Raw genomic sequence first — 72,089 nt, forward strand, 5'->3', positions numbered from 1 at the left:
TGGGAGGAGGCATGGGTGAAATAGGTGACAGGAATTAAGGGTGCACCTGTTGTGCCGAGCCCTGGGTGTTGTACAGAATTGTTGGATCACTGGATTGTACACCTGAAATTAATAGAACTCTGTATATTAGCTAACAGGAATTAATGTAAAAACTTCAAAAAAACCACTCATCAGCTCCAAATAGAATACGGTCAGTCTTCACAGGCGTGGATAACACACGTGGCTGGGTCTTCACTATCGGGTAGTTTTACTCTCGTCTCATCTACCGTGATTCACTTAACACACTTACCTTGATTTAGCCATGATGTAGGCTTACCCATAGCTCGTTCTTGTTCGTTGCTGCATAGTATTCCATTGCAAGGCTACAGCACCTTCTTATCCACTCACCTCTGAGCAGGTGTTTGGGTTGTTTCCAGCGTTGAACTGTTACAAATAAAACTGCTCAGCATATTCATGGGCAAGCGTTTGAAAGGACACATACTTTTTTCTCTTGGGTGTATACCTGGGAGTGGACTGGCTGGCTCATATGGTAAACGTATGATGTTTGACTTTGAAAGAAACTGCCAAACTGCTTTCCAATGTAGTTGTTCCCATTTACATTCCCACCAGCAGGGTATGAGAGTTCCAGTTCCTCAGCACTTGACATTGTCGGTATTTTTTTAATTTTCACCAGTGTAACAGGCATCTTATCATGGTTTGATGTATATTTCCCTAATGGCTAATACTATTTAATATATATATATATTTGTGTATATATATTTTTATATTTTATTATTTATATTAATGTTATCTGGTAATAGTAATGTATTATATACATTGTTTCACTTTTGGCAAATATTTTCTCTTAGTTCATGGCTTGTCTTTTCATTTTCACTGGTGTCTTTGGAAGAGCAAAAGATTTCCGTTTTTATGAGGTCCAGTTTGTCTATCTGTTTTCTTTCAACGGATCATGCTTTTAGTGTCCCATCTAAGATGTGGGCTGCAAAATTAAAAATATTTTCCTTATGTTTTGTTCTAAAAGTTTTATAGCTTTAGATTTTATATGATGTAATCCTCTATTTCCTCTTTAAATTCTTATAGCAATATTTTGTGGCTGCTGGTGTACAGGTAGGTCTTGCTCCCTTGGTCAGGTGCATTCCTAAATATTTCATACTTGGATACTATTTTAAATGTCATCACTTCTTTAATTCCAGTTTCTGGTCACTCATATGAAATGCAATTTATCTTCATGTATTGATCTTAGATCCTGCAACCTTGCAGTTTCTCGATCTAGTAGCATTTTTTTTGTAGATTCCATTGGATTTTCTATATAGATTATCAGGTTGTCCAAGAATAAATGCTGGTGTTGTAACTTCTTTCTTTCCAACCTGGCTGCGTTTTACCTCTTTTTTCTACTTGATTGCACCGGCTACAAGCCCAAATACGTATAGTGGATACGTGATGAGAGTAGATATCCCTGGCTCTTCCTCCTCCTCGAGACCTTTTATCTGATGGAGGAAGTTCCTACTGCCACACTGCTGAGGTCTGTTCATTTTATTTTATTTTATTTTAATTTAGTTAATTAACCCATAGTGTATTATTAGTTTTCGAGGTAGAGGTCAGGGATTCATCTGTCTCATACAACACCCAGGGCTTTTTACACCACATGCCCTCCTTCCCGTCCATCACCCAATTACCCCATTCTCCCACCCCACTCCACTCCTACAACCCTCAGATTGTTTCCTATGATTAAACAATCATAGGATTAAACAATTATAGTTTGTCTTGAGGTTCATTTTAAATGTGGAGTAAGTTGTGTGTTTTTAATGCCTTTCCCCCATCCACTTAGACGTTCAGATGAGTCTCCTTTTTTCCCCTGTTAATACAGTGAATTGATCATGATTGCCTTCCTAATGTAAAACCAAAATTGTACTATTGAGACAAACTTCACTAGCTCATGACATCTCATTTTTGTTTTTTAATTTAATTGGCTACAATGTGGTTTCAAAGTTTTGTGTCATGTGCATAAGGGATATTGGCTTTCTTTTCTTGGAATGTCTTTGTCTGGATTTGACGTATGTATAAAGTAGCCTCATCGAATGAATGGGGACGTGTTCCCCCTCCTCAGTTTTCTAGAAGAGTTTGTGTTGAATGAGAATTGTCTCCTCCTTGAATGTTTGGCAGGACTTACCAGGGCTGTAACCTGGGGCTGGAGTTTTCTGTGTGGGGAGGATATAGACTACAGATTCCATTTCTATAATAGATACAGGACTCTTCAGGTTATCTATTTATTCTTGAGAGCTTTTTGGAGAATTGGCCCTTGTTACCTAAATTACTGAAATTATCGACATACCCTTTTTATTATCTGTCGCACCTGGAGTGCTATTACCTCTCTCATTTGTGATACGGATAATTTGGCTTTCTCTCTCTCCCTTACCTTCTTTTACGCCTCCCTCTACTCCCTTCATCCCTCTTTCCCTCCTTCTCTCTCTCTCTCTCTCTGAGTCTGCCTAGAGGTTAATCAATTATATTGATATGAAAAGGGTTGCTGGGATTGCCCACCAGACCCCTGAAACCAGGGTTTTTTTTCCTGCACTCTGCCTATTTTTTCAGTGTCCATACTTTAGAACAAGTAAGATGAGGTGTAGGGCTATATCTCACTCAGTCCGGAGTTGAGGCTTTTGTGAACAAATGGATGGATGAAAAAATGTCTTGCCAGGGTAGATGCAAGAGCACAGATCCGAAGTCTAGACTTGTCTATGGGGCAACTAATGAAGTTAGGGGTGATTGATACATGACTGTCAGTCAATCGGGGGTGCCTGATTCTGAGCTGGATTTCCACTGACATGACCTGACAAGACAGTCATGGTATAGAGAGAGGCAGTGTGAACCTGTGTATGCTTTTGGAGCCCGTCAGAAATCTCTGTGGCCAATCAGCCTCAAGCGGAGGCAAATGTAATCTGTGAGCACTTTGCATCTCAGGGCCTAGACTAGATTTTGGCACTTAGCAGAAGTCCAGGAATATAAATATCGCTCGCGGCAAGTTGATACCACCCTACACCCCAGTCCCCTGGCTTCATATCAGCAGTGTCCCTTAGGACAGGCAATGTAACTGCCGAGCACAAAGGCAGGTCTGCTCATTTTGTTGGTGTCTTCAGCTCTCTGGCCTAGCTCTTAGGAGGTAAAGAACATGACAACAGGGAGGAAACCACGTTTTGGGTGGCTGACAGCAAGAGGGCGTTTCGTACAAGGCCTCCCAGCCTCAGCTTGGGGAGATCTATTCTCAGGACCTTTGACTTTTTTTCCCCATAGTTCATTACTTTCTAATCAGTTACAGCCCTTATCAAGAAGAACGCCTCTGAGACTCCCAGAGTAGAACAAATCCATAAATCAAACACAATGAAATTTTGTTATTGTATTTTCTTTGTTGTTTTTTTTTTCCTTATATCTACACATCTCCACTGGCTCAGAAAGGAGATGAGATATACAGTGTCCAGGCTAGCACGAAACACTTGTCTGGAGACATTTTTAACTGGATACTATTACAGAGAAGCATTGGGACCAGAGAACTATGTCCCACATAATGCAATCTTCCATCTTACTTATCTTTGAGTGCAAACTCTCCTGGATACTTATCAGCCAGGCCTTGGGCCACAGCAAAAAGATAGGTGTGAGAGGCCAGTTGCATAAAATAGATATAAAACCTATGAACACAGGATTTCTTTTTTTTTTTTAAGATTTTATTTATTTATTTGACACAAAAATCACAAGTAGGCAGAGAGTCGGGCAGAGAGAGAAAGAAGGAAGCAGGCTCCCTGCTGAGCAGAGAGCCCGATGTGGGGCTCCATCCCAGGACCTCAAGACCAAGACCTGAGCTGAAGGCAGAGGCTTTAACCCACTGAGCCACCCAGGTGCCCCGGAACATAGGATTTCTGAATCTGATTCATATAGCCCATCTTCCCTCATTAACATCCCTGTTTCTAGATAAAACCTATTGGCCTACAAAAACAAACAAAGTGTTTGTAAGCAAATTAATTTTATAAACACAAGCCCCAGGAGAATGATTAAACTACTTAGGAGACAACTCTTCAAGCTTTGCAGAAATACCTTCTTCTCCCCCTTTTTTTTTTAGTCATGCTTGTCACAAATGTGTTATGTATTCATGAAGCAGGTCCCCTAAGGATTTTTGTTAGACAATGTTTTGTTGGCCCAGTTTTAATTCCTCTATGCATTTGGAAGAAACAAAATTACACTTATTTGGAAACGGTCTATAATCCATAATCCCAGAATAATTATTTTATTGAGTTGGTTTTGACATTATAGCCTCAACTCTTTATTGAGAGATGCTGTAAGAAATAACCTTATTACTTACTGCCAGGATTCGGTTCCAAGCATCACCCACTGATCTCTCATCATCATAGAGATGATAAATTTATTTTAGAATTAATTGATGGCAAAGACTTGGTTCCCTTTCCGGGATCCGTATCAAACTTCCTTACGGACAAGGAAACATGTATAAACAGGTTGTTTTCCTTTTTGCTCTGTTCACAGGTAATTTGAGAGCCAATTTCACCACGAAACCATCCATCTAAACAAGCCCTGCAGGTGACTCATGCGCATGCTCAAATTTGAGAAAGCACTGTTCTGGATTATTTCCAATTTATGGCTTTTACTGGGGTATTTCCTCTACTCTTCTTGGGGAAAATCATTTGGCAATTCCAATCTGAGGGGCCCAGGCCATTGTTTCCTGATTCTACCTGCTTGTTCAGGTCTCCCTACCATTTATATGTTGAAGCCTTAACTCCTCCCCCATCCTGAGGCTCTCTTTGCAGATGGGACCCCTTAGGAAGTAATTAAGGTTACAAGAGGTCATGAGGGTGGGACACTGATCCTATGGGATTAGAGTTATTGTCACTGGAAGAAGGGAACACAGATAACACGTTCTCCCTCCCTCTCCTTCCCTCCCGCCATCCCTCTTCCTGCCTGTGTCCCTTTCTCTTTGCACCTGGGAGTGCACAGGGAGATGGTGGTCATCTACAAGCTAACAGAAAAAACCTTTGGCTGTAGCTCACCTACTTGGCACCTTGCTCTTTGCTCTATCAGCTTCCAGAACTGTGAGAAATACGTTTCTGTTGCTTACAACGTTCAGTCGGTGGGGGGTGGGGGGAGGTGGGGGGGTTGTTTGTTTTTGTTTTTTTGTTTTGTTTTTTTTTTGTCATGGCAGCCAGAGTTGACAAATACACTACAGTCCTTCAATTCCATTCCATGCTGCCCAGCAACAAGTTAAGGGTTAGAATGTGCAGATTTTATTTTTAGTTCAATTGTTATCTTACTGTTTAACCTTAAATCCATTTTTCCACCTCATTCACCACAGTGATTTGCAAGATATCGGAATTAGACAGTAATGTTAACGCGCCTTATTTCTTTCAAGTATACAGATTCCTCAGGGTTGGAGGAGAGCTTAATGGTCATCCAGTAAAAACGTTCTATTTTATAAATGAGAAAAATTCAAGTCCAAAGAGCTAATTGGTTTTAGGATCAAGATGAAAGCCAGTGTCCCCGGATCCTCAATCCTGCTGATTGTTTCCTGATGCCAACATATGGCACCAGCTCCAAGTTCCTGATTGCCTGTGAGCCAGCTGGTTAGAATACTGCTCTATTGATGCCCGTTTGGTTGCTCATTGTCAGTTGTCTTCCGTGGAAAGCTAGCCACAATGAGATTACGCTCAGATTCATATTTTTAAGACACAGGAAGCCAGATAGACCTAAGTTCAAATTTGGCACTGCCCCATAAGAACAGTGTGACCAGGTGCCCAACTTTTAATGAAATTCAGTTTCTTCTCTGGAATAGAGAGGAAAAAGGCCTTTGTCATGAGCCCCTTGTGGGAATTTAGCAGATCGTTCCTATGGAACACCCACCATAGTGTTGGGAGTGTTCAATAGGTGTTGGTTCTCCAGACTATGTATATTCCTTTCCCATTCAATCAACTCTTCACAAAGGGTCAACTTTTACTTGAGTTCCCAGCTGGTTCCCTTCTTTGCCATCAATGTGGTTTTGAAGGGCACTACCCGACAGGTCCCAGAAGAAGTAAACGTAAGGCAGAGAATCCAAGATGGAACCCCCAATGTCTGCCTCAGTAGGGGACAGACAGTTGCAGGGAGTAGAAAGGGGGGAATTGAAAGGCAGAATGGGAACCGCATTTGGGCAAGATGAGCTGATAGCCTATCTCAAGGTCAGGCAAGATGAGCTGATAGCCTATCTCAAGGTCAGGCAAGATGAGCTGATAGCCTATCTCAAGGACAGGAGCAGACACAGAAAAACCCCCCTAACAGGACAATGAATTTCTCGAAAGTGATGGGCTCGGGATATGCTTTATGAGGGAGAGGAGAGGAAGGGTTATTTGATAAGCTAACTTCATGGTGCCTTAGATCTTTGATGAGGAGGTCTTCAGAAAAGCATGTGACTCACACATACAGCAAGACAGAAGCTTGAAGGAAAGCATAAGAGTCCCTGCTGCGTTTTTCTGATTTTACAAAAATTCAAGTCATGTGCAAAAGTTAAGATTCTCAATTTGGTCTGAAGCAAATAAACCTGTTATCTTGAGGTGAGTCACAATTTCCCAGGAAAGGATGGCAGTTCCTAATTTTTTGTTTTTGTTTTTGTTTTCATTTGCTAGAATGATATTTGAATTTTTTCACTTAAATTGTAATCACAATATTAGATGCATATGTAAAAAAATCAAATAGTTCAAAAGTTATTTTTTAAAGTTTTATTTATTTATTTTTTTTATTTGTCAGAGAGTGAGGGGGAGAGAGAGAGCACAAGCAGTGGGGAGAGGTAGGCAGAGGGAGAAGAAGTCCCAGGACCCTGGGATCATGAGCCGAGCCAAAAGCAGACACTTAACACACTGAGCCACCCAGACGTCCCTCAACAGTTATGTTTTAAAAGATTTTATTTATTTATTTGAGAGCAAGAGAGAAAGCACAAGCAGGGGGAGGAGCAGAGAGAGAAGCAGGCTTCCCACTGAGCAGGGAGCTGATGCCCTAGGACTCCAGGATCATGATCTGAGCCAAAGACAGAAACTTAACCTGACAGAGCCACCCAGGCGCCCAAAACAGTTCAAAAGTCCTTGGACAAAAAGGAAACAGGCTTCTCCTCTGAGCCCCATCCTTAACCACAGAAGCTAGAACTTTCGACTCATCTTGGCTTTGTCTCCCTTCCAAATAACGTGCATATAGCATGTTTCCTAATTTATCGATGGTGAAGCAGACACACGGACCTGGTAATAGAAACGAAGAACCTGTCAGTCACTTACTCTGCTCCCCTCCTCCCTCCAGCCTCACTGTACTTACTCCAACAGGAACCTCTTCGGTCCTGATGTTTGCCATTTATGGTTGGGATTTTTTCCCTCACAGGTAGGCTGACAGTTGTAAGTACTATATTTGAATTTCTAATTCCTCTTGCGTAAACATTAGCAGATGCCTGACTGCAAGCCATCCAAGTGGACTGGCAGCTTTTTAACTCCTTCCTCTTCTTCCTCCCTCCCTGCACCCGTTCTCAGACCTCTGCCAGCTTCACATCACCTTTCTGGGATCAAGAAGAAGAACACAACCGTGATGTTCCATAACCCAAATGAAGACTTGCTTCCTTTTTCTACAGATTAATTCTAGAACTTGAAACAATTCACCCTAATGTAACTACATAAAATCGTTAGTCATACTGTGGGCGAGGATTACATTTCCTTCTTGGGAATGATGCCCACTCCAGAGAAAAGGTTTCGAACGTGTGGATGAAGTAGAATTTCTCTCTCCTTTTTCTGAATAGTCTGTTAATGACTCAGAAACATTCCCGTTTTATTTGGCTTTATTTTTGGATCCTGAGTTTCTTTCCCCCATTGGGACTCCTCCCTTCCCCCCATCCCTCTCTCCCTTCCTACCTTCCTCCCTCCTTCCTTCTTGTCTGTTGATAAAACAATACCGGGTCTCACCCATGTCCTCAGAATTATCCAGTCTGTCAAGGAGCCCACCTATTACGGCACCCAGTTTCATTTCCTGGAGCCTCCCAAACTCCCCTTTCAACCTCCATCCTGTTGCCTCTGGCTTCCATCCTAGAATGGCCCTCGTTTCCATTCCACAAGAACAAACGCGGGGGAAGGGTTCATGGCACATTCATTCTGAAGACAAAGAAATGTTCAGTTAAGTCCTGTGCATGTGCTCTCCTCTCCCTGAAAGCCTCTGTTCCTCCAGACCTCCGGTCTGCGGTCTGTCCTGACCTCCTCTGAGAAGACCGGCTTCTCCACCACTGCATGCCTCCCTTCACATATTCTGGGCTAAAGTTCTTCCCGTCTTATTCAGCAGTACACCTCTCTCTGGGGTCCGTCTTCTTTCAGTGTCTTGAGATCTCTCAACCACTAATGACAGTGGCCCACTGCCATGCCCTTTCCCTTTGGATGCACACATACTTTCTCTTCCGCGGGGATTCCTCTGGGGTCTCACGGGCAAGTTGGCGATGGTCAGTTTGTCAGGGAGAAGGGAGACACCAGTGACAGGTGTTGAGTGGAAGTGAATGAGCCTAGCAGGTGAGAAGCTGGTAGAGTCTTGCTTGCTTCATTTATTCCAGAATTTTCTTGCTGCTTCTGTCTTGTCCCCACTCCCCCCGACCCCCGGCCACTTTTCTAGCCACTTGGTCATGGGGAAGATGGAACATTTCTTTGTGCTCAGCAGAAGTTGGGGAATCCTTCTTCTATGCATGGTATTGTTTTGTTATGACGTCAAAGTTAACAGTCTACTGACGATGGGAAGCTGGCGATTGATAAAACTCATGCCTGCCTCATGAAAGTACTTAAACATTGGTATTAATTTAAAGTCACTCAGAGACTCTTGAAAAATCACTCAGAGACCCTTGAAAAAGTGAGTGACTTTTGTGCTTTGCATGGCAATGAATAGATCATGGGTTTATAGACTGTTGCTCAACAACAAATGTAAATGCATATGAATATTTTTCTTTTGTAGGAGGGGGAAGAGACAGGTGGGCATCTTGGCCAGGAATGCTTCCCTGTGCAGAATCCTAGGAAGCAAATGGAAGATTCCCCTGTGGTGTAGACACCAAGAGAGCCATGAAGAAGATGGATATGGTGAGAAATACAGGCATCTTGGGTGGTGGTTTGTATGGCTCCCTCACATGGGCATTTAAATAAAATAGAAGGCATCAATGCAGAACAGTAAGTTCCAAGGTCCTGGGGTCACCGACTGGGTTTTCTTCTTTTGTACCTTACTATGTCACCGTGCCTAGTATTCCACGTTGACTATATAAGGAAGGAGCATCTTTTAGTGAACAGAATTCAGGCGGTAGACATTAGGCCTTTCTTAGCTGCCTCCATCCTGGGCAACTTACATGAATTCCCTGTGCCTCAGGTGCCTCCTTTGAGATGTTGACAAGTGGGGGCAAATGACTGCCATTAAAAATGGCAACTAACCCTTGGTAAGTGGTTTATTAGAGTGGGGGGGGGGATAAAAGTAAAAAAGGGAAAAAAGTATGGTCTATTTCCAAAAGAGGAAAAAACACTCAGAAAAACATTCCACAAAAAGTCATTTTTTATATTTTTTCTAGTGACCTTCTTGTCACCTCTGGCCTCCCCTTCCCCACTGGGTTCAGCGAAACCTAGGGCAGTGTTGGCTTTAGGCATTGGGTCTGAGCTTGCTTTCTAGAAGCTTCTTCTGGAGGCAGTAGCTAGTGTGGGAAGGTCTGTGTTTAGTTGGACATTCGGGACAACGGGGTCACATCCGTGTGACCTCCAGCATCTCCTGGTCGACGTGGTTAGGGGCAGCATGGGGTAAGGGTGGCATATGAGAGACAAAACTTAAGGAGGCGGCGTAAGCTTCCAGGCCCTACTCCAGACCCATGTTCCATCACTGGGGGGCCCAGATCCCACCTTGTCGGAACAGACAGGGCTTTGCTCTAGTCCTTTGTTATTCGCTTCTCATGGAAGGAACTTTGCGCAAAAAGGAACTTTGCCCATAACATTTATGGAGGCTTCTCAATGTCTTCAGCTCTTTCAGGGATTGAAAAACAAAGTCTAGGTTCACCACTGATGAACTCCATGATGACTTTGGGCAAGTAACCTCATTCTTCTGTGTCTCAGCTGCCTCCTCTGTAAAATGGGGCCAAGAGTGGCGGGATTTCCCTGAGTTAACGTGCGTGATGTGCTTAGGATAGAGCCCGGCCCTCACAAACCCTTAGAACCCCCTTTACAACAATCCAGCCTCCTGTTCTAGAGCTAGGTCTTTAATCCCAAGGTGACAATTACTGGGTGACTTCCTCTAAAGTCCCAGAAGACTACCCTTCAGAGGAGGGATGGCACGGACGTTCTCGCCCAGTCACAATATGACAGGTGATATCCAGAGCTTTTCCTGTGCCGACTTCTTCCTCCTCACAAGGCGTCAGTCTGGGTTTTCCGATGAGCAGCTCAGATTTTGAGCTTTCAGATTTTGTCAGATTTTGAGCTGCTCATTTCCAGCCTCAGCTTCTAGGACCAGAGGCCCAGTGGGCAAGGAACCAGCCCAAGTCATGAGTGCCTCCCCACGCATTGGGTCTTGCTGGCCAGACCAATTTCTTGGGTCACGCTTTGGGAAAGAGATCACTGAAAGAGACTGGAGAGCAGGAGGCTGGTCGGAGGGATGTGAACAAGTGTCTCTCCCAGCATCGCTATTCACTCTAATCCCCCGTGCCAGACCCCTCCCGTCCAGGATGGATGGCCTCTGTCCTACGGGCTCTAGGCAAGCTCTCAGTGAGAACTGGACATTTTGTGTGCACAACTGTGTGTGTGTATGTGAGAGAGAGAGAGAGAAAAGGGAGGGAGAGGTGAGTCATTAAAAAGTGGTTCAGCTAAATAAAGGATCTCATTATGTGAACTATTTTTATTCCTCAAATGTCTGCCTTCCTCTCCCCCCTCGAGGTTCCTACTGAAATCTGACAATCAGGGTTGAACTTCACTGTCAGCTTCCATTAGGCAAATCAAGCAGGAAAAAAGGGAGTGTGTGTCTGGCCTTGGCAGGGAGCTGAGTCAGCAGTGATAATCTGTTGGAGCTCGTGGGGGCCGGCTACCAAAGGCTTTAATTAGTCAGCCGAGGTGTTGTCTCCGCCCCTGCCCCCACCTCCTGTCCCTTCTCCCGCCATCCTCTGCGAGGAGTCTCTTCCCCTGCCTTCTCTGCCTCTAATTCCTGGGAACACGGTGTCAACAGCACATACCCAGGGTGGGGACCCCCAGCACACGCTGCCCCTGTCAAGGGCATTTCTTCCCTGTGGAACTGATGGACTGATGTTCCTGCACCGGCTCTCTCCCTCCCTCCTTCTCTGGGCTCACCCGCTGTGAGCAAGACTGGACCCCTCCGGAAAACGAGGCGGTGTGGGGCCTTTCCCAGAGGACGCCTCCCCCTCCTCCCCAATCTGGGCTCCCTCTCGCCTTCTTCACGAGGCACAGAGCCACTCTTTTCAAACCCACATCACCCCGTCAGTAATGCATGACGGCTTGGTTGCAGGGAGGACTCTGGAGACGAGGTCTCTTGATCTTAAAGGAGATGTTGGTTGTCAAGAGGACAGAGGAACACAAGGCAGGTGGCTGTGGTCTAGAAACATTAATTGGGGCAAATGGACCACAGCCAGCCAAAGTACAAGATGGAAAATAATGTGTGTAATAAAAGGTTAAGAGCTCTGGGAGCTCCAGGAGTTCGGAGGGGGATGACCCATTTCTAGAAAAGAATGCTTCCGGGAGTGTCCTTGGAGCTGGGTTTTAAAGGTTGAATAAGATATAATCAAGTGGAGAGGGGAACTGGGGTCTCCCATGGGTGGGATCCCTCGGACATCATCTTAGAAGACTCCCCCCTTCCCCTCTCTCCTGGGGAGGGGGGGTGGTCACTGAAGTCCTCCAGCTACAGCTTCTCAGAGGAAGTCAGCTTGGTGTCACAGCTGACCTGCCCCTCCCCCTCCCCATCCTGGCTCATGCTGGGTCACAGGAGGACTGCCCCTCCGTGGGGGCTGAGTGGAGGTCACCTCCGCCTGCCCTTAGCAGCTCTTGCACACCGACTAGCCACACTGGGGTGGAGGATGGCCCTCTCTGTGGCTCTGTGACAAGTGTCCCAGTCATCGGCCCCCCAAGGTTCTGTTCACTCAGTGTCTCTTCAAAGGCAGGGGTCCCTGCCTTCCAGGTCCGTCTCATCAGTCCCAAACCACACATCCCCCTCCCTGCTGGGTGAAGTCGCGAGCGGGTGCACACAGGTGGGGACGTGCGTTACCTCGAGGCCCCTTGGCTCTCCCTGATCTTGCCTTCCTGCCAGGCTGCTGCTTATTCTCTGCGGGGCTCAGTTGCTTTCCTCCAAGCCATGGGGAGTGCCAGCCGCGCCCTGCAGGGCTTCTGCTCTGGAGCATTAAATGAGATAGATGGGATGAAGAATGCAGAAGGCACAGCGCTAACAGCTGTGAGGCATTGGTGCTGCAGACCTGGTGCTCTCCGGGGTGAACGGCTGTTCCAGACAATATTACTTCAGGGATCCAGGACCGTGGCTCTGAAAGGCCTTTGACCCGGAATTCACAGTGTCGCTAGCCATGCAGAGGAAAGAGCGTGGTCTCGGACAGAATCCCGACCACACTGCTAGCGTCCATGTTCCCATCTATAAACTAGGAACAAGTATGATCGCTTACAGTGTGCTTTTGAGGGGCTGTGTGAACTTGCCCGGCACAGAGCCATGGGGAACCCCCCAGCTTTATTGGAGAATGGACTCCGTTCTCAGCAGCCCGATGGAGAAGGCGAGGGAGAGACTGGAACCCCAAATCCAGCCCTGCCTGTGTTCGCCCGAATAAGCACTGAATTTAAGACACCATGAACCAAACCTGGAGAGGCAGGAGTCTGAACCTCAACATGTGCGGTCATGCCCCCTCTTGAAACCGGAGCTGGATCCCTATTGCCCAGGCAGTAAAATCTCAATTCTGGAAATCGCACGGGACCTTTCAGCTTCCGGTCACCCATCCATTCAGTTAACCTGCAAATGTTTACTAAGTGCCTCTTAAGGGCTAGAATCCTAAACTCCTTTTTGGACACATGTCCCACCGTTGCCAACCATGGGCTCCTGCCCTGCCCAAACACCATGACTTTCTGCTTTTGTGTCTCCGCCTTTAGCTGCATTCTCCGGCCCATTCTTCTCTGCACCTTCTCAGACTGCTCCATCCAAGATGCTCTCTGCATGTTGGCTCTGCTGACAAGTCCTCCCCAGGACCCTCACACATGTGTCAAGTTATCTCGTGGCACTCTACCCCGAATCCTGGCATGGTCCTTGTCACCACAGAAGACACCTAAGTTTTGCATCTACAACCTCCACTAAACTGGGATTTGCTTACCCCTTAAAAAGGGCGAGTCTTTTTCCTTCTTTTGATCTGCCCCAGCCTGGGGCCCCAAACAGGTGCTCACGGAGCCCTTGATAAATGAACAAACATTTAGAAAAGACGAGTATCAAAAAAAGAAAGAAAGAAAGAAAAAGAGAAAGGAAGAAAGGAGTATGAACTCTTTCTGTCTTCCCGTGAAAGTACACATACCTAAGGTGGGGGAAAAAAAACCTTAAAAGAGGGAACTCAAATGTACAGATTGTACTCCAAGTTAGTTTTATGAAATAAACTTTAAGTCTGGAAAAGCTGCACATGTTCTCAACAAGTTACAAAGACAGCACAGAGGGTTCCCGCGTACTTCATACCCAATCCATCCCCCCCCACCCCACTCCACGCCCCGTGAATTAACACCTGTGAATGAACTGCTACATTGTGATTACCTAAATTCCCTGCTGTATTCAGATGTCCTTACTTTTTATCTCATGCCCCTCCTCCCTTTCATTGTTTCAGGATCCCATTGTGAGAACCAGCCTTGATCCTCCTAATGGATCATTCGGCATCTTGAAGTCATGAGTCAAAACTGATCATGTCCCTACCGTCTGGGGTGTTTCAGACCCCAGAAATCACATTTCAGCCCTTCCCAAGGCAAACCCCAACATCTGTATTTTGCTTCCTGCCGGACAGAGGATTCCCACTGCTAACAACTTCCCACCACTGCAGAATAAAGGTTCTTTTTTTTTTTTTAAGATTTATTTATTGGACAGACACAGATCACAAGTAGGCAGAGAGGCAGACAGAGAGAGAGGAGGAAGCAGGCTCCCAGCTGAGCAGAGAACCCGATGCGGGGCTCGATCCCAGCACCCCAGGATCATGACCTGAGCTGAAGGCAGAGGCTTTAACCCACTGAGCCACCCAGGCGCCCCCAGAATAAAGGTTCTTATCTGTGATCTCCTCTCCCTCCTTCCGCTCCCCCACTGACCCCTGCGTGATGTGGTGCGCCCACCCCTCCCCCTCGGGACTCATAAGTGATCAGCTCTTCTCCCAAGGCAGTTGTCTGCATGTCTGTCATCTTACCATACTTGATTAGAACAAATCCCAGGTACATTTCAAAATAATTGGTGTGACAAGCCAGTGCTCAGGTGACAGGCAGTGACGACGTGCCTCTCTACTGCTCTTGGCTTACTAATTAAATTCACAGAATGGCATGCACGGCCTTGAAAGGATCGTAGGCTTCTGACACGCTTACACTTGGCTGCAGAGCCTCCTCCTGAACGCCCCCCCTAAGTTGTTATGGGACCTGAGGGAGAAATCCCAGCACTCCTGCACAGCTTGGGGTCTCCCCGTCTGGACAGTGCTCCCCAGTTAACCAGCACTTACGGTGTGCCTACCGTCAGGGCAGGACTCGGGGGCCCCAAGGGTAACTGGCTAACTTATTAGGTTAAGGCTCCTTTCCAGGGAGCTGGAAAGAGTTCCTAAAGGCACTGGGGATGGGTGTGACCTATATTCTGGGCAGCACCTGGGCCCCCACGGAATCGCTCTGCTCTTTCCAATGTACTTGAGTCAGCCCCTTTTCTCTTCATCCTCTTCGTCAGGGTTTCCCCCACGTTTGTAGGGTATGTGGAGGTTTTCTCCTGCCCCATTCTATATTCCATCCTGGGATCTCCTGAATTCCTACACTACTCTTTCTATTTGCATACATTAAGTTTCGCGCTTGATGTTGTCAGATTCTGTGGGTTTTAACAAACGTCTAGTGAGTGTCACGTATCCACCATTAAGGTATCACACAGATTATTTTCACCCCCTAAAAATCCCACATGCCTCATCTGTTCAGCTGCCCTTCCTTCCCCGAATCCCCTAGCAGCCCCGGATCTGTCTGCAATCTCCATAGCTTTGTCTTTTCTGGAACATCATAGAGATGAAGTCACTCATATGTAGCCTTTTCAGATGGCTTCCTTGACCTAGCGATGTGCCTCTGAGATGCCTTCATGTCTTTTATGCCTCGCTAGCCTGTTCCTGTAGACTGCTGAATACGGTTTTTGTAGAGATACACCACGGTTTGCTTACGCATGTGGAGGAACATCGTGCTTGCTTCCAGTTTTTACCGATCCCAAATAGCACTGCCATGAACATTTTCATGCAGGTGTTTGCGGGCACATAAGTTTCCAAATGACTTGTATATCGAATTTAATTTTAACCAATAATCATGTCGTGGCTAGTTGGGTATCAGCATTTAAACACTTCTCTGGAAACTGCTTGAAGGGCCTCTGACACTGGGTTGAGGGAAGAGAATCCCAAATCACCTTTCCACCGCATTTTGCCCAAGAATAAAATACTAGGTCTAGCGGTTGTCCCAGGAAGGAGAACTAAGTCACGTGCGGTATGTGGGCGACCTCGGTCTTGAATGCTCAGGTGAATACCGCGGTTTAATTCAAGGATCACCTGGTTGTTTTGGAAGCAGCTGCTCAGTGAGCAGATTCAAGGGGAGGTGAAGTCTAGTAATCGATTCTTAAAGCCGTTGTTTACATACACAACCTCGTTTTGGAATTGGCAGCCAACATTGTTCCTATAGGAGTAATTCGGCTCTTCGCTTCCTGTCTAATCTCCTCGGCCACTGGGCTTACCCATGTCTTGTGAATATGGTCCTCTCTTTCTGCTACTCATCAACCTGCTTTGTTTTGTCCCCTTCCCTTACTAATCCAAATCTGACTGAATCCTCTGGGGTTCGGCCCCATCCCACTTTCTTTCAGTAAATCATCTCAGACGGTTTTATTTCTCGATGTCTCTATATCTACCACGAAGGTTAGCCCTTGTGTTGAATAATAAATGGAAGAATCAAACGTCTTCAAAATCCACTATATCCTTGATATTTTTGCTTGGCTTGAGCTGTTGTAGAACGTCTTTGAAATTGGCCTGTGCTCACTTTTACTCTTTGCTTCTGTTATCTTGCTTTTGAATCTTCTTGTGCAACGAAACAATATGATGTCTGTCGGTAGGGATATCTTCTTCTCCAGGATCTTTAAGGATACCTCAGCAGGCATGGGGGATTTATGATAATGACTCGCAGTGACTGAGGGCTTACAAAGCATTGGCACTGTTCTTGGTGCTTTACATCCAGGCCAACACATCTTCATATCCTATATATCCTTAGCATCTAATTGGTACTACTTGACAGGTTAGGAGCCTAAGGCAGAGAAAGTTACGTAGTTTGTCCCAGATTGCTCGCCATTTAAGCGGAATAACAAGAATGGGAGCTCAAGCAGCTGGACACAGAGCAGTCACTGGCTCCCATCCCATCCCGAGTTGCACAAACCCAAAAGGCCTCCAGTCTCTCTAGGAAACACGTACTTAAAGACTTGGTGCTTTTTAAATTTATAACTCTTCATGGAATGAGTCGTGTGCAAATCCCATCATGTTGACTTGTGCCCCTTAACTCAAGACAAGCCACGGGCTGGGAGAAAATACTTGCAAAACATACATCTGCTCAAAGCCCGGTACCTGAAATATACAAAGAGTGCTGAAGATTCCACAATAAAGAAACAGATCAATTAAAAGGCCAGGGGTTGGGTGGCTCAGTGGGTTAAGTCTCTGCCTTCAGCTCAGGTCATGATCTCAGGGTCTTGAGATTAAGTCCCACATCTGGCTCTCTGTTTAGAAGCGAACCTGCTTCCCTCTCTCTCTCTGCCGGCCTCTTTGCCTACTTGTGATCTCTGTCTGTCAAATAAATAAATAAAATCTTTTTAAAAATAAATAAATAAAAGATAGGCCAAAGACAGTAACAGATATGCATCTGGCAAATAAACGGCCCCACATCATATGCCATTGGGAAGATACAAATTGAAACAATAAGGTGAAAGCCCTAGATATCTATTAGAGTAGCCAAAATCCACAACAACACAACACCACATGCTGGTGAGGATGGAGAACAGCAGGAACTCTCCTTCAATGCCAGTGGGGATATAACAGGGGACACCCACTTTGGAAGGCAGTCTGGCAGTTTCTTAAAGGGGAAACTTACTCTTAACCCAGGATCTAACTATCGCACTCTCTGCCATTTACCCAAAGGAGCCGAAAACCGTCCACGAGAAAACCTGAACACAGATGTTTATAACAGCTTTACCCGTAATCGTCAAAGTTGGAAGCAACTAAGTTGTCCTTCAGCAGATGATGGGTAAATCAACTGCGGTCCATCCAGACAATGAGATATTATCCCGCACTAACAAGAAATGAGCTACCGACTGAGCCGTGGAAAGTCATGGAGGAAACTTAAATGCATATAACTCAGGGGAAAAAGCCAGTTTGTAAAGACCACAGATTTTCCAGATCCATAACACGATCTGGAAAAGGCAAAACCACAAGATACAGTACAATGACCAGTGGATGCTGGGGCAGGGTCAGTGGTGGGACGGGAGGAAGGAACAAATAGGCAGAGAACAGAGGATTTTTAGGGTAGTAAAATTATTCTGGATGGTATTATAATGGCCAACACATGTCATTTGTTCTTTTTTAAAAAGATTTTATTTATTTATGTATTTATTTATTTGAGAGAGAGAGGGAGAAAGAGTAGGAGAGAGAGGGAGAGGGACTATGAAGCAGACTGCAAGCTGAGTGCAGACTCCGACACAGGGCTCCACCGCCTGACCTCGAGATCACGACCCGAGCCGAAACCGAGAGTTGGTTGCTCAACTGACTGAGCCATCCAGCCACCACCTAGGTGCCATTTATTCGTCAAAACCCATAGACTGTGCAGCACCAGGACTGAACCTGAAAGTAGACCTGTGGACTTCGGGTGACTGTGATGTTTCCATGTAGGTTCTCCAGTTGCAACAGACACAACACTCCGAAACTGGGCATTGACAAATGGCGGACACTGTGCATGGGTGGGGGCAAGGGGTAAATGGGAAGTCTCCCCACCTTCCTCCTCATGTTGCTGTAAACCCAAAACAGCACTAGAAAAAAAAAATTAGCCTTTTAAAAATAACCAGTCTATCCATCGTATTTCAAAACCACCCCCGCAATATGCCCTACGCTGGATCTTAGAGATATGTTTGACTCATCTCACAGGGAGGTGGGTGTCCCACTTCACCTTGTCCCTGGAAGGATTTTTTCTGCTGCTTTTTGGTAATTCTCAAGCTTTTTGTAGGACTTTCTCCAAGAATATTCCACGTATAGAGCCCTGGAGTGGGTGGACACATAAGCATTTATTTGTCGACTCAAACATGCCCGATTTATTTAAGTTGTATGGACTGTCTTGTGGCCTCTGGGAATGTGGGTAATTTTCAGAGGCAATGTTTAATCCAAATCAGGCTGAAAAATGTATCTTTAAGTAACAACTTACAGATGGACTAACCAAGGAAGGCTGCACTGAAGGAGATGTCGTACATCTATTATTCTAAGTATCCTTTGTCCTGACACCATTTTCCCTAAAGCCTTTGAAATGTTAAATTTCTGTCAGACAAGCACACATGAATTCCAGCAACTGGCTTGATGGATTTTTTCAGTTTTTCCATGAATCATATCACAAGCCAGGAATACCCTGGAAGGAGAAGCCACCAGAGTGGTGAGCCTGCTAAGACAGAGAGCACAAAGCTCAAAATCTGGGGGTGTAGTGCAGTTTGGCTTGATGTGGGATGGCAAAGTTTGAGGGGGTGGGAGGGTCCATTAGGAGTGTATTTATAGGAAGTTGGGTGGGGTTAGCACAATCTTCCACTCAGAAGTGCCTACCTATGGTATAAAAACATCTTTGGGGGCCTCTGTAGGAAGCAACCAACAATAGTCGGTGGTTGTAGCAGAAGCATCGTCCAGTTGTGGGCCGTGGGAATGCAGGACCAACAAGGTTGCTAGGGATCCTGCCGACATTCAGAGGAGAACCCCTATCCAGCAGGCAAAAAGGAAAAACCAGGAACCATGGCCAAAGACATCATGGTGGGTTTAGGTAAAGAGGCCATCATCTTGCTTATCCTTGTCCAGGACCAATGCCAGGTTAGGAACCAGAAATTAAACCATGGGTCTAATCCCAGAAACCAGCCAAGGAGAGAGAGTTTGCCAGTGTCTCCATTCATTGTTCCATCCCTGAGCCAGCAAGTAGAAAGGAAGGGCAGGACCTCAGCATTTAGAGGAATGGCCAGAACTGGCTAAAGTAAGCCATTGCTTAAAAAATACATACATATCTACATGCATTTAAAAATAAATTTTGGGTGCCTGGGTGGTTCAGTATGTTAAGCCTCTGCCTTCGGCTCAGGTCATGATATCAGGGTTCTGGGACTCAGCAGGGAGCCTGTTTCCCCTCTTTGTCTCTGTCTGCCTCTCTGCCGACTTGTGACCGCTCTCTCTGTCAAATAAATAAATAAAATCTTTTAAAAAATAAAATAAGGAAGTTTTAAAATAAATAAATAAAAATAGAGTAAGTCACTACTTTGGTATCAGGTAGATTGCATCTCATGTTTTTGTGGAAAGCAAAGTATGTTACAAAGAACTCTTGGAAAATCATGTGTCTGTAGTCGGCATCACAAGATTCAAACTGAGAACTGTTAATCCCAGCAAATCAGAGGCTTCTTTGTAAGATATTAATTACTGGGGTTTACCAAGCCCTGTGGAGGAGAAAGACTTTGAGGCTGTTTCCCTAATCCCAAGAGTTTGGCAAATAAGGTGGCCCTCTCCTGGCCTCTAGTGCTAACTAGACAATAAGAGCCACAACTGACCCCCATCCCTGCACCCTCAACTTCACCATACATAGTGGGACATTTTCCGAAGTGGTAGTAACACAGCATGCTCTCACCAGCAGGCAACAAAAATTCTAGTCATCTCCCCAATGTGCAGCATGTGTAGCATTGCCAGTTTTCCCCTGAACTCTAACCGTACTACTTTCATGTGTTGTTGGTAATGGTATCTTAGAATTCTAATATACCATCACCCAGTAATGTTAAGCAACTTTTCATTTGCTTACTGACCATTTGGGCATCCTCTTTTATGAAGTACTGTATCACAGATTTTGCAATAGCAGGGCTCCTGACTGTCTCAGTCAGTAGAGCATGCAACTCTTGATCTTGGGGTCATAAGTTCTAGCCCCACATTAGGCATAAAGATTACATTAAAAAATTAACATTAAAAAAAGTTTTGTGAGATTAAGAGTCATTTATGGTTTGTCTCCCTCCCAGTTTATAAAAAAAAAAAAAATTGGAAGGGTAGGCGAACCATAAGAGACTATGGACTCTGAAAAACAACCTGAGGGTTTTGAAGGGTCAGGGGTGGGAGGTTGGGGGAACAGGTGGTGGGTAATAGGGAGGGCACGTATTGCATGGAGCACTGGGTGTGGTGCAAAAACAATGAATACTGTTATGCTGAAAATAAAAAAAAAAATTGACAATTATAGAAAAGAACATACAGGACATACAAGGCATGATCAGTAAGCTAACATGCTTGGAATTAGATTAAAGTCACTAATAAAGTCATTTTCAGACAAGCAAATATTGACAACATTTGTACCCAGGAAAAGTTCACTAAAGAGAATTCTAGAAAGATCCCTATGGCAGATATTAAATGATCCATATAGAAGCACAGTTATGTAGCAAATTGTTTAAGAAAAAACACACTGCAAAGAATATGGTATGTCAGAAAACTGAATGTTTTATAGATCTCTTATAATATGTAGACACTTCAAAAACCAAGTCTTGTAGAAACAGAATAGAATGGTGGTTACCAGAGATTAGGGCGACTGTGGACATGCCATTAAAGGGAACAAAATTGCACCTGGATGAAGAAGAAGTTCTGGAGATCGAGTGCACAGCATAGTGATAATAGTCAACAATACCATACGACATAACTCAACATTGCTAAGAAGACACGAGATCCCAAGTGTTCTCACCACCAAAAAAGAAGTGATAATTACATGATGTGTTAGAGGTGCTGGCTGAAGCCACGACGGTAATCATGTTGCAACATGCAAACATATCAAGTCAATACTTCATATTCCTTTTTTAAAAATATTTTATTTATTTGACATAGAGAAATCACAACTAGGCAGAGAGGCAGGCAGAGAGAGAGAGGAGGAAGCAGGCTCCCCATGGAGCAGAGAGCCCGTTGCGGGGCTCAATCCCAGGACTCTGGGATCATAACCTGAGCTGAAGGCAGAGGCTTTAACCCACTGAGCCACCCAGGTGCCCCAATACTTCATATTACCCACCACCTGGTTCCCCAACCTCCCACCCCGCCCCCCACCCCTTCAAAACCCTCAGGTTGTTTTTCAGAGTCCGTAGTCTCTCATGGTTCATCTCCCCTTCCAATTTCCCTCAACTCCCTTCTCTCCATCTCCCCATGTCCTCTGTGTTATTTGTTATGCTCCACAAATAAGTGAAACCATATGATACTTGACTCTCTCTGCTTGACTTATTTCGCTCAGTATAATCTCTTCCAGTCCCGTCCATGTTGCTACAAAAGTTGGGTATTCATCCTTTCTGATGGAAGCATAATACTCCATCGTGTATATGAACTACATCTTCCTTATCCATTCATCCGTTGAAGGGCATCTTGGTTCTTTCCACAGTTTGACGACCATGGCCATTGCTGCTATAAACATTGGGGTACAGATGGCTCTTCTTTTCACTACATCTGTATCTTTGGGGTAAATACCCAGCAGTGCAATTGCAGGGTCATAGGGAAGCTCTATTTTTAATTTCTTGAGGACTCTCCACACTGTTGTCCAAAGTGGCTGCACCAACTTGCATTCCCACCAACAGTGTAAGAGGGTTCCCCTTTCTCCACACCCTCTCCAACACACGTTGTTTCCTGTCTTGCTAATTTTGGCCATTCTAACTGGTGTAAGGTGATATCTCATTGTGGTTTTAATTTGAATCTCCCTGATGGCTAGTGATGATGAGCATTTTTTCATGTGTCTGGTAGCCATTTGTATGTCTTCATTGGAGAAGTGTCTGTTCATATCTTCTGCCCATTTTTTTATATGATTATCTCTTTTGTGTGTGTTGAGTTTGAGGAGTTCTTTATAGATCCTGGATATCAACCTTTTGTCTGTACTGTCATTTGCAAATATCTTCTCCCATTCCGTGGGTTGCCTTTTTGTTTTGTTGACTGTTTCCTTTGCTGTGCAGAAGCTTTTGATCTTGATGAAGTCCCAAAAGTTCATTTTTGCTTTTGTTTCCTTTGCCTTTGGAGACGTATCTTGAAAGAAGTTGCTGTGGCTGATATCAAAGAGGTTACTGCCTATGTTCTCTTCTAGGATTCTGATGCATTCCGGTCTCACGTTGAGGTCTTTTATCCATTTCGAGTTTATCTTTGTGTACGGTGTAAGAGAATGGTCGAGTTTCATTCTTCTACATATGGCTGTCCAGTTTTCCCAGCACCATTTATTGAAGAGACTGTCTTTTTTCCATTGTATATTTTTTCCTTTTTTGTCAAAGATTATTTGACCATAGAGTTGAGGGTCCATATATAGGCTCTCTACTCTGTTCCACTGGTCTATGTGTCTGTTTTTATGCCAGTACCATGCTGTCTTGGTGATCACAGCTTTGTAGCAATGCTTGAAATCAGGTAACGTGATGCCGCCAGTTTTGTTTTTGTTTTTCAACATTTCCTTAGCAATTCGGGGTCCCTTCTGATTCCATACAAATTTTAGGATTATTTGCTCCAGCTCTTTGAAAAATACCGGTGGAATTTTGATCGGAATGGCATTAAAAGTATAGATTGCTCTAGGCAGTATAGACATTTTAACAATGTTTATTCTTCTGATCCATGAGCATGGAATGGTCTTCCATCTTTTTGTGTCTTCTTCAATTTCTTTCATGAGTGTTCTGTAGTTCCTTGAGTACAGGTCCTTTACCTCTTTGGTTAGGTTTATTCCCAGGTATCTTATGGTTCTTGGTGCTATAGTAAATGGAATCGATTCTCTAATTTCCCTTTCTGTATTTTCATTGTTCGTGTATAAGAAAGCCACTGATTTCTGTACATTGACTTTGTATCCTGCCACGTTACTGAATTGCTGTATGAGTTCTAGTAGTTTGGGGGTGGAGTCTTTGGGGTTTTCCATATAAAGAATCATGTCATCTGCAAAGAGAGAGAGTTTGACTTATTCATTGCCAATTTGGATACCTTTTATTTCTCTTTGTTGTCTGATTGCTGTTGCTAGGACTTCTAGTACTATGTTGAACAAGAGTGGTGAGAGTGGGCATCCTTGTCGTGTTCCTGATCTCAACGGGAACACTGCAAGCTTTTTCCCATTGAGGATGATATTTGCTGTGGGTCTTTCATAGATAGATTTTATGAAGTTCAGGAATGTTCCCTCTATCCCTATACTTTGAAGCGTTTTCATCAGGAACGGATGCTGGATTTGTCAAATGCTTTTTCTGCATCAATTGAGAGGACCATGTGGTTCTTCTCTCTTCTCTTATTGATTTGTTCTATCACATTGATTGATTTGCGAATGTTGCACCATCCTTGTAACCCAGGATGAATCCAACTGGTAATGGTGGATAATCTTTTTAATGAGCTGCTGGATCCTGTTTGCTAGGATCTTGTTGAGAATCTTAGCATCCATTTTCATCAGTGATATCGGTCTGAAATTCTCCTTTTTGGTAGGGTCTTTGCCTGGTTTGGGGATCAGGGTAATGCTGGCTTCATAAAAAGAGTCTGGAAGTTTTCCTTCTGCTTCAATTTTTTGAAACAGCTTCAAGAGAATTGGTGTTATTTCTTCTTTGAAAGTTTGGTAGAATTCCCCAGGGAATCCGTCAGGTCCTGGGCTCTTATTTTTTGGGAGGTTTTTGATCACTGCTTCAATCTTGTTATTAGATATCGGTCTATTCAGGTTGTCAATTTCTTCCTGGTTCATATAATTGTCAATGTTATTTCTCTCTACACCTATGTTGTATTTTTTTGTATATGCTGCTTTCCAATCTATGAATCCCTACCTCTGCTGTGTCTAATCTACTATTAAACCATTAATTTCTAATTTTAGCCATTACTATTACTTTTTGTTCTAGAATTTCTATTTTGTTATTTTTATACACTCTAATTCTCTATTGAATTTTCCCACCTTATCTGTTTTCTTAAACGTATTAATCATAGTTAACGTACTCTCCTTAATATGTATTTCACCTGTAGGTCTCTTTCTTTCTTCTGTTTTACTTTTTCTTTTGGCTTTTGGGCACTTGCTCCTGTCTCCTGGCATGCATGGTAATTTTGTATTGAGTGACAAGCATTTTGCATGAAATGTTGTAGGGTAATGGGTAATTTTATATTCTTCCAGAGAGGACTTAAAAGTTTTTTGGCTCTCGGGTATAATCTTCATCTAATCAGGGTCTGAGATGATTCAGGACTAGATTTAAGGTTCCATATGGGCTTGCCTATTTTTGTCCATACTGACTCCTGGAGCATAGCCTTTTATGGGTCTCAATTAAACTCACCCGTGAGTGCTTAGGCAACTTCTTGGCTCTCTCTGAAGTTCAATTTTGTTTTCCTAGCTCCACAAGACACTAAAAGCTCTGATTATAGATCCCCCCCCCATAAGTTTCCATTTCTGCTTTGCTTATCAGCTTTTTGTCCAGCTCAGTTCTGGGTTCAGCAAATACCATGAGGTAAAAAGTGGCACAGAATGTCTCTGTAGGTGCTTTTCTCCAGGATCTTGACTTCTCAAATCCTGGAAGCCTTCGAAACCCTGAACTCCCATTTCTTTCCCATCCTCATGATAGTGCTGAAAGCTCTAGTCTGACATTTTCTGATGGCCATCTGGACTCCAGGCTGGGACTTGGCAAATTCCCTAAGGAAGAGAACACACTGTTCACGTGGCTTCTCAAGACTTCGTTGCCTTGGTTGTGCACGGATGCCATCAAGAAGATTGTTTAAATGTGTTTGCTTCGATTTCATCAAGAATTCATAGTTGCTTTCAGTGAGAGGATAGTTCTAAGAGAAGATGCTCAGTATTTCTAGAAGCAGAAGCCCTCAATAATTTCTTTTAAGCATCAAAAGTGCTTAGTTGGAGTGAGGGTTAGAATTAATGTGAGGGTGTATAGTAGCTTAAGTGATGAGCAGTGGTATACTGGAAAAGGTTTAACAGGAGGCTCTCTTTTGTGGTGTTTTCCCATTTCAATGATATAAATACTCTACTATGGCCAATTTTAAGCTACCAGTGTGACGTCCCCTTACATGGAGTTGGAAAAGATGCACGCAATGCCTGCTGGTAGTCGGTGAAAGCTGACTCTAGCATACCACTGCCAATAGAGCATTCTTCTTCAATGATACCAGCAGACCATTGGTGGCAAATCAACTACATTAGGCCTCCTCCACACCTGAAGGGTCAGGAGTTCATCCTTTTAAGTCTATGCATTTAGACCAGCAAAGAGTTGGTTTGTTTGTCTTCCCCCACAGAGCTTACAAATGCCTGATCCATAGGTATAGAGTCTCATACAACATAGCATTCAGCCAGGGGCCCACTCAATAGTGCAGATTTGAGCATGGGCCCATTGTCTACTGTGGTCAATGCAATACTAGGCCATCCAGAAAGAAATGGCCTCAAAGTAGCTTAATAGCCTTTTAAATGCACAGCCGAACTACCATCTTGAAGGCAGTACTTTAAAAGCATAGAATGGCATCCTTCAAAATATACATATGTGCATTAAATCAGAGACCTTCACTCATACTGTGCTCCCTAGAAGAAGACTATATGGTGCTAGGAACGGTGGGGTGGGGCAGGCTTGCTCGTAATCATCATCACAACCAACGAGCCCCTGGGAGACCTTGTATTTTCTGTTCCTGAAATTCTGGGTTCTGTAGGATGGTCCCCAAAGAGTAATACTTACTAGAGGACACAGCGAGGGTTCACCAAACTATAATCCCTAAGTGTTGTCGAGGTGCTTTGGAATTCTTGTGTCTCGGCATCAGCAGATAAAAAGCGGAGTTAACAACCTGGCAGAAGGTGAGAAAAGGAGTCACTAACTTGGCACCAAAAATGTCATTGCCTTCAGCTTCACATTGGGGAGCAATAGGGCACGGGGTGTGGCAAGTAGGGAAGGAGAGATAGGTCCATTCTCAGGGAGAAGAAGATATTCAGCCTCAGCTGATGGCTGTGTTTGTCTCGATATTCAGAAACCTCTCAGGTTTTTCAAAAAATCCATAAATCTGTAGGTTGATGGTGTATCTCCTAGCTTTCAGAGTTTGGCTACTGAATTGGGTCTGGGGTCTACATTGCATGGCTGATGGGTTATTTAAATTCTCTGTCCTAGAGGAAACACATTTTATGCATGGCCTCCCTGGGAGGCAGCATCTGAGGTGGAACCCCACATGTAACAATTTTATGAGTGAGTGCCCTTACAAAGGTGGGAGAGAAGCAGCACTGGGCAGAGGGAGACACTAAACTTCTATGTAGTCTTGGCAGAAACCTCAGCCAACCCTCTGGGGATTTCTCAAGATGGACTGACCCTTGAGAGTTTTCCTCCAAGTTGGGGTGAGAAGACCCAGCTTTCATGCCACCACGTTCATCTGTCACTGGATGCAGCCTGTTCCAAGAAGGGACGGGGGCTCACTGTCCACTTCTAAGGGAATCCCCAATGATAGCTGATTACAGCTGACTATCAACTGGCAGTGTTCCCAGCTGTGAGGGCAAGAAGTCCTTTATTCCTAGATCACAGCATCCACTACAGATCCTGAGCTCAGAGGAGACCTGAGACAGAGGAGGATCCCCTTTCTGGATTCAAGAGGACAGTGTTGCATTTAGTTAGAAACACTGTTTCCTTAGGAAGGGTTCAGAGTGATGTCTGTGGGATCCCTGATGATCCTTATAATCTTGGCGAAATGGAATGTCAATCCTTTCCCAAGAGTGGAGACCGGGATCCAAATTTGACATGACCACTCTGGGAACTATAAGCAGGGGTTCATCTAATCGCAGAATCCCGATGACCCCCTAAACCAACCCACTCATTGTACAGATGAGGGCACCTGGGCTCAAAGAAGTTGAATGGGTTGCCTAGTATCACATGTGGCTAATCCCTGTAGGCTGAGAATCAAAATCCCCCATTCACCCCACGGCTCTCTAGCTCTCTGGAGCACCAGGTCACCTCTGTACTGTCCCATCCACCATTTTAACCTTGCAATCCAGAAGCCTAGACTTTAATACAAATTGCAACTGACTTACACAGAAACTAGTGAGTCATACCTCATACATCCCCTAATAAGTGTGAACCAATTAAAGTATTATGTTGAAATAATTTATGGGCTGTGTCAAGGCAAAAATGAGAAATTCGATTTGCATAGAGCACCATTGATTAGCACGCCATATCATCGCTCTGAACGCCATTCAGGAGGGCATCCAAGGAACTCCGAGATGAGAGAGAGAGACAAGCACAGCACACAGAACGTCTCTATTTGTGAGCCAAGTAAACCCTATCGCCACCCCCAGCTGCCTCTGTCACCCCTCCCCGTTCCCCCAGCACTAGAGCACTGACAGGTCTAAAGATGAGGAAGAAAAATGTCTCCGGCAGGCTGTTATTTTGCTGCCTGAATTGTGTCAGGGAAGTGTAAATATAATCACATTTTATCCGCCAATCTGAAATGGATTTCAGAGGAAGGGATCACAATGTTAGGAGAAATCTTTTTCGTTGGAGCATGCTTTGATTGAAAATAACTCCCTTGTTACCATCCGTAATGTGTTCAAGGGAGAAAAAAGCAGTGCAGTTCATGACAGAATTACTAGGCAATTCAATCAAAGCCCTGCGCCTTGCTTTTCAGGTTATAAGGGAGACAGGTAGGTAAGTCCAAGATTTGCCTCAAGAGCACGGGGATTGTTCTGGAGATCTTCGTCAAAACATCTGCGTTTCCTGCAGTGATACTAGAGGTCACTAGAGATGCTGGCGTCTCCCGATGTGGCCATTCGATCTCTTGGCTTGGCCAGTCCTGTGCCCATTCAGGAGAGCCTTTGAATTCCAGAGCAGAGTGGACAGGGCTGTCTTGTTCCCCGAGACCTTAACACACTGCGTTTATAACCCAACCATGAATCACTCTGCTCTGATTTTTTAATTAAATGAATATATAGGCACGCTTGCCAATTAGACCTCGTTTTTGTTTAAAAGATTTAATTTATCTGAGAGAGTTTGGGGAGGGGAGAGGCAGAGGGATAGGGAGAGAGAATCTCAAGCAGATCCTGTGCTGAGCGTGGAGTCCAACATGGGGCTCGATCCCAGGACCCGGAGATCACAATGACTTGAGTTGCAACCAAGAGTCAACACTCAACCAAGTGGGCCACCCAGATGCCCCCCCCCCCCCCGCAATTAGACCTTTTCAACCTTGGATGGTCAGGATGGATTGAAATGATTTGATCCCCAAACAGAGGCAGCTGTAAAGCCTTTGTGTGTGTGTGTGTGCGCGCGCGCGCACGCGTGGGCACGTGTCTGTATATGTATGCATATACTTAACTTTCAAAATATTTAAAATCAGCCCTAAGCATGCCAACAGGCTTTCATTCCTTCTTTGTTGCTATGGCTCTTAGAGCATATCAACGGACCCCCAGAGAATAAGCCCTCCTTTAAGGATGATCAAATGCATGAAGGACCATTCAGACCGTCCTCGCGGCAGCCGGCTCCCGGAGATCAAGCAGTCTGTTCCAAACCGCTCCCTGTTGTCATAGCCCATGTAATGTTGCTTGAATTAGGAGCAGGGAAAAGCAGCAAAGATCACCTTAGGTGTCTGCCAATAATGTGACTTGACATTTTAAGCTGGTCTCCTATTACTTTTGCTCTTTTCACAGAGAAACACCCACATGACACCTTCTCAAAATTGTCAAGGCACCACTGTAGCCCTAATCCTCCCCACTCAGGCATTAGAGGAGAAGGAAACCCAGAAGGATTCACTCGGTGGTTGCATTCTTGGATAAAATTACTGATCTAATTTTAGAACTAGGACAGGCTTTGAGGCTTGCCCTTCATTCGAGGTCTAATGCATGAAAGACCTCGTGTTGGGGAATTTTCCAGGCTTGCTTGGAAGGGGGCATTTAACCCAATTTGATCTCCAGTCAATGCATCAGGAGCCGATTCTCTGCCGCCAGGAGAAGCATGCTGCCCGCCCTGCGGTTTCTCCACACTTTGAGAAAGATTCTTTCTGATGTCAGTGGGAGCTCTATTTCCAAAAAAGAAGCCACGGCGCAAGAACCCGCACCTAGAAATGGAGAGCCAGCGTCTCTGTTTCAGAAAATCTCTTTCTAAGTTCGCCAGCCAGTAACACCCACCGTGCCCGGGGTGGTGCCCATCGTGTTGCTGGCACAGTGCTGGGTGTGTGTGTGTGGGGGGTGTTGGTGGTGCGGCGACATTCTCTTCTCATGCGAGAATCAAGATGGGGATATTCAGCCTCTATATTTTAAGGCAAAACCTCTTTCAGCAGTAAACAATGAGCAAAGCACTGTTTCCTAAAAGCACACAGTCATTGTCCCCAGTCGGAGAGAATGGGCTGAAATTTCAAACATCTTCCCTTCCACCCTGAGCCACACCCTCAGCCAACACAACCCCTCTCTCCCCACTCTAAACAAGGCCCCTGAGAGAACTTCAGGTGACCATTGGTTAACCTTGCCAGTGTTATTGTAAGTAAAATCCCCAGTAATTCCAGGTTTCCTTCTGTTGCGGCAAGTTGTATCCATCAGGTTTTGCTACCTAAAACAAAACAAAACCTAAAAAAAACAACAAAAAGAAAACTGCTTCGTGTGTAGCTCACATGGGCTGGCAATTTGGAGCGCAGGGGACGGGCACTTCCTCTGTGGTTGCGGGTTGGGCTCACCACGGGTTCAGTGAGCTGGCGATTGGCTAGGGGGTCAGAGGCACTGGGCCACGCCTCCTTCTCAGCAGGCAGGTTAACCCTGGCTGATGTTCACGGGGGTGGCTGAAGGTTCCCAAAAACAGCAGCAGAGGAGCTTGCAAGTCTCCTGAGGCTCCGATGGGAAAGTCAGCGGTGTCATTTCCGCCCTGCGCAAGCGAGCCCAAAGGCCAGCCTGGATCTAACGGATGGAGCAGTGGACTGTGCTCCTTGATGGAGAAGCTGTAACCAAAGCGTGGCCGGCTTTGCAATCTGCCACCTGGGGGCTCGCTGGGGTTAAGATTTTAAGACCTTTAAGACCTGGAACCGAGAGGGGTCCATGAGTAGGAACCACCTTGAACCTGAGCTTTCATTTCTGGTGCTCACCTCGACTGGCCGAGAAAAAGGATGGGACAAGAGGATGATGCTGAATGAAAGCAAGTGGCCAGTTTTAAAGTATGTGTCTCTGTTCTGGGGACATGAACGCAGGTGTCAAGGATCAGGATCGTCTCGCTTCCACAAGCTGAGAGAGCTACAGGTCCCGACGGGGTCCTCCTTCTGTCCCCCCAACTCTGCATCTCGCTTTTCCTCCATTCTTTATGCCAGACTTCCTCATCTTTTGGAGAATTTGTGTGCCTCGGCCCTCCCAAGTTTTTGGCTCTCAGCAAGGGTAACATCCCGGTGATACATGGGTTTGGCTGGCTGTGCCACCTTTCAGAGCTACATGCACGATTCTCCTCTTAAATCTGAGCTCTCCTATAAAATACCAGCCTTTATTGTCTGTGAAATAAAAGTCCAGGATTACTTTTGATAGCATAAATCACCTGCAAAAGATGGAAATTAGCTTTGGATGGAAAATGAACTGCACCTTAAAAAAAGGGGGGAATGAGTCTTCCTTGGTAGTTCCTCAAATTGAACTCTGTGGTCAGATTGACCATTTGCCTCTGACTGAGATTAAGCTGAAGGCTTGGAACCTTCCAAACTGCTTCCTTGTTCAGTCTGAATTACCTCCTCCCCTTATGTTCTCCTGATACCAGATCCCAACCGAAAGCCTTGTGATGCACCCCCATTGGGTATATTTGCCCGTGGTTCCAAGGTGAGAGCCTGGATCAGGGTGTCCCCAAAGATCCCAGCCATCGTCCCTGGCTGTGTTTGGAGAACTTTCTGAAGTAGAAACTTCTGCTGAGGCTGGAGGAAGCCCCAGAGGGACGTCCCATGACTGCCCTCATTCTGATGCAGTGAGGACAGCAGGAAGGAGATGGACTGAGCCCACAAAGCCAACCACAAGACCCACAGGGGTTCCTTCAGTTAAACTTAACCCACTCCCTCCACTGCCCCATACATGTGCACCACGCTTCCTCTACTTTTATTACAGAAAGAAAGACTGACAGGAAGAAGAAGGGCAAACAGGTAAGATGGACTGAGCCATGATCGATGGACTCCTCATGGCTCCCCTTGGAAGGGGATGACGATCCTCCCAGTGATCGAACAGGCTCAGAGTGGGCTAAGGGACACGATGCCCCCTCAGTCAGCCTGACTCCACCGTCCAGTCATTACCCCATTAGGACTCCTTGCCAGTTTGCAAAAATGAAGATTTTTTTTTTCTAATGAGAGGAAATTAGAACTGGAGAAATGGTTGGTGCTGTCTAGTTCATTCCCCTTGGTTTTAAAGATTAAAATATGATCATGATTAGTAAATGGGCATATTCGTTTCCTATTGCTGCTGTAAAAAAAAATCAAAACCATAAAAACTTAGTGGCTGAAAACAGGGCAAAATCGTTATCTTGCAGTTCTAGAGGCCATTAGGTCCAAAATAGGGGAAAATCAGGATGCCTGCTTGGATGTGTTCATTTCTGGAGGTTTTGGGGCTGGAGTCCATCTCCTTGCCTTGGCCAGCTTCCACATTCTGTGGCTGGTGGCCTCCCTTTCAAAGCTAGCAACGGCTGGTTCAATCAGCCTCAGGGAACATCCTTCTGACACCGGTCTTCCGCCTCCTTCTTTCCCGTTAAAAAACTTGTATTTTTAACCATTGGACCCACCCGATTTTTAACTCTGGGCCCACTCAGCTAACCCAGGATGATCTCCTTATCTCGAGGTCAACTGATTAGAAATCTTAACTCGATGTGTAGCCTTAATTCCCTCCTTGCCACGGGATTTAACATGCTTACAGGATCGGAATGTGATTAGAATGTGGGCCTCCTGCAGGGGCCGTCGAGCAGGGCACCATGCTGGCCTAGAGGATAGCTAAGCCTATGCTCTTCACCCACTTCCAGTATTTCTCTATAAAGGAAAAGCAAGATAATTTCTAAATATCTGGGGGTGCCTGGGGGGTTCAGTCAGTTGAGGGTCTGCCTTCGGCTCAGGTCATGATCCCGGCGTCCCAGGACTGAGCCCCAAGGCGAGCTCCCTTCTCAGTGGAGAGTCTGCTTCTCCTTCTGCCCCTTCCCCTGCTTGTGCTCTCTCTCACTCTCTCTCTCTGTCTCAAATAAATATATATTTAATGGCAATCTCCTTCTTCCTGAGGCCAAAGTGTCCTTGCATCTGAATTTCCAAAGGTCTGCGCCTCCGAAATCACTAATTCGCTCTAAATGTTAATGTAGCTAAAGGGAAGTTTGCAGCGCACACTGGGAAAGTTACAGAATCATGCAAGATGAAGCAGGGTATTAGGCGGGGTGATCCATAGATGTACAGAGGAAGGAAAAGAGGAAGGACTGACAGATGGAAGAAAGGAAGGAGGGAAAGAAGGAAGGGAGGAAATTCATGGGGTCTCCACACGGTGAGACAAGACATGTATTGAACAAGTGTCTGACTGAGTTCCTTTTTGACGAATACCATGGATCAGAGCCTAGGTTCTGGGGCTAAAACCCTAAATGAGGTGATGAGAGTTCTTGCCCATGACGAGTAGTGGAAGAGCCAGGCAATCAAAAAGTGAATACAAAAACAAAAAATGTTAAATTAAATTGTAGAAAAAAAGAAATGAATACTGTCGTACGGTGACAAATGCCATACACCTACTAAAGAAGGCAGTGGCGCGGTCAGTGATGGAAGGCACGCGGCATTGCATTATTGCCCCCGTGACTCTGAACACAAATGCCCCTTTCCCCAAGGCCCAGTGTGCTACACAGGGGCATGTGCAGTGAGCACTGCTGTGCAATTCTAGCAATGCCATTTTCTAGTGTTATACGCTCTTTATATGTGAAAATACTATATATACTATGTCTGCCCGCTCCCCCATTTCACACATGCTATGATGGCCTCAAATGCAGGACACCTTCCTTGAATGTGCTGCCATCTCCAGTGAGCTCCTGGAAGCCCACTTCTCTGGTATTGTCATTGAACCTGAAGACACTCTTAGGTGTAGGGACAGAGGTATGCAAATAAATTGGCTCAAGATTTTATTTCACCCTCTACTCACCCATCTTTTTTTTTAACTTACTGGAGAGAGAGAGAGAGAGAGAGCACACACAAGTGGGAGGGGCAAAGGGAGAATCTCAAGCAGATTCTGTGTTGAGCACGGAGCCCCATGCGGGCTCAATCTCTTGACCCTGAGACCATGATCTGAGCTGAAAGCAAGAGTCAGATGCTTAACTGACTATACCATCCAGGTGCCCCAACTACTCACCCACCCTGTTTGTTATCTCTGGACTTCCCAAGTCAGTTTAAATGCTCAGAGGAGCCAATCTGAGACTTCAACAGCGTCAGGAAGACCACTCAAGGGACAGAAGGTCAGTCTTTACAAAAGAGGGCAGAGACTGTTCAAGGCCATCCCAAAGGGAGATGTCAGATCATCTGTCATGGCTCTGTCCCCACTCTGGGTAAGGTGATAAGGAAAACAAGCAGCTTGAGCTACTCAACAGGGAAAGACCACCAGATTGGTCTGCTGCCCCTCTCCACAGACTTCTTTTCCGGGTGCCCTGCAGCCCAGGGATACCAGATAACAATGTTGCTCCTAGTTCTTCACTCTCTTACTCACAACCTATGAGTTTGCAGTCCCTCCCTGTGCCATCAACATGAGGTCTATTCTCAGCCTCATTGATATCGAGCTTGTCCCCTTAAAGGCTGCTGGCCACTGTGACTCTAGCAGACATGTGCAGACAAAGGCTTGAAACCTGCAGGTGTATGACACTTTTCCTCTTGCATATCTACCATCACCTGCCGGCCCAACCAGGGTGACAGGTAGGTGTTTCAACAGAAGTAAATTTGCAACCTAGATCCAAGATCAACCAGGCTGAGCCCAGATCGGGTGAACCCCAGCCGAGTCCAGGCACATGAAAGAGAATAAATAATCACTTCTTGAAGCCACTGACCTCTGAGGTGGTATCTTACGCAGCGTCCCCGTTGCAATTAGCTGACTGATACACCGGGGAATGGCGTTCCCCTGGTTGCGAATCTCAGTAGCAGGAAAAAATATTCAAGAAAGAGCTTTGAAGCCATCGGAGGCTTTTTGAGAACTGCAGCTAAACACAGAGCCAACTCAGTCCCGAAACCTCAGCACAAGAGCTGTGCCGAAGAAGTCTTATTAACTAGAAAACACCAGGACTGACTCACTTGGAGACTCCAAAGACCCAGGGTCATGCTTTTTCCAAAGCCAGCAGCTCTGCTCTGCATTTGACCCCTGCCGGACTGAGTTATTTTGGATCCGTTCTTGTGACTCTGGGGCCTAAAATAGTCTCCACTGAGCCATCTGTCTTGGGATCCATCTTACTCCTGAAACGTGGAGCAGCTGTGGCTCGATTGAAAGCAGCTCCTGTTAAGAAAGTGAACAATCTCTCGGCTTTTCTCCAGCCTCTGAGTGTGCCCTGGGGAGAAAATAAAATAGAGGGCATTTGGCTGCCAGAGGAGGATAAGAGCTTCAGAAGGGAACCTGGGAGATGCTGGGCAGATAGAAACCGAGAACTGGGACAGCTGCCAGAGGGCCTGGAAGGGAGCCAGGTTACATAAAGTTCAGACAAAGACACTGCCAGCTGGGGGTGCGGGAGTAAAGCCGAATGGTGCAGAGCATGACTCTGGGAGAAGAAGAACCGCGAGGTGTGCTGGAAGGGGTGTGGGGCCAGGGTTCAGAGACCCCGAGCCAAAGCCTTCACTCCACCATCAACACTGTCACCATGTGCCAGGTCTCTGCCGTCGTCCAGCCTGAGCTCATGCACCCTTTAAATGGGGACACTGACGCCTAGCGCAGGTGGCGAGGGTTGAGCTGAATAATGCAGACAACGACTGGACCGCATAGACCTAAGCAACACGGAGTCAATCGCGTAGGTCTATGTGGTCGATTCCCTGAGGCAGGAACGGGGTCCCTCCTTTTCACTGTGTTATAGCGGGACTTACTCAACGTCCGGTGCATACATGCGTGTGCGTTCCTGTGCACACACATGCTCAGTCATTTCCTAAATGCATAAATGCCATGAACACGAGTACTGAAAAATATTACTGGGGCTCCTGGGTGGCTCAGTCGGTTAAGGGTCTGCCTTCAACTCAGGTCATGATCCCAGCATCCTGGGATCGAGCCCCTGGTCGGGCTCTCTACTCGGTGGGAAGCCTGCTTCTCCCTCTGCCCCCAGCCCCACTCGTGTGCTCTCTCTTATGCTCTCTGTCTCAAATAAATACATAAAATCTTTTTAAAAAATCACTCAAATTCCAGGCAAAGCAAGTAAAAGCTGTCGTCAGGGCACCTGGGTGGCTCATTGGGTTAAGCTGCTGCCTTCTGCTCAGGTCATGATCTCAGGGTCCTGGGATCGAGCCCTGCATCGGGCTCTCTGCTCGGCGGGAAACCTACTTCTCTCTCTCTCTCTCTGCCTACTTGTGATCTCTCTCTCTGTCAAATAAATAAAGTCTTTTAAACAAAAGAAAGAAAGAAAGAAAAAGCTGTTGTCTTTATTCATAAACTTTCTGGAAATTGCATCTCAATGCAGAATAGTTAGCAACAATCTAACACCCATGTCAGAGCCCAAGAGCCATCAGCTGCCCTGAGCTGGATTCTAGTCCACAAGGAAAGATAGTGGCTAGAATGTGGCACCAAAGAGATCCTAGGGAGAAGCTTGTAATAATGAAGAAGCAGCAGGTTCCTGGGGAAAGCACCTGCCTTCCATCTCCCTTTCCCTACGGTGGGTGTCTTTACTATTTGCACCGTGTTTCCATGAACACTGGAATCAACACACCCTGGTTGCCCCCTAGAACCAGTACGGTCTTCGGAAATTTGCTGAATCATCCGTCTGTGCTTCATTTTCTCCATTTGTGGAATGAGTGTTAACAACATACTTATTTCAAAGAGCTGTTTAGAGCAGGAGCAGGTAAACGACAGCCCGCAGGCCGAGACTACCATGCTGAATGTTTGTCTAAATAAAGTTTTATTGGAACAAACCAGGCTCATTTGTTTACATACCGTTTATGGTGATTTTGTCCTAGAGTGGCAGTGTTAAGTAGCTGCCACAGAGCTTACTTACAGAGTTACTCTCTGGCCCTTTACAGAAACAGTTTGCTAACTCCTGGTTTAAGGATTAAACAAAGTAACAAATGTAAAACCATTTTCTTTTCTTTTCTTTTTTTTTAAGTAGTCTCCAAGCCCAACACCAGGCTTGAACTCATGACCCTGAGATCATGACTGGAACTGAGATCAAGAGTCAGACACTCAGCGTACTGACCCACCCAGGTGCCTCCGTGTAAAACCTCTAATTCAGAGTCTGGGACACGGCCACAGTCGTACAATGTTGGTATAAGGAGGGTAAAATTAAAGAGCTCCATTTAAGTTTCGGAAGAGAAGGGATGTGGACTTAAGTTGAGGTTGGGGTGTGGACCACAGGTTCAACAAGAATCAAGAGGCGTCTTCTTTTTTTTTTTTTTAAGATTTTATTTATTTATTTGAAAGAAATTACAAATAGGCAGAGAGGCAGGCAGAGAGAGAGAGGAGGAAGCAGGCTCCCTGCTGAGCAGAGACCCCGATGCGGGGCTCGATCCCAGGACCCTGGGATCATGACCTGAGCCGAAGGCAGAGGCTTTAACCCACGGAGCCACCCAGGTGCCCCTCAAGAGGCGTCTTCTTTGGAGGAGTGTCTGTTCAAGTAGTCAGTTAATCACATAGTTTCACTTACTTGTGGAGCATAAGGAATAACATGGAGGACATTGGGAGATGGAGAGAAGAAGGGAGTTGGGGAGATGGGAGGGGAGACAAACCATGAGAGACTATGGACTCTGTGAGATACAAACTGAGGGTTTTGGAGAGGAGGGGGTAGGGTTGCATGAGCCTGGTGGTGGGGATTAAGGTGGGCACGTATTTCATGAAGCACTGGGTGTGGTGCATAAACAATGATTCTTGGAACACCGAGAGGAAAAAAAAAAAAGGATCAACTGGAGTCCATGGAATCCCCAGTCATGTAGACGCAGGCTGGCGTCCACATCGAAGGCTGAGAAGGGGGACGTGGAAAAGCACATGAAGCTCCAAGAGGCAGTGACTCTTGCTCAAAAGCATGACATTGAGCTCAAAAGTCATGCTCAAAAGCATGACATTGAGTTAGGAGATGGAAGCTGGCAGGTGTTTCCGTGAGAATTTGCTCCTGAGTGAGAGCTCTTGGCAGAGGAGTTCACTCATTACATAAGGAACATTTTTAAGCAACTGCAGGGGGAAAAAAAGTGCTCTCCCACTTGGAAAGCTTGTGCCGTGTGAAAGGAGATTCCAAAGTGAAGTAAGTATTGCTAGAAGTCATTCCAAATGGGCTCCTGGGGATACTGATGAAGCTAGATGGGGACACATCCGTTTCCCTCTTCGGAACACCACCGACTTTTGACTTGTGTCTGTTGCAACTTGTCAGTTAAGGTTAGAACACATCTTTCCACTCTGGATTGAAAGAGTTATAATGTAACAACATCTGTTAGCCGGATAGCAATGCCTTATTGCATAGTTTAACTCTGACCATCCTGAGCACAATTCTTTCCAAACGAGTAATGTAAGCTTGTGGGTTTGCCTTTCTCAGTCTGTCCTCCCCGCCTGCCATTTGGGGCACGCTTTCAATTTCTGGCGACTCTTTGTCTCCTGGAATGCAATGCCTAGGACCCTAAATAAACATTTCTGGTTTCTTTACAGTCTCTTCTCGCTCGACACCTGGGAAGCTGCTGGTTCTGCAGGCTCTGCAGAAACGCTTCAAACACCTCTCACGGGCACTCTCCCCTTTACACTCACGTATAATTTTCTCTCTCTCCATCCACAACAGTTTATCTGTTTAACACCCTCTCTTCATCATACCGTGCTTTGCCCATTCAGGTGTTTCCAGGCTGCCCTAAAAATTTCAGGGACTCCCTCAACAAACCTTTTAAAAGGAAAAAGAAAACGAGGAGTAGAGGACTAGTTAAGTAGGCTGGGTGCCAGGCAAAAGCGAGTAGAACAGTAGAGACAGATCTTTCAAGAATCTGTCTCCAATTTTAGCATTTATGGAAATAAGAACATGTGAGCATTCTGAAGTGGGCTGGATGTTACATTTTCTTACTTCAGTTGCACAACATTACCCACTTTTCACTTCTTGGACTTCAGGTAGTTTGGGGATCGATTGCCCATCAGCTCACAAACATTCACTCCTACTCAAGAATTCTGTATTTTACCTAATGAGGTATCTTCACCTTCCAGAGTTACTGTTTTATTTTAAAGACAGACTTACAAAGATCAGCTATCGTCCGCTGAAGGCACAACAGGTGCAGAAGGTTTTTACACAGAAAGTTTCCTTTAATCCTCAGGACGAGCCTTCAGGCTTTAGAGACAGCCGTGCAGGGCATCCGCTCCAGGAGATGCGAGGGCCAGAGGCAGTCCAAGTGCAAACCAAGTCTATCGGATTCTGATGCCAATGTCCTTCCAAGTCTCCTGCCTACCCCACCGTTCTCAAAGGACAGCCCCCAGGAAGGAGTCTGACCACACACTGCTCATCGGTAAAAACGGGCATTGTCACTAAGTTTCCGATCAATACCATTGACCTGTTTTCCAACTTAAATCACCTCCCAGATGGCACCGTAACTTGACATTGTTTCACGAGTTAGCTCTGGGCCAGGAGTGGAGGAGCTCACCTTTTAGAGAAAACAAACCAAAAGCACATTGCAATTTAGTATAGTTAGCTGAGCTTTTGAAGTCAAACTGCCCTTTAGCAAGGCTTCCTACTAGAATAGATTTAATAGTGTATTAAACTTGCAAGCCCAGTGAAACTTACAATGCATAGTAAATTTCCCTATGATGCATGTAGCCACATTGAAAGTGGTCCATGCCTCCCACGCTGTCCTCCAAAGTGGACCTCTAAGTGAATTTTACCTTCCCCCCATCTGTGCCTCCTGTATGACTCTTAGGGTCTCCTAGGAAAGTTTGCTACAAGCAGCAGTTTGATTCCCTACGTGAGGTTGTCGGGGGAGGTCATCTAGAGAACATGACCACCGGCTGACCCATGAGCAGGACCCAAGCAACGGGAGGCTCCTCATTGTTGCCCCGTCCTGGGCATGTACATTCTGCCTTTCTCACTCCTAGAGGCTTTGCAGGGACATAGCCTTGAGATAGTGATGCGGGGTTGAGAACACCTGCCACCAAGCCCAGTTAAACCTTCTATATAAACTTTAAAAATTTTTTTAATTTTTACATTTAATTGAAATATAGCTGACATGTCATATTATATTAGTTTCTGACGTCCAACATAGTGATTCAACAGTTATCTATATTAGGGACCCTTCACCATGGTAAGTGTTGTTACCACCTGTCGCCATACAATGTTATCGCAAAATTATTGGCTTGCATATTCCCTATGATACAGATGCTGATGCAGAGCTCAAGACAAGCCCCATCGGTAAGTTCAAGTTCTCTTGCTTATGAAACCTGCCACCTACCCATCCGGAGTGACCTGCCTCTTTCTTAGTCCCTCCCTGCCCTCTAAGAACAGGGGCTGGTTTCAGATCACACCCAGGAAGCTCCTCAGGGAGCTGCAAATCAACAGAAGCCACACGTGAAAGTCCAGATTTTTACCACCAGAATGAAAAGCATGACCATATGGACCTCTACCCGCCTCCCCCCACCCCCACCGGCCCTGAATTTTACCGCATTCTAGGGACTCTGAGCCTGTCCCTCTGGGGGCACCACGACCCTCCGATCCACTCTTCCAAGCTCGAGTCTAAGTGTGGACTCGAGACCCTCCCCCTTGATTTCCTTTCTCAAAATAATATGGAGAACACCACAAAATTCATAAAAGGCAATTCAAGAACCACAGCTCCTAACATATGCACTTCCTGATGTAACTTGCCTGGAAAAACACATAGATTGGGGATCCCGCTGCAACTTTTTTTCTGTCTCTCCATGTCCCTTTAGACTTTAGTTCATGGGGTCATCTCACCCTGTGTGACAATCTTAGTAAGCAAGTCTTTGCTTTCTTTGCTCACTCTCAGGTAATAGAACATCTCAATATTACTTGAAATCGCCAACCAAAAGCACATTGCAATTTAGTATACTTAGTAGAGGCTTTCGAAGTCAATCTGCCCTTTAGCCATGTTTCCTACTACACTAGATTTAATGGTGTTTATCTATTTCCAACCTGCAAGCCCAGTGAAACTTACAATGTCTAGTAAATTTCAATTGATTCAGAAATGCAAATGGATGCTCTCACCATAATTTACATAAAGACTCTGGACTTGGCTGGACGCCTACAGGAGAAAGGGGGCAGAGGAGCCAGTGGTCTCAAATTTTCCTTCCCCTGATCCCTCCACTCCCACAGCTCCAGCCTCTGGGGCTGCATGGAGGGCAAAGACAGGCCAGGAAAGTTGGTCCTTGAACGAGTTCTGACGTCATCTGCTTTTTACTCTCTGCATCTGGTCACATTTTAAAGTTGTTGCTTCTTTATTTTGGATGCTTTAGAAGAGTGTGTTGCTCCCTTGACCTGGGGACTGGAGTGGATATTTCTAGTCCAGGTTGTGACTTACCATCTTTCTCCACCCCTGGGCATCCTGCCATGGTCTTCCGGTTTTTCTCTGGGGATTCCTTGCCCCTCTGGGCAGCCTGATGGAAAAGGAATCAAGATGGCCCCATGGTTGCTTTCTCTCCGATGTCTCTTGTGTCTGCTCCACGGGAATGCTCGCACGCCCCACCCTCCTGCAGACCCTTTACTGGCCAGTCCCAATTGCCATCCACCCCAGGCACCACTATCAAGCTGAAGAACCAGTCATCCCTTCACATCTCCCCCTGAGATCTTCCAGGTTGGAAATCTGACACGGTCAATGGTCCATGTTCCTATTCTCAGGCACCAGTCTCCTGTGTCTCCTGAAAGTAGGAATGCATCATAAGCCCTGAATGGTGCCTTAAAGCCCCCTTTCCCTTACCTCCTCTGGGAAGGAGACTGAGCTCCACAGTCCTTTGTGAGAATGCGTCTCCAGAGTGAGGTCTTAGGGTTCTCTGCCTCTTTGGGTCTGCAAAGCCATAGGACAGCATTTCCTGGCTTCCTCTTAATTAGCTACATATGCAGATTTGTCTCACAGCTCAGTTTAGAATGGAGAGCTACCAGTTGTTACAAAGTGGAAACCAAGGCAGGAGGCACCACTGTGCTTTCCTGCTCTGCTGCTCCCTTTTCCTGGGAAAGTTGCCACTTTGCCTTCCATGATGAGATGTTCTCCAGACACTGAGTCCTTTAGGGAAGAGCCTGAAGGGGAAATTCTAGTCTAAGTTCTAGCCAGATACCTCCACATCAGTCCACTTTCTGATCTGCCCTGCAAACTGCAAATCTGGGGGTTGATACTACGGAAGTCCCTGTCTTCCATGGAGATCCTGCCTCCTAACCTCCACCGGAGGCAAACTGTATCATGGGGATGGAATGCAAAACGCAGATTCAGGATAGGTCCTGGATTAGTCTGCATACGGGAAAGCCATAGGAGCTGACTTGCAGGACGATGGGCGGATAGAATGCCACAAACGAAGGTGTTTGATGATCACCGAACTGAAGCATCAGCGTCTGAGTTCCCAGGGAAAGCAGTGTTTCACAGTAACATGGAACGCTGTGTCTCTAACACTTAGGGCAACTCAGCCACAGGGTCCTACGTCCCCTCTCTCCACACCCCCAGCAACAACATGAGCAAACAATAAGAAAGGGGGAATCATTTCTCTGCAAGCCAACAAGGAAGGTCAGGGTCAGCAGGGTCAGGGATCTGGAGGTGGGTGGAGGGGGGATGGGTAGCCTTGCCACAGCGGAAAAGCCAGAGCTGAGGGTCAGATGCGCACCCCCTTGTGGAGGGCCGGAATAAGGGTGCTGAACCCAGCAAAAACATTGGATGTGGCAGGAGTCACGTGCGAGGCAACTTCCCCATCTTACAGCTATCACAGGGATGAGATGAGGCCACACTGCTTGACCAGTGAGGGCTATGATTCTAGCAGAGTTAGGGACACACCTTGAAAATGACCTTGGTTAGCATCCAGAAGCTTCTCGGGCCTTGCAGAGTAAATATATCCTCACCTCCACGCAACATAGCATCTACGAAGGCCTCATGCATTCGATGAGAACTATTACTTTACACAAGTAATAAAGGGGACATAGGGCATTTGGGAACGGTCAGGCTGGCTCAGATCCTCCAAGGCTGATGATCTCATTCAGTGGTTTGCAACCCGGAAATGACACCCTGGGACTTTGAAAATAGAAACCTGTCCGGATCCCCCCTGCCTGGAGCTCTGATTCACTAGTTTGGGGGGAGTCCTGGGCACATGGATCTTACAAGATGTGTGCAAATGACACAGGCCCACACCAGCCGTCGAGAGCCACTGAATTAAGTCTTGAACAGGTTCACATTTCTTTTTCACCCTTTTCCATCTGCTTCTGGCTCACCTGTGACCATTTGATTTTCTTGCAACACATCAATAAGAGAAGGCTAGGGAACAGAAAAAGCAAAAAGCGGTGGCTAAGGCTTAGATTCCTGAAGGCTCAGATGAGGTTTCAGGGGCTGAGTGCACGGAGGCCGGTGCTCCCAGACCTGGGTCTTGCATGTCCATTTCCATGGGGCCTTTACCCATTCGATCCAAACCTCAGACTCCATGAAGCAAACAACGAAAAAAGGGCTGAATTAAAACACCTGTGCTTTTTGGAAATGTCGTTTGGTGAGTAACAAGCGACTCAGTGTTTAGAAAGAAAAGGGAGGCGTGCACTCTCTCCTCCTCCATCACTTTCATATGAGGAGAGCTGGTCTATGAGTTTTCTGGAACTGGAGCCTCGGGTGCAAGATTTGCCTTCTGTTTTTGTGAGGCACTGGTTGCTCGGGAAGCCGGGTCGGCAAGCCATTTTTGGGAAATCCAGGATTTGGATCATCAGGAAAATGTCTGCCTGGATTGCAAGGACATCCCCACAACGGATCCTAACAGCATTTGTCCCTGGCCTGGAATCTGTGCCACATCAGAATGACAAAGGCCCACTTCTTGGTGTCACGTGGGGCCTGGCCAACCAGCTACCCATGTGGTGCTGGGGAGACTCTTTCTGCCTTGGAGACTCTTTCTGCCTGCTCCGTGAAGACATGAGAAGCAAGCTGACCCAAAAGACAAATGGGCTACAGTGCTCTCCGGAGGCAGACGATGAGTCACGTCCTCACACCTGGCTAAGTTCCTTCACCAAGAGTCTCAATTTCCCTTCTGAGAAAACCATTCACAAAGATGGCAGGCTTCTCCGAGGCCACTGATAAAGATGGCACCACCCCCATCCCCTCTCCTTGGGTGTCCGGCAGGACCAGACGGCAACGCTTGGCCAGGGACCTGTGAGCCCAAGAGACCTGTGTCCCTTCTGGATGGGAGCCGCCGGCCAGGGTGAGATTCACCCTGCTCCTTCTCTGTGCCCTGACATTGGCAAAGGGGGCTGCTCTGGTATCTGGATCCAGGGCTGAGGAAATGTGGGAGCAAAGCTGCCTACTGGAGAATGAGACATGTAGAATGAAGGAGTCAAAACCATTATAAGCTGCTAAGATGGGAGGAGTGCTTGTTACTGTAGCATAACGTAGCCAATCCTGACTGATACGGGCTCTGGTCGTGTTCGCGGGCAGACAGAACTAAAAGCAGAGTCTGCGGAGCTGCTCGCATGGTGTGGGGCACATAGCAGGCTGTTCCCTTATTGCATCCAAAAATGTGTATTAAGGGGCGCCTGGGCGGCTCAGTCAGTTACGTGTCTGCCTTCAGCTCAGGTCATGATCCCAGAGTCCTGGGATCCAGCCCCACATCGGCTCCCTGTTCGGCGGGGAGCCTGCTTCCCTCCCTCTCCCTCTGCCTGCCTCTCTGCCAACTTGTCTCTCTCTCTCTGTCAAATAAATAAATAAAATTTAAAAAAAATAAAATTAAACAAAAAATAAAATTTTTTAAAAATGTATATATATATATACATATTTTAAGATTTTATGTATTTATTTGACAGAGAGAGATCACAAGTAGGCAGAGAGGCAGGCAGAGAGAGTGAGAGGGAAGCAGGCTCCCCACCGAGCAGAGAGCCCGATGTGGGACTCGATCCCAGGACCCTGAGATCATGACCTGAGCCGAAGGCAGCAGCTTAAACCACTGAGCCACCCACGCGCCCTTAAAAAAAAGTATATTAAGACCCTACTATGTACTCAATGCTGCAGACCTATCGATGCATAAAAAGAAAAGTGGTGTCTGTTCTATGGTGCCCCAGAGCTGGTGCATATTGTCATTGCTGTGTACAGAGACAGAGGTCCCATTCGCATGAATGCCAGAGCGGGGATTTGATCTGCACCATTGTCAAGGAGGATGAAAAAGACATCAAAATGCACCATGGCTGCTGAGTCCTAAGGGCCACCATCACACTGGGGTTGCGTACGTGGTAGACTATGTTTGTAGGGAATCGTGTGTTGTGTTCCGCAAAGGAATACTAATGACGGCCGCCATGCATTTTCTGCTTGGCTATATTCCGACCTCTGTGCTGGGTGTTTGGCACACAGTATCTCCCTTAACAGAATCCTCACGAGAATGCTACGAGATCGCTATTGTTCCCATTTTATGATGAGAAGGTTGAGGTTTAGAAACGAAATTACATACCTAAGAATACAGAACCGAGAAGTGGGAAAGTCTGGATTTAAAGCTAAACCCAATACACGCAAGTCACAGACCCAAGTGATAAAACGAGGGAGCGTGGCATTGTTTCCCGCACAGACACACTTGCAAAAGACGGTAGAGATGCAGCAATGACCTCCCATATGAGAATTTTGTCTCACACAGGTCGCCATTAATTGGCCTGGGCGGATTTCGAGGGTTGTTTTGTTATTGTTATCGGAACCCTCCTCCCCCGCTTTGTCAGTCTTGGCCAACCAGTCTGTGCACAGAGACAGAGAAGGTTCTGGACACTGTGGTTGTCTGTCCTAAGGGGAAAACTTGGCCCTGGTAAAATTCCCGTGAGGCTGGTTGCCTAGACCACAGCGGGGGAGGTGAATCTCTGAGGCTCCCAGATGGTTGGGTAAGGCTGTCACGGCTTCCCCTCCCCCGCTCCACCTCCAAGGTGTCTGGAAGGCCCCACTCAAGAGCCCGGAGCCAGAGGGAGGCCAAGAGATGACCCAGATGCTATCTGGGCTGTGGATGACTCAGAGCGGGCGCTGTCAGAGCACATCTCCTTGAGAGGCTGTGTCATCTGCCCTCGGTGGTTTCATTCTGGAAGAAAGACAGCCACCAGCAGGTTTCTAGAAACATTATGTTTTTTTCCCCCTCGCTTGACTGACAGGAGCGAGGTGACAGGAACAGTGGGCTTTCACATGAAATGATGCGCCTGCCTCCATGTTATTCCTGCAGCGGAACTGTGAGTGCTGTGCTCACAATAACTCATCATGTCCAAAACAGAGCTCATTATCTCTCCCTGCAAGCTGCCTCCTTCCCTCCCTGCGCTCCCTCTCTCAGTTAATAGCATCGCCCTACACTGAGTCACCCTGGCTGGAGAGCTAATAAGTAGGCAGGAAGGAGAGGAAAAGCCTTGGGATGTGGAATTAGGAGAACATGATTTAATCGGCATTTTCAAGATGGAGGGACTTCTCTCAATTGACCTAACCTCTCTGAGCGTTCGTTTCCTCCTATGTGGGAGTTACGTGGTTGTCATAATCTGGATGGGTATGGTTTCCCCTCTAACCTGCCTTCCTTCCGTGGCTTTTCCTGCTTTACCTGGTTATTTCTTTAACTAGAGGGGCCCATCTTGCCTTGCCATGTCCTTGACCTACGGCCCCCTCCGTTGGCTTGTCATTAGCCATTAGTGTGGCACACTTCAGAGGGACCCAGAGGTCCCTACCAGAGGGTAGACCCCGCTCCTTACTCGCCCATGTCCTTTCATCCCACTGCAGCCTTATGAACCTTCTGCTTTTACTACCATGCATTTCCTGATTATAGAGATAATACACACTTTTGTTAAAAACGAAACTACAGGAAAGTAGAAAGAATCGAATAAAACCCCACACGGCACAACATGTCAGAGAGAGCCGCAGGGGCTAATTTATTAGACGCCCTTCCTGGGTGTGCTCATGAGCCCTTAGAAATCATCAATCCTGGGGCAGGTGCACCCCAGCTGCAGGAAGCAGTCAGTAGGCAGGGCGGGAAAGAGGAAGGCACTGGGATCATGCTCTGTCAGCTGATGGGAGCTGGAGTCTGCTCACGCGGCATCCACGAGCCCTGAGAACTTCATGGGACAGCAAGGAGAATTTCTTCAGCCCTACAATGCCACCCCCTCCCTGCTTCCCAACACAGCATTCTCACACAAATGGTTATGTCCAGAAAAAAACTCATGTCAGTCAAAGTTTACTAAAAAAGGGACCAAGACTGGAACTGTACAAAAGCTGAACAAGAAAACAAAGGTAAGCGGCAAGAGAAAATGGCACATGAGAAACGCCTAGAGGAGAAACGTGGTCTTTGAACGGAGGAAGGGTGTCACCGCTGTTTCATTCATGAAAGAAGATTCTGAGGAAACATTTTCAAGAAATAAAGCTCGAGGCAGAAACGCAAGCCCACAGAGAATATACGGCGAGACAACAGAATGAGATAAAACATGAGGTGCGGAAGGAAGGGAACGGGGAAGACGGAGAAGAGAGAAATAAAAACTGGAATTTACAGCCTACATTAGAGACAGGACAAAGTGGAATCCATGTGGTTAAAAGCACAGGCATTGTTATGGAGGAAAGGGTTGAGAGAAGCAAGCAAAATGAAACAGAAATTAACATAAAACCAGAACTAGAGGATACACATATATATATTTAGTGCCTGTATATAATATCTATGTCTGTACCATCTACCTATAGCATCGTCGACATCTGTCTGCTTATCTATCTCTACGTCTTACTATCTATCTTATCCATCTATCTATCTGCCCGTCTGTCCATCCTTCTATTCATCCATCTGTCCATCTCTCTTCTATCTATCTATACACATCCATGTAGAGAATAAAGTCAAAAGAGTTCCAACCTCCCATAACTGTCACCCCCAAGAGACTGAAATACTTAAACAACAATAACAAAAAAATGTATTTTAAGATTTAGCATTAAGAAAATGCTCCATGAAATAAATATCAAATCTACATAATGAAAACACAACATGTTCTCAGGAAAACCTGGCAAGACTATCAGCACCAAGGTGTATTCTAAAAAATAGTGAACGTTTAGATCAACAATCCTTTGGGCATTGACTCTGAAGATAAAAATCACTGGACAGGCCTCAGCCTTCTCCTTATTCAATGCTAGGAACAGTTGAACTGTACCCCCAGATTTTCAAGGTAAGAAGTGATACTCCCAGAAGAACCTTTGTTCACATTTAAAGCCAGAAGGAAGGGGCACCTGGGTGGCTCAGTGGGTTAGGGCCTCTGCCTTCGGCTCAGGTCATGATCCCAGGGTCCTGGGATCGAGCCCCGTATCGGGCTCTCTGTTCAGCAGGGAGCCTGCTTCCTCCTCTCTCTCTGCCTGTCTCTCCGCCTACTTGTAATTTCTGTCTTTCAAATAAATAAATAAAATCTTTAAAAAAAACAAACAAAATAAAGCCAGAAGGAAGGCATTTAGTACTGTAGTAGCATAGGATAGGCATGTAGGTCAATGAAGTAGAACTGAAGGCCTAAAAATATGTCCTCACAGTTACATTCAATTGGCTTTTGACAAAGGTACCAAAACAATTCAATGGCAGGAAGAGTAGACTTTTGAACAAATGGTGTTGGGAAAACAGGATATTCACATGCAACATTGAAGTTGGACCCCTAGCTCTTGGCATATACAACAAATGGATCTCAAAATGAATCAAAAACTTAAAAAATAATAGCTTTATAAACTATAAACTCATAAGAAAACATAGACGTAAGTCTTCATGATCTTGAAATAGGTAAGAATTTCTTAGATATGACATCAAAAGCACACACAATACAAAGAAAAATAGATAAATCGGACTTTATCTGAATTAAAAAGTTTTGTGCTTCCAAAGACCGTGAAAAGACAACTCACAAATGAGAGAAAGCATTTGCAAGTCATATATCTCACAAGGGAATTATCACTAGACTATATAAAGAACACTAAAAATACAGTAATAAAATGATGAATAACCCAGTTTAAAAAATAGACAGAGGGTAGAAGTAGATATTTCTCTAAAGAAGAGACGCAGATGGCCAACAAGCCAATGAAAAGGTACGCAACATCTTCAGCCACCAGGGAGATACAAATCACAACCACAATGACTTACCATGTCATATCCCCTAGGATGTCAACAATAAAGAGGTTACATCATCAGCGTTGGTGAGGATGTGGAGGGATTGGAACTCTTGGGCATTGATGGTGGGAGTGTAACGTGGTGTAGCCACTGCAGAAAAAAGTCTGGTGGCCTCTCATAAAATTAAACACAGAGTTATCATATAATGCAGCAATTCCACTCCTAGGTATAGACCAAAGACAAATGAAAGTGTGTGTCCATACAAAGACTGTACATGGATGTCCCTAGCAGCCTTTTTGCAGAACAACCCAACGTGGAATGATTGTTTAATACCCACCAATGGAGGACAGAGAAACAAAATGTGGTGTACCCATACAACAGAATATTACTCAGCGTAAAAGGAATGAAATACGCCATAGAGTGAACCTCAAAAACAATAAACTGAGTGCAATATGCCAGTCCCAAGGGGCTACATATAGTATGATTTCATTTATGTGAAATGTCCACAATAGGTCAATCTATATACACAGAAAATACATTTGTTTTTGTCAAGGCCCCAGGGAAGCCGGAGGAGGGGGGATGGAGAGTGGCTACTTATGGGTACCAGCTTCCTTTTTGGAGCACTAAAAGTGTTCTAAATTTGATTGTGGTAACAGTTACACAGCTCTGTGGATATACAAAAAAGACCATTGAATTATACAAATTGAGTGAATTGTATGGTCTGTGAATTATAACTCAATAAAGCTGTTATGGGGGGAGAAACCATTTTAAAGTGTGTAAGAATTTAGAGGATAGAAATCCCATAGGGTCTTGTTGAAGAAATTCTAGATGATAAACTTCAGCCAACCCAGAAATGCACAGTAACACTACAGTAAATGACTGACTATAAACATGGTGTCACTCTAACCGTAGGACTAGGCTAAAAAACACTGTCATTTCATACCAGTGTGTATTACGGATCATAATACAGTGAGTAAAAACAGAATGTCTGGGTCCAGACCTATGCACCTACACAAATGGAGAAGGCACAGCTCTACGTTATAGTAAAAGCAAACCAATAAGAATGGAATGAATGGAAATGGAAGGTTGCCATTTGGCAGCCATGATAGTGATCATTGGGTAGCATGGACCTATGGCCATTGGTTCAGGCAGGTGCTGATTCAGGCACGCAAAGGAGGTGGGTGGCAGTTTGAGGATGTACATGATGTAGGCATGACCTCTGAATAAGCTCCCATGGAATGATAATTAGTTACAAAGAGGAAAATGATGTCATTATGGTGGAGAAACATGGCACGCACCAGCTGAGCGAGTGATCAAGGTTAATATCAGCAGTGATGGGTAGTATGGGCTGCCTTCATGAATATTTAGAGGTACCTGTGTTGCCTAGGGCACAGCCTCACTCCCATGACATCCCCGTCAGGAATGCGTGATCTGGATCTTGTCCTGGGGAGACTACACTGAGGGCATCCGACAGCATGTGAGGCCGGTACTCTAAAACTGTTGAGGACGGGAGAGGTGCTGTTCCAGTTCGGAGGGAATAGCACACTTGACATCAAAATCCAGTGCGGTGTCCTGAGTGGCATCCTGGACCATGAAGGACATGGTTGGGACAGTCGGTGAAAAGTGAATGACATTGGACGTTGGGTTGGACTGGTTGGATTAGATTGTGGGCATGTGGACTGGATGGTGGTATGAAAAGGTTGTCTTCCCGACTTGTGCTTAGAGAGTGGTTCTAGGGAATGAACGAACGAAGGGATATTGCGTCTATAGCTTGCTCTCGAATGGTGAAGGGGAAAGACCGGTGTGGGGGCACGTGTGCAAGTAGATGTAGCTGCGTCGTGTTTTTGTGCGTGTGAATGAGCGAGAAGACATGGAGTGACACCATGAAATATGGGTGGGGCGTATGGGTGAGGGGGATTTTAACTTTCACGGATTTTCAACTGTTTCATCCTTCCAACTGTACTTCTAACGTCTGTGTGTTTGTGATTATTTCAAAATGAATTATTTTTATTTTTTTAAGATAATTTATTTGAGAGAGCGTGTGTGAGGGAGAGGAGAGAGAACCTCACGCAGACTCCAACTGAGTGCGGAGCCCAACACGGGGCTCGATGCCACAACCCGTGAGATCACAACCTAAGCCGAAACCAAGAGTCGGACGCTTAACGGAAGGTGCCACCCAGGCGCCCCTCAAAATAAACTGTTTTTAAAAAGCAGAATATAAATATGACAAAGCCTGAAAATGTAAAAACCTTGTCATTATTGAAAAACAAAAGGTTTCTCTGTGTCTTTGAATGGATTCTTCCCTCTTCTTAGAATGCTCTCACTCCACATCTTAAAGTACTGGGTTCTCGGGGTTCATTCATGTCTCTGCCCAAGTGTCCTTGGGAGAGGATGTCTCTGGCCACCATCACCCCTGCTTCCTTTGAGGCAGTCTACACCCACTGGCGCCATCCTAGACACTGAGATACCAAGCGCTTACTCTGCGGGGCTTACTGTTGTGCTTTGCCTCTTCATTTATGATCCAGATGCTGTTAGGGACATGCCTTGCATCCGGTTGTTGTGACTCCTTCATCTCCTTCCAATTTTGGCACCTAGAAAAGTTAACAAAAGAATTCTGGGTCCATACCTGTATACCTACACAAGTTGAGAAGGCAAAGTTCTACCTTATGGTAAAATCGAATGAATACGTAAAAGACACATAGTAGGTGCTCATTAAATACAAAGCTGAGTGGGGAGGGAGGAGAGAAGGTCGAAGACAAAGTGCTCTGATTCCTGCTTTGTAGCCAGCAGGGCTGACAGATAACATGTAGAGGACACACTGTTAAATAGTTTGGGTCATTTGTAGCCATTTGTGTAAGAAAAGAAAACTAGGAGGAGAACAGGCTCCACGTACATGTGGGGTGTAAAGGTTGAGTGGACCTCCAGGATTTCTAAAAGGACAGAGCACCCTCTAGTATCAAAGAGAATGTCTTGGTGGACCCTGTCCCATTCTAGGGCAGAGTATCATAGTTGTGGAATTCCTAGATCCTAGAGTCAGACCTCCTGGTTCAAATCCCAGCTCAGCCATCTATAAACTGTGCAGTGCTGGGAAAATGACCTAATCTCTCTCTTCTTTGGTTTGTCCATCTGTGAAATGGGGATAGTAGCAGAATTTATCCCATACAATATAAAGAGGTAAAATGCAAACTGTCTAGAATAGTACTTGGTACAGAATACGCATTAGCTATGATTATTGTCCAAAGACTTGATCCTGCTGATCAAGTGCCTTGCAAATACCAAACAGACGCCATTCTTTTCTCCAGCCAACAAGAATCCCAGGATTTGCAAAAGAAATACACACCGCTGTTCAATGTGTCCTGTGACATCGGTCCTGCAGAGGTCTGCCTGTTTTTCTTTTTCTTTTCCTCTTGAGCACAGAGGGAGGAGCCTGTGATTACGTTCTGGACAGTGGGATGTGCCAGGACAATACACACTGCACGAAACCCCACGCCTCTCTCTTCCCCTCATGTCTGGCCAGCTGCAGACTATCCAGTGAAAAACTCTGGGACCCAAGGGGGATGTCAGAGTCTGGGTTTCAGAATGACGCCGCCTACCATACTGGGCTGAAGTCCGAGAAAGGAGTAATCTTTCACGGGCTTAAGCCAGGAAGTCTGAAAACGTGTCTGCTATCATACTTAGCTGACCTAGCTGAGCAGTGGGTCTTTTTTTTTTTTTAAGATTTTATTTAATTATTTGAGAGAGGGAGACTCAGAGAGAAAGCATGAGATGGGAGAGGGTCAGAGGAAGAAGCAGACTCCCTGCCAAGCAGGGAGCCTGATGTGAGACTCAATCCCGGGACTCCAGGATCATGACCCGAGCCGAAGGCATTCGCCCGACCAACTGAGCCACCAGGATCCCCAAGTGATGGGTCTTTAGACAAAGGAAGGGGTTGAAGAAAGGCAGATGAGGGAATGGGATGGAGAGTCAGAGGGTCAGTCTTGGACAAAGGAAGTTTAAACTGATTGAAACAGACCAGAGACCCTAAGAACCCAGAATCAAACCTTTATGATAGTCTAGTTCAGACAGCTGGGCTTGGGAAATCAGGGCTGAGAGGAAGGGAAGTATGTTAAAGGGAAATTAGAAAGGCTGTAGGTTGAGAAACTTGTGTAAGCCTCCAGCTGATGGAGGTCACGCATGCAAACCGTTTCCATTTTAGACAATACAAAGCAACCCTACCTAGAGAGCGTGCTCTCCACCAGTAAACACCTAGGTAGGGAAGACACACCACCCAGGCTGCTTCGCCAAGTTGAATCTGAAAGCCATGGTATCCTTCTGGATGTTGGCTTGACTGCTCATAGGGATGTCTTCCAATCCTAAAATTATGTTTGTTCGTCTCTCTGTTAGCGTCAGTTCCAAAAAGTTCATGAATGAATCCAGCAGCTAATGTCTAGGCTCACAAATATTTATGGACCACTTCTGTGTGAGAGGCACTGTTCCGGGTTCTCTGAGGAAACAGAAGATGTTTCAGAAATATTTCGGGTGATGCTTGTGTGTGCCACACAGTAAGGGTGGTATTTGGTATTTATTATTAGCGAGGGACCCCAATTTGCCCACTGCAATACTATGGGACGTTAGAACAGGTTGTTTTCACTGATATTTTGAAAAACACCTGCTAAATCATCTCAGAAAAGTAGATGGGAAGGGTTTGGGAATGATGGTTGGGCCATGGGCCTGCCCCAGAGGGAGGGAATGTTCTGATCCGTATCAGCAGCAGAAAACAGTAAATAAGGATAGGTCGTGGGATGGTTGTTCAGTCCAGTCTTGGGAACTTGTCCCAATTTCTTTAGTACAGCTAACTGTTTATTTCTGGACAAAGTTATTGGGAGTTATTAACCAGCTGAGGACATAGTCAACAGACTATCCCTCCCCATTTTGGCAAAATTAGGGAAATGATGGAGAGGGCAAGAGAATTAGAAGTCAGAAGGTGTATAACAAGTCATAAAGCTGGTGAGGGACAAGTGATAGAGACAAAAGAAGACTTTACAGCTCCCAAAAGGCCTTTCCCAGCCACCCTGGACCCAGACAGAGAAAGGAGGGAACGCGGTGGTATAGGCTCCCGGGACTTGGTGGGAGTGGAACTGGTTTTGAAGCCAAGCCCATGTCCAAGGATTTAGGATTATTGTACATGCAGTTACCCTCCCTTGTTGGAGGCTGGGAGTCTTGGGGTTTACAAGCAGCATTGAAGAGTAGGCAGGGTCAGATAGGCAATCTGCTCCCAAAGTCTCCACAGAGACCAGAGCGCCAAGCAAGGAAACCAAACCAAAACAAAACAAAACAAACAACAAAAAAAAAAACAAGCAGAAAAGATGCAAAGACCAAAGAACAGCCAGGGCGAGAGTAAAGAAATAGGTCCATTTCTAAGGAGGTGGGGAACCAGTTGGGATGGGGAGCGGATGAGATGGAGAGTAACAGCGGGGGCGCGAACAGTGGCAACCTTAGGAGAGCTGGGTTGGCCTTCACTCCATGACTGCAGACAGAGAGTGCGGACGAGTGGAAGGGAGTTAATGATGGATGGAGATGTTTTCTAATCTCCCAAGGAAGGTGGTTGGAAAAGCAAGGATCACTACTGCCCTGGTACTACGCAAGTGTTGATTTTGCTTTCTTCCCTCTAAAGCATGTAAGAGTAGGGTGATAATCATGTCCACCTCATACTTCTGGTGGAATCCTTATGATTCCACTCCCCAAGCATTTCCCGAGCACCTAGAGTCCGCAAGGCTCTCCCAGACCCCAAGGATAAAGCGGTGAACCGAGCAGATGATGTTTGTGCATCCTGGAGTTTATTTTCCTCCTATCGATAGACAGACAAGACACTCATTTCTAAATAAATGATATGCCGGGTGGTAATCATTGCCAGGCGGTAAAAAGAAAACCCCAGACCTAAAGTAGAGTCACGTATGCGAGGACAAGTCACGCAACTGGGGCCGAATTTCTAACCTGATTGCAGTGGCCACCTCTCCCAGAAAGGTCTGAATTGGTCAGTCAGGAATTTTCTGGTGGGCACCAGCGAGGTCACTGTGGGACCATTGGGACCACTCCATCCCCTAAAGGAAAAAGAAGTAATTCACCTAACCCAACAAGACTTCCTGCCCTTCCCCCAGGACTGGCAGTCTGGTCTGAAACAACCCTTTCTTTCCTTTTGCTAACAGCTTCTGGCCCCACCCTCCTTCCTATAAAACCTTCCATTTTATTGGCGTCCTTGCAGCTCCCTTCTGTTTGCAGGAGGATTCCTGGTTCATGAATCTTTTAATAAAGCCAGTTGTTAGATCTTCAAATTTACTCAGTTGGATTTTTGTTCTTCCACACAAGGGAAAAAAAAAAAAAAGAACCCAGGGTAATAGTGGCTAATAGAGGGTCATTTAAATAGTGATAAAACAAGGCATGGAACAGAGTGAGCAATTAATTTTATGGGGAAGTTAGGCTCTATAGAGCTCTGTGCTTGAGTAGGAAATTAAAGTCTGAGCTTCCTGACAACCAAAGGAAAAAGCAAAATGCTTCAAATTCAGTATATATATATATATATATATATATATATATATATATATATAATACACACACACACACACATATTTAATTTTTTTTCAGATCAAATGTTTTTCTAGCACCAAATCCCAAAAGGAATTTATCTCAATAATCCTTTCAAATAGCTTAAGTTCAGAGACTGGAAAAGTCATTACCGTTCAGAATTGGAAGCAAAGAATTTATGGATGAGGTGGGACGGAGAGCGGTGACGTCCCCCGAGGACAGGTAGGGGCTTTCTACCATGTTGACTACCAGCCTCTCTCTGCCTCGGTGAACCCCTCCCCCCCCCATGACCTTCTCCCCTTCCTAACCACAGGCTGTTAAACCCTATTGTGCTGCTTTGACATCTGGAACAAATCCTTTTGTCATACACCATCAGACTTTAAACAAATAAGAGCTAATGAGTTATCCAGGCGCCATGATTTTGCCTCGACCAATAATTACTTTGCTCACTCAAGGGTAGTATGAAGGTAATGGGCAGGAAGAGCTCTCCTCTCTCACCTCACATTAGAATTCATTTGCTTTGACAAATATCTGACTTGTCTGATGTTTACAATGTAACATATTCATTTTGCCAGGTCTGCCCTATATATCATCCCGTCCAGAAGCTCTAAGCATCCTGGCAGGGCAAGAGCCTTTGTTCTGAAGCCAAGCCCTGGAGAGTTTCCATCCCTAGTCTCTTGATCTCAATCCGAGAGAACAAGGACAAGCCGGTGACCTCTGGGTCTCAGTTTTCTCACCTATAAACTGGAGGTAATGACAAGTCCCCCATAGGGTGGGATTGCGTGTGTGTGTGTATGTGCGTGCATAAGTGTGTGTAAGTGTGTGTGTGATTCTGCTACCCAGGAGCAGAGCTGCTGGGTGAATATACTCATGACCAGTAGATAAAGCCCAACTCTTTCCCAAAGTGGTAGAACAGTAGGAGCACAGACAAACTGGTCTGGGCGGTTCTTCCAGAATGTTCTTCGAAAAATGTGGCAAGGCTCCTTCAAACCTTCAGGAGAAACAGTTTCCTGACCTGATCCATCCCATACTATTTATTTCAGTGGCCCTAACAGAATGTGGGATGCAAATGTGTCTTCTATGTATACCAATATATATGTACCGAGTATAAAATGAATACTAATGTGTATTACATACATATTATATAGCATATATTATACCAAATATATATACCAAATAATACAATCACTGGCCACGTGTGTGTGTGTGTGTGTGTGTGCACACATAAATATTTAAGCTATTATTGGGCTAGGTTTTTCTCTCGTTAAAATCATGAGAAAATACAGATGCCCATGGACTACTACCCCTCCCCCAATCCCCATCCCTACCCAATGTCAGGAAACCACCAAAAACGTAGCCAACCAAGGTTGTTCCCTACCCCAAACCCAGAGTCTAGTCAAGTCAGTAGCTGGCTCTTTGCCTCTTCAGGAGGTAAGGACTTGGCCACCCAGACCGAACACTCAGGGATTTGGAGTCATCTCTCCACAGACTTGGTCTTGGTCTGAGACAAGCATGGCTGGGTCTCGGGTCAGTGCAGGAGAGCAGAGGCAGGTTCTCCAGGCAGCCCCAGAAAGCCCTGGGACAATAGAAATAAAACTTAGGCACCGTAACAAACACAGAGACAGAACATGTAGGGGGAAGCTTTGGAAGACATCTGCGTCACGACCACTGAGGATTAAGAGACACAAGGAGAGGAGGAAAACCTTCCACATGGATTTATTTATTTAATAGATTTATTTGTCAAGTGGAAAAACGAAATAAATAACTTAATTTTTTCTTAAATTATGACCAAAGGGATACTTATTCAGCAATGATTAAAAAAAAAAAAAAACAGAAAATAACTAAAATGAAAACATCATATTGGAAATATATTGGCTGCAAATATTTAGACGATGGCCCCTTCCCCGGAGAAATGAGTACTTATAAATAATCATAATATTTTAAATTCAATTTCAGGAAATGCTGAGACTCTCCTGAACTGCTTGGGACACAAAATGGTCGAGCCACTTGGGAAGGCAGTTGGGCAATTTCTTTAAAAAGTGAAAATACACCTGACGTATGATCCATAGTATTTATCCAAGGGAAGCAGAATCGTTTGACCATACGAAGATCTGTGTGCAACTGTTTGTAACAGCTTTATTTATAGTAGCCAACAGCTCGAATCCATGCAAACATCCGAGAGCAGGTGAGTGGATGAAACAAGCTGTGATTTATCCTTCCAATGGAATACTACGTTGCAATAAAACAGAATGAACTATCGATACCTCTGTCCAATGCAAGAATCTCGCAGTAATTATGCTGAGAGGCTGGTACGGTATGCTTCCGTTTGTTTAAAATTCGAAACAGTTCAAACTAATCCACAGCGACAGAAACATCAGTGGTTGCCAGGCAAGGGTCAGGCGCTTGGGACTGAGGAACTGGGACAGAGAGGCTCAGGAGGATGGAGGGGTGATGGAGATGTTCCCTATCTTGACTGCAGCGATGGTTTCGTGGGTGTATACGCGAGTCGCCAATTATCAGACTGTGTCCTTACATGTGTGCAGGTCACCACATGTCAATGATTCCTCAGGGTAGCCGTTAAAAACATGGTATTTCCCAATACTGACCACTGTGGTATAAAGTCTGCGTAATCACACCCTTCTGATAGCAGCCCATATGTTTATCACTCATGGAAGGCAATTTTGCAAGATGTGCCATAAATTCTTACTATTATTGTCATTACAATATAGATGCAACAGAAAAGAATCAGCCCAAAGAAGCAATGAAGAAGCAATTTGGGGCAGGTGGTGTTACTCCCTGATTTGGCTTTAAGAGAACGTCGTGCTTGGAGATACCATAGTCACCTACCAGGGAGCATCGGGTTCTGCGAGCGCAATATCCAATGTCCACCATTTGGCTAATGTTCACCCGCAACTGCCAGATGTGCACATGGTGTCTGACCCTTCATGACGTGTGTTTGCAACAAAAGAGCCAAGTTCTTTAATTACTCCTTAAGGGACACTTAATACGTTCTAAGTGTTTATTAAATCTGGGAAAGGGATTGATTGTCTCTGGTTAATACTTTTATACTCAAGGTCAATTGTTATTTTCTGATAATATTTTTAATTCACTGGAATCCTTGAATGAAGCTGGTGACCACTGGAGGAGCTAAGTGGATGAACCATGAATGTGAGAGCTGGGCGTAACAGAGGGTCAATCGACTAATTTCTTGGTCATAGACAACATGAGCAGACTCCATAAAATAAAAATGCTTACTTTGTGTACCTTCTCGTTAAACAAATGAGGTAATAAATACATTTTAAACAGCCTGGGGATTATGATTTCAGCAAGACTGAATAATCATGAAGAAGGCAAGACAAAAAAAAAAAAAAACACAGAAAAGGACAAAGGAAATGGGGGATCGTGGAGAGGGAGAAAAGATCGGGGGGAGGGGGGTAGCCTAACTGATTCCTCATTGAATGGAATGAAGTAGGCACAGAAATTTATAGTAAGAAAAAAGAAGAAAGAGAACGCAAAATTTCGCACTTCACAGACCTTCTCTGAGCCTTACATTTTATTTTATTTTATTTTAAGATTTTATTTATTTATTCCAGGGCAGGGGTAGGAGCAGAAGGAGAGGGACAAGCAGACTCTGTGCTGAGTGTGGAGCCTGAGGCAGGGCTCAATTTTGGGACCCCAAGATCACGACCTGAGCTGAAACCAAGAGTCAGATGCTTAACCCACTGAACCCCCCAGGCGCCCCTGAACCTTACATTTTAATAAGGGATCTTTAAAAGATGAAGTGTCCCTGATTACAGAGGGAAGATGAGAACAGGCAAACTTCACATGGGGTCTAGGCTGGCTTTCTACTGATAGAATTCTCTAGAAATCGATAGAGATGCATTTCACAGTCTGGAGCTATTTCAGGGAACCCTCACAAAGACAAGCAGAGAACAGGTGCATCCCCTGAAGGGGGCTAAAAGGGGGCAGAGCAAAGCGACAGACAGTAAACTAAAGTCAGGTAAGAGTTTCCGACACCATAACTCAAAGCAACGTGTGGAATTAACAAAGATTGAAAATCACACAGCTGCTAAGAGCAGCAGAACGATGAAGCCCCTGAAAACAGCGTTCCACAGGGCTCCGTCCTGCCTGGCTGTAATCAGTTCTTTATGAAACACCAGCAGTGACCCTCAGCATGATGCTAGGTAGCAAAGCGTGGGCAGAGAGAGAGAAAAAGGTTTTGGCAGTCCTTGTTCATCTTGTCACTGTCCTTCTGGAAAGAAAATGGCTATTGCCTTTTATTGCATAAAACACAATGGCTACATGCCTTACCAAGCATTAAAATGTGTTCACATTCTGTCCCCAGTTCCCTAGTTTCTCAACATACACCCTTCCCCACTATCTAGTCGATGGGTTTGATGTATCAACACATGCATAGCTATCTGTCTAGTACTAAATATTAGATAACAACTTTTGGTTAGATTCTGCCTCTAGTGGTTGACTGGACCACCAAGGATGACTTGACCCTGAATCTCTCATCATCTACCAGGCTTGTTCCCGGACAGCTCAGACTTCTCAGAATAGCAGGAGTGCAAGTTAACAGGACACAGATGCTGTTCAGTATCTCTGCTGAGTCACGTTTGCCACTGGCTCGTTGGCCAAAGCAACTGTGATGGGTTGAGAACTTTGGGGAAGGGTAAATGTATTTTATATGTGGGATTTGAATCTTTGGAGACTGGAGGTAGGTAGAATAATGGCCATCTAAAGTTGTCCACATCTTACTTTCTGAAATGTGTTAAAATGGTATGTTACATGACAAAGGGGGAATTAAGGGTGCTGAGCGACGTGTCTTAACATAAGGAGATTATCATGGAGTATCGGGTGGGTGCTGTGTAATCATGCAGGTCTTTAAATAGGAAAGAGAGAGGCAGAACAGTGAGAAATGGGGGAATGACATCACAAGAAAGGGTTACTCGCCCCTGATGACTTTGTAGATGGAAGGGGACATGAGCCAAGGGATCCAGACAAGCATCTAGGGAGTGGAAAATTTAAGGAGATGGATTATCCCCTAGAACCTCCGGAAAGGAATACAGCTCTGCCAACAACTTGGTCTTAGCCCAGGATCTGGCCTCCAGAACTGCAAGATAATAATTTATGTCGCTGGGATGCTTGGGTGGCTCAGTCGGTTGGGCATCTGCCTTTGGCTCAGGTCAAGATCCCAAGGTCTTGGGATTGAGCCCCTCATCATGTTCCTTGCTTCTCCCTCTACCTGCTGCTCCCCTGGTTTGCACGCTCACCTCTCTCTCTTCCCTCTCCCTCTCTCTCTGACAAATAAATAAAATACTTAAAAAATAATAATAATAAAATAAAACATTTCAACAACAAAATGGGTGGAGGGCCTGAGTAGACATTTTCCCCAAAAACCATGTACAGATGGCCAACAGGCACGTGAAAAGATACTCATCACTCATCATCAGGGAAATGCAAATCAAAACCATGAGGAGATATCAACTCACATTTATGGATAGCTATTATCAAAAACAAAAAAAAAAGATAAGAGATAATAAATGTTGGCAAGGATGTGGAGAAAGGGAGCCCTCGGGTACTGCTGGTGGGAACACAAACCAGTGGAGTCACCTTAAAAAATTAAAAATAGAAGCACCCTCTGATCTAAGCAATTCCACTACTGGGTATATATCCAAAGGAAATTGAATTCACAATATGGAAGAGGTATCTGTACTCCTCTACTCACTACAGCACAATTTAAAACAGCCAAGACATGGAAACAACCTAAGGATCCATCAGCAGTTGAAGGGATGAAGAAAATGTGGCCTGTCTATAGACAAAGGAATGTTATTTAGCCCCCCAAAAGAAGAAAACCCTACCATTTATGACAACGTGAATGAAATTAGAGGGTGTTATGCTAAGTGAAATAAGCCAGACAAAGACCAGTAGTGCATGGTATCACTTATATGTAGAATCGCCATCTCCCCCACAAAAAGGTGAGCTCACAGAAACAGAACAAAATGGTGGTTGCAAGGGGGGCTGGTGGGATGGGAGAGGTGGGAAGAGGTTGGTAAGTGAATACAAACTTTCAGTTATAAGATAAAGGAGTTCTGAGGCTTTAATGTACAGCCTTATGACAGTAGTTAATAATATCGTATTGTACAACTGAAATCTGTTAAGAGAGCAGATCTTAAGTATTCTCACCAAAAAAAGAGGATAATTATGTAGTTGATGGCTGTGTTAATTAACATGGTCATGGGACTCCTTCCATAGCATACATATATCCAACCAGCAAGGTATACACTTTAAATATGTTACAATTTTAATTGTCAATTACACTTCACTAAAGCTGGGGAAAAGAGTGTGTTTAGCAAAAGAATGGGAATTTCCAGCCCTGAGAAGCTTACAGTCTAAGAAAGAAAAGTGAGCACAAGGTACGTCTGAAATCTGTCCACAGCTGCCTTCTGAGCAGCCGTGACCCCAGAAGAACCCGTCAAACAAACTGCCTACTTGCCTCACTCTTGTCGTCCACAATGCATCTCCACTGAGACCAGCTGCACATTCCCTGAACAGCTTTACTGAGATGGAGCTTACGTACTATACAATTCACCCACTTAGAGTGTATGATTGAAAGGTTTTAGTAACTTCACAGGGTTGGACATCCATCACCACAATTCAGTTCAGGACATTGTTTTCACTCCTCCAAGAGGAAACCCCACACCATTCAGTGATCATCTCCAATTGCCCCCAACCTGCCCCCCAACCTTTGAAAAAAAAAAAAAAACCAGATCTTATTATGTTATTTCCCTGTCTAAGCCCTTCCAATGGTTTCCTAACATCCAAGAGCATTTACGTTAAAACTACATGTCCTTAAGTTATTTATTCCAAATTTACCTGTCCATCCTCAACTTGTGCTCACTCTTTGCTCATTGCTCTCAGGGAGCAATGGTCTCCTTTTGGCTCCTGACATACCATCCTCTGTTTGTGCTCTGGGCCTTTGCACATGCTGTGTCCTCTATATGGCCAATGCCTTGCTGCACTCTTAGTGTATCTAACTCCTAGGTCACCTCTGGGTTTTAGCTCGGGTCCATAGAGAAGTTTCCCCTGACTTACTTCCCATCTCACTTGGACTCCTCCACAGTACTTTCTCAGAATATCTCGCATTTTTTATTCATAACATTCATTTATCACCGTTTTGAACTATACATGTGTTGTTTGATTCCTTGACTGAAGTTTTTCCTTTATTAGATTTACAACGTTCACAGACAGAGGGATTGTGATCTTTTTCATGGAAGTATAATTAACGTATGGTGTTACATTAGTTTCAGGTGTACAATATAGAAACTCAACAATTCCTCACGTTCTGAGTCCTCACCAAGATAAGTGACCTTTTATCCCCTTTGTCTATTTCACCACATCCCCCCAACCTGCCTCTCCTCGGGCAACCACCTGTTTGTTCTCTGTAGTTAAGAGTCTATTTTTTGTTTGTTTATTTCTCTTTTTTTCTTTGTTTGTTCTTTGGGTTCTGAAATCCCACATATGAGTGAAATCATATGGTATTTTTCTGTCTCTGTATCATTTTGCTTAGTACCATACCCCCTTGGTCCGTCCATGTTGTTGCAAATGAAAAGATCTCACATATAAACACACACACACACACACACACACACACACACACACACACACAGTGGAATATTAGTAAGCCATAAAAAGAATGGGATTGTGACCTTTTCCCCCCCTAATGAATGCCCAGTTCCAAGCACAGCTTCTGAAACACGGTTGGAACCCAGTAAAACTACACACACACACACACACACACACACGAATGAATTTATGAATGAATGAAGTAAATGGAATAGTAAAAAGGTAAAGTGTAATTCTCAAAATATTGGTGGCCTTTAACGAAGTAGTAACACTTCTAGAATTTTAGGAGAATAATCATAAATTAGGAGAAAGTATCATTTTTAATGATAAGCGTTAAAGATCCCATGAAGGCCAGCTACAGTGCAAAGGTTGCAGAACCCATTTATAGTCTTTCAGTGAAACATCACACGGATACTAAAATCGAGGAAATAATACCTAATTGGTGTAATACATTGACTGACAGAATAACAGCGAACATCCATGATTTGTTAGAATGTTTCAAAGCAGAATCATGTACCAGCATTGCAACGTTAAGAAAACCATCCGTAATACCGAAGAGTTCCAGAGCTGAGCCCCAAACACGAACAGGGATTAGTTGTGCTTTCCTGCAGTGGGGGCAGCAATAATTAATTATTTTGGTTCGGACCTTTGCTTTTTCTTATCTTCAAAATTTCCTTTCATGAGGAGTGACTGCCTCAATGGTGAAAAAGAAACCTTACCCAAGTAAAGGCGCCATTAAAGTGCTCGCTACAGCGAGAGCGGTCGGCAGGGAGCTGGGCCTGTCACCCCTCCCAGCGGAGGAAATGCATGTGGGACCCCTCCGTGTTCGCCACCTTCCTGCGTGATGACGGCTTTCCAGGTGCCCCCACCTGCCTCCACGCTTAGAGACGCCTTCTCAGCGGTGGCACATTTCCTCTGAATCATTCACACCGCCTCTGTGAGTCCTGTATGAAAGCGGCTGGCTCGCTGACACGTTGCTCTGGGCTCAGTGCCCCTGGAGGAGGGAAGCGGACACTGGCACCTTTGTGCTGATTGGGAAAAGGCACCCTTGGCATGCAGGTACAGCCTGGAGCCGGGAGGTGAGTACAGGGAGCAGACTTCAGCTGGGATTCCACGCCCTCTCCCCTTCCTGGTTGCTCCCCCAATGCTACCCCTGCGGGGAGCGGTGCCTCTCTGGCACCTGTTCATCTGGGTGAGAACTGCTGATGTTTCGGGAGTCAGCTCGGTTGGCGTCCAGCGAGCTACAGGACGATGCTTGTTCCCACAGCATCTCTCTTGCATTCCCATTGCACCGGGTGTGTGCACACAATACAATACGTTACTGCGTTGAGATTCAAGGGCTCCGGGAGGTGGGGGAGACTTGATCAGGAGCTTACCTTCCAGAAGCTCGGATCGGGGCACCACACAAACGTGCCCTGTGTAATTACCACCTATGCAAACAGCAACAAAGGTCCAAGTCACTGCGTATCAAGGCTAGGAGGCAAGTTCTGTAAGACAAATCTAGTTTATTTGATAATAAAGAAGATGGAAGGTTTCAGGAGAACAGGAATAGTCATAACAATAGTAGCGGAATCGTAGAAGAGCCTGAAGGATGAAGCGAGGATAAGGAGACAGACTGCTGAAGAGAATGTGCAGCCCTGGAGGAAATTCTGGACCAGAAGAGGAAACGTGGGGAAAAGTGAAGAATGTGTACAAATGGCATCAGACCAAGTCCTGAATCTTGATAATCGTGCTGTGGTTGTGTTCGATGTAACATTTGGGGAACCGGAAACTTCTTTGTGATTCTGTGAGGTCCACACTCGCTGCACTGAGCCACTTACCCAGCCCTGACCTGCACCCACGGGGGTGCTGGGGGCTTCCAGCGACAGAGTGAACAGTGCTGTGAACACCCATCACGTGTGATGGAGTCTTTACCGGTTACGCGGAAAATGGGAAAATGGGACCATTATGATATACTTCTCGGTGAAGCATCGCTTAATACTTTCTGTCGCAGTTACTGTTCCTCATTCTGAGATAAGGTCTTTCCCCTCTTTTTTCGTTGTTGTGAAGTCCCTTATTTTGAAAACACAGGGGGGAAAGGTGAACTGAAGATGTTGCAGCTTCGGTTTGCTGTCCCTGGGGAATGGTTGAGGTGGGCTGTGGGGCATCCCTAGAAGAAGCTGTCAGCAGAGTGAGGAAGGGGCCAAAACCACGGCTGGGGTGGGAGGTAAGGGGCACAGTCAGGACCATCTCCCCAACACCCGCAGAGACCATCCAGACCTCGGGCTGCTCCTCCCAGGCCCTGAGTTAATGGAGCGCTAGCCAAGGAGAAAACCGGATTTCAATGCAGAGCAAAATGGGGCTTTTCAGCACTCCTTTCTGGAGGCCGGGATGAGGCAGATTACTCTAGGGAGGAGGTGAAAATGGACTGGGGCCATCATCAGCAACCCAATAACAACATGAAAGGACATGGTGGTTTCTCATCTAAGATTCAGACCAGTTGCACACACTCAGAGCTGCCTCAGGCCACTCCACTGCTTGGACAGGCTTCCTGTTGGAGGCAGGATGCCTGGAATGGTAACTCCTACTTCCTGATGCCTGGACCACTGTGTCCCCTTCCAGTGGGACATTCCAGAATGACTGTAGTTTTCCAATGCCCATTCTACTCCTCTGAAATCAAGTGTACATTTGAAAAAGCAAGGGACATTCTGGAGACAAAGCTTTGATATCTTTTTAGGGTAACAAAGATAGGGTTTGTGTTGACAATCATCAACGTCCTTCTTGAGCAGAATGGCTTAGGTCACAATATCAATCCCAAATTTGGTCTCCATATCCCAGATCTAACTCTGTGTTCCCCTAGGGATGAGACCTCAGGCTTTTTTTTTTTTTTAAAAAAAGATTTCATTTTTTTAACTTGAGAGAGAGTGAGCGAGCACACAAGTGGGAAGGAGTAGGGGGAGAGGAACCAGCAAACTGTGCCGATCCCACGACCCTGAGATCACCACCTGAACCAAAATCAAGAGTTGGACACTTAAACGACAGAGACACCCAGCCGCCCCAGGACCTCAGTTTGGAGAGTGGTCTTTCTCCAGCTTTCTTGCCATGGAGAAGACAGTCTGAAATTCATTCATTAATCCATTATTCATTTCACACACATTTCTGGCCCCGACCATGTACTCCAAGGGCCATGCTAAGTGCTAAGGCAGCGTAGATGTGTAAGACACAGTCCTCCTCACTGCCATGGTCACCGGGGGCTGAAAAATATATGACAGCTTCCTGAAGGGAGTAGTAATTTTTACCTTCCCCCTTGTACCAGACCTCCCTCTCCACCATCCCGACCTCTTAAATTCAAGAGAGCGTCCCTCTGACCATGAAAAAGCACCCGAGGTCACATGAGAAGCATTAGCTGGTGCATAAAGCTGTCAAACTCCTGAAAAGAACTGGCCCCAACCAGACACTCGGAAAGACAAAGATTGAGGAACCCGCAGGAGAATAAAGGAAGCATTTTTCACCTTCCGGTGTGGAAGACTGCCCAGTCACGAAGCCAGAAAAAGACTCAAGGAGGTCAATGGAGATGGCCTGACAACCAAGCCAAAGTAAATTATAGAGGGGGGGGAAGGAGGAAGAAGGGAAAATCAGTCTAAAACACAACTCGCATACCCAAAAGTGGTGACTGCACTTCCCTTGGGGACTGCGGAGGATGGCCCCTCTTCTACCCGGGATCTTTGGGAGTGATGGCGGGGAGATGGGAGCCACTGGGAGCGGGCGTGTCGGTGTGCATCCAGCCGAACTGGGGGCTGCCATTCCTGCCTCCAAATTATGCCTGAACTCGCTTAGACTTCCTGTTTGAGACTCTGCTTGGACCTGCTAGCTTGGCTTGCAACAGACGTCATAAAAGCTGTCAACACCAAATGATTATGCTCACTGATTTAAAAAAATAAGCAAGCAAACAAACAATATAAAACTTTTCTCCTCCAGGTTTTTGCCGGCTTCAGCTGATGTTTTCGCCGTATGAGACAAGGACAGGAGTATGTGGGAGCCATAAGAAAAGACCCACTGAGTCACAGACCCTGCTATAGGGAAGTGAAGCATGGATTCTGTGATGGTATTTCAAATGTTCACCGACTTTCTGGGGTCATTGTTTGCTTAGATTTGCTTAGATTCCCATCGGATTAGGGAAGGAGTCTGCCCTTTTTGTTGGGTCATTATTCTAGATCCAGAATATCTTTGTTTTTTGTTATTTTTGTTGCTGTTGTTATTAAAATCATCTCACCGTCCTGCAAGTGTTTGACTCCATCCTATTTTGAGGAGGTAACATTCACATTTGAAAAGCACACTTTACATCATGGCTTGGTTTGAAGGTAGAACCACAGCAGGAAAGAGAGGAAGAGAAAGGCAAAATGCGTCTTGTTCCAGCCCCTCCTTCTGGCACAAGTCTCCAGAATAGAGTCCTCCATTAGGGACATGAGCACAAAGACCGTGCTTTTCCCCTTCAAGGAGCCGTTAGCAAGTGGCATCAGCTGAGGGTTGTGATTGCCCCTTCCCTCCTAGGTGTCCTGTCTGTAATGGTCACTAATGCAAATTCATTAGATATTTCATTAGCTAAGCCAAAAGCCTATATCCTGATCTTTAGCTGAAAACATCTCTGAATTAGATCATGAAAACTCATTCACCAGTGGCAATTAATGAGTCATGACTAATGAAGGAAGGAGCGGGGAGGGCAGGAGAGAGTAGCTCCCTCTCCATTGCTACTGAGAGTTTCACGGAAGGGAAAGTTACACTGTGTTTTGTGGCTCCGTTGGAGCACGAAGCCATCACCATTGGGAGATACCAAACTTGCTGACCCAGCTCTGGGGATTTGGGGAACTTCCTTTCAATACCTTAGGGGAAGAAAAGTAAATATGGGAGGGAGTGTGTGGGCGGTCAGTCCTCAGGGTGGACACCCAACCCTCAGTGAGTGGTGTCTTTGGTGGTGTGCCAAAGAGAAGGCTTTTTTTAACCCTCTATTAAGTATGGAGGAGGCCACCATGGAAATCTTGCCTTCAACCTATGACTTCCACATGAAAAGATCATGGAAGGTTAGGGAGTTTGCCTCTGGTTACACGAGTAATGTCTTGACAGAGGAGGACACCCAGCCAGTCTCTCGTCTCCATATTCAATGCTCTTTCCTCTGACCCTTGACACCTGCCAACTGTTTGGGCAAAATCACAATCTCATTGCTGATACCCACCCTATAGGAAGTGGTGGAAAGGTGTTATAGACAGAAAGAAGGGTCACACACAGTCCCGACTTCCAGGGGCAAAGTATGGTGGCATGACCCTGTCAGGAAAACATGCAGTTAGGAACTAGTATAACGTGGTCCCCGATGGGGCTATGCAGACAGGAACCTCGGCATACCGAGAACAGAACCCTTACTGCACAGAAAAATCTTTCAAGGAAACAATATTTCAGTAGAAACTCTAAGTATGAGATCATTGAGATTATTAGTTTGTGTCTGAGATTGGATTCACTCTACAAACAGAATCTGAAGCAAGGATTTGAGGATGAAAAGTTTGTTTATTTATTTTAAAATCTTATTTATTTGAGAGAGAGAGCATGTACACAAGCAGGCACCCCCCCTGAGCAGGGAGCCTGATGTGGGGCTCCATCCCACGACCCCGAGATCATGACCTGAGCTGAAGGCAGAGGCTTAACTGATGGAGCCACCCAGGAGCCCTGAGGCTGAGAAGTTGACTCGGGAAACGCATGCACACCAGAAAGAGAAAAGGGGATGGATAAAAACAAGGCGAGACAACCTGTGAGGGTGTATTATTAAGTCAGAAACTCTTGGAACAGGTACCAAATGCCTGTCTCAGAATTATCTCACTTGAGAGCCAAGGAGGCTGAGGAACACACACGTGCATCAACGTTGAGTTCTCCTCCCGGTGGGGATGGTCGAGGGCTCAGCGCTTCAGCCTGCCGTGCACAGACAGAGTGGCCGTGCCTGGCCCCGGCAAAGTCCTCAGACACAGATGCAGATCTCCAGCCACTGCAAGGCCGACAGACACACTAACAAGTTTAAGGTCTGTGAGCTATAGATGGGGCATGGGCAGCATCTTCTACAATGGCCAGAAGGGGCAAGCTACTGTCAGCTGGGCAAAGGCATGGGGACTTGGGAGAGCATGGCGTGTTGAGACGAAGAGAACTGAAAAGTATCTGAAGCCTAAATTACAAGATGGAGAACAGGGGTTGGTAAGGATGAATGGATAGACAGGCACGAGACCCTGTACGTTGTTATGTAATCTGAATGGTTCCTATCCTCCTGTCCTGGTTGATTGGGTAGAATACAGAAGAAGGGGAGGAGTCTAGGACCCCTGAATTTCTGGAGAAGGGTTTAGAGAAAGAGTTTGCACAAATTCTGGGCCCAGCCCAGACCAACACTCAGTCCATGCAGTTCTGATGGGATCCAGAGCTCCTACACAAGGGTTTCCAGCCCAAGAAGCACCAGGAGGAAGGAACAGGTGCAGGGTACTCTCCAGAGCCCCAGGCCCTTACCTGACATCAACAGGTTGTATTCACTTCACTCCACCTGGGACTCACAGCTAACCTGGGTCCTGAGTTTCAAACCCTGAGTAGCCACCTAGAAACCCCTCCTGTCTGTGCTCCCTTCCACAGGGAGGGGAAAAAGTCCCCTCCCTGCTCAGTGGCTTTGCACTGAGGCTTCACGTCACTGGAAACCAAATTCTCTGCACTCTGAGCCTTCCTGTGCCTCAGTTTCCCACCCTAAGCAGATTGTGCTAAGTCCATCAGAATCCTTCAAGCCCTGGGATTTACCTGCCTTTTTTCCCCTGTTGTTGCCCCAAAGAGGAGAAGATGCAGAAGAGGGAAGGACCCCGTCTCCCTTAGAGAATCAGGAAGGCTTTACATGCCATTTTGGATAGGAAGTAAGGAAGGCTAGGCTTGAAATGGGAAACTGAGAGAAAAAGAAGGGATTAGGGAATAAGGGGAGAAAACTTAAGGTTATCTAGTGTCTTATCCAGGTGTGCAAGCCAACTCTGGGTTTCCACGGGCGCTACGGAAACCAGTAAAGAAAAATCATTAACCAGCATCTTCCCAGAACTACTTGTGGCTGAGGAGGTCCACAGGTGACAATGATGTCACATTCCTCCCTCAAAGTTCCAGTCCAAAAGGGTCTGAGTCCTGCTCTAGCTATGAGAAGGAGCGGGAGTTTTTTCCTTAATCATCCTTGAAATTAACTTGCATGCAGTGACTTGGGATTACAACTCCCTGGCTATGGAGTTTTTGGTGACCTGACGTTCAGTAGGTATTCAATGAATTCCAGGTGGTGATAGTAATAATGTTGATTTGTCTATGAAATTTCATGGAGAAATCCTATATAGATTTGTCTATCAAATTTTCTAAAAATTTGAGGAAACAAGTGAGATGTTCAGCTGTATAGAAGGAGGGGAAAATCTCTCATTATTTCTGGACCTTTATGTGGTGCCTTGACAGATTTTATTCGGTTCTGTGAGAAATGAAAGAAAGTGAGGGACGGGAAGAAAGACAGGAGGAGGAGAAGGAGGAGAAGAAGTAGAGGGATGGGGAGGAGGTGAAAAGGGGAGAAGAAGGAGGGAGGAAGGGAAAGGAGGGAAAGGAGGGAGGGAGGAGGAGACAGATTCTCTGGGGTTCCAGAGGGACATAGCCAAAAGACCAAGTGTCATTAAACCTGTCGTTTGAGAGGAAGAGTGGACCAAGTTGTTAGATAATAAATGTGGGAACAGGCGATCTGACTTCCAGCCCGTGATCTGCTCGCAATGAGCTCTGTTTCCTCAGCCAAGTCCCACAGCCTCTCTGAGCATCTGTGAAATGAAGGTCCCTGCCTACCTGGTCTCTAGGAACGTGTCTAACCTGCTTGCTGCTGCCCAGAGGGTACCTACAGGACTCAGCCTACGCCACTGTGAATAGACCCAGTCCATTCCACTGATTCTTGAGTGGATGTCCACCCTAAACCACAGCAACCTGCTAATCAGGTTCAAAAACATGGCCCAAACTGTTGCTCTCTGTTCCACCTAGAGGTGATAGAGACAGGGACCCATCAGTTAACGTGCTTGGCGTTGGACATTAAGAACCAGCCGCCACTGCTTCCTTCTGGCAGAACACCCAGGGCCACTCGCGTTGTCTGAGAGATGGATGGTGAACCATTCCAGCTGCGTTTGCTGCTGGGTCCCTGGGCCGGGAGCCTCTGCGGCGCCCTGTGATTAAGTGGGGGAGGTGCGGCATAGCCCGACTCTCCCAGGAGAATCCCTTTTTCATTTACATTTCCAATTTCCAGACTTGTCAGCGGTTTCTGCTTCTCTTCTCCAAGAGGGATGGAAACTCAAAAACAGAAGGTAAAAAGTGCACGGAGGACTCAACAGCTTTGGGCTGAGAGAGCCCCATTTGCCATGAGTGGTAGCCTCCCTGTGCTCTGGGTCACAAGAGTCATCTTGGGGTCTGCTGGCCTTAGGGTGAGATCACAGGGAATAGGGACAGACCCCTTTGTCAGCCACATCCTGGCCAAACTGGTCCCTCCTTCAGCCTATCACCCAAAGAACCCTGGGTCTGTGCCACTCATTTTTTAAAACTCTGATACAATCCACGTGCTGTAAAATTCACCATTTTATTTTTTTTTAAGATTTTATTTATTTATTTGACAGAGAGAGTCACAGCAAGAGAGGGAACACAAGCAGGGGGAGTGGGAGAGGGAGAAGCAGGCTTCCCAGTGAGCAGGGAGCCCAATGCAGGGCTCGATCCCAGGACCCCAGGATCCTGGGGTCTGATCAGATCCCAGGATCTGAACTGAAGGCAGATGCTTAATGACTGAGCCATCCAGGCGCCCCCAAATTCACTCTTTTAAATTCATGACCCCAAAGGAAACACAGTCCTCATTGAGCTGTTCCTTCCTATAGGCACCTCCCTCAGCCCTTTGCAATCACTGATCTACTTTCTGTCTCTGAGAATTCCCATATTCTGTACATTTCACAAACGAAAATGAAATCATAGAATATGTAGCCTTTGATGGCTGACTTCTTACACTTAGCATAATGTTTTCAAGGTTGTCTATGTTATGGCATCAGTATTTCTTTTTAAGTGAATAAATATTTAACAAATAACTATTATTAAATAATACTGTACGGTATGAAAATC

Source organism: Meles meles, chromosome 21 (genome assembly GCF_922984935.1).
Source record: "Meles meles chromosome 21, mMelMel3.1 paternal haplotype, whole genome shotgun sequence".
In the NCBI taxonomy this organism is placed as follows: Eukaryota; Metazoa; Chordata; class Mammalia; order Carnivora; family Mustelidae; genus Meles; species Meles meles.